Source organism: Canis lupus, chromosome 7 (assembly GCF_048164855.1).
Source record: "Canis lupus baileyi chromosome 7, mCanLup2.hap1, whole genome shotgun sequence".
NCBI lineage: Eukaryota > Metazoa > Chordata > Mammalia > Carnivora > Canidae > Canis > Canis lupus.
The window spans coordinates 20,764,923-20,837,011 of NC_132844.1; positions in this window are offsets into that span (position 1 = coordinate 20,764,923).

Sequence of the window (72,089 nt, forward strand, 5' to 3'; positions counted from 1 at the left end):
TATTGCCCTGGCTACAAACTCCTTTAAATATGAGTTTAAAAAATAGACACTATTAAAAGCTGAAAAATAAGTTGAGAAGATATATGCAATAAATAAAACAATAGCTAATATCCTCCAAATACTGACAATGTGCCTTAAAAATATAAATATAAAGTTCTAATAAACATATGACCAAAAAACATAAATTGTAATTTTCTAACAAAGGTCTATAAATATTCAGCATCTCCAAGAGCTACATACATACAAATTAAAACAGTGACAGGTTAGGGATGCCTGCATGGCTAAGTGGTTTAGCCCCTGCCTTCCACCCATGGTGTGATCCTGGAGCCCACGGATTGAGTTCCGTGTCGGGCTCCCTTCATGGAGCTTGCTTCTTCCTCTGCCTGTGTCTCTGCCTCTCTCTCTCTCTGTCTCTCATGAATAAATAAAAATAAAATTAAACAAACAAACAAACAAAAACAATGACAAATTAGCCACAATTTAAAAATTTTGAAAATATATATGATTTATAAAAGATAGTTTTTAAAATGTCATTGAAAAAATGTTCAAAATTCCACGTTAAATATAAGTTCAATACTAGTTGTTCTACAAAGTTCTTAAGCTGACTTTCAAATGTACATAAAAAAATAGTATAAATATGAAGGGAGCAAAAGAAGTCTAACTGACACTGGAACATACAATGTAGCCAGATTAGGTTTAAAAAAATAATAATACTATGATACCTATACTTGTCCTCTCTTCCACATTCAGGCTTCATGTGAAACTGTCTGATTGACAGAACCTAAATCACATCCTGAGATTTAGCTACAAGGGCATCCAGGAAATGTAGATTTTTAGTTTCCCAGCTTCTGCAGTGCAGGAAGCCATACAATAAGGAGGTTGGAACGGATATTGAGTTAGTCTATCTGTCATATCTGCTACAATGCAATAGGCAAGCATATTTTTAAGCTGAGGGAAGGGAAAAAAAAGTTTTAGAATAGAAATGCTTGCTGTTTCCTTAGCATTAAGACAGGCCTCGGCTCATTCAGAGCTTGAATCTCCTTTATAATCTCTTTTCAATTGGATGCCACACGTTTGTATTTGGCAACTTCTTCTTCCATGTTGTTCATATTTTTTAGCGAGGCAAAGTTTCAATCAGTTCCCCTTATGCTTCATTGAAATTTTAGACTGCTTCTTGATGTGTTCCTCATGGGAATCATAGTAATTGCACCACTGAAATGTTGTGATACTTATGTAGTAGAGGCAAAGCTATAAATGTACAGTGGAGAAAAGTCCTTGATGTATGGATCTGCTCAATTTCCCTACTTCTATGCCATGTGCTTGCCCCATCAAATTCCTGGGCTTGAATTTTTAAAGAATCAAGATAATGAGTGAGACAAGTGAAACTAAAAAGAAGCCCAAGGAAGCCAGGTTTACTGACATAGTGCAGAGTTTAGAGATGAGCTCAGGAGGCGAGAGGATATTTGGTAGGTTTTCGTGATGGGAGGGACAAAATAGGTAGAATTAGTGATCACAAATTGAGTCTTCTGTGTCCTCTGAGAGAAGAAAACAAAGATGGAAATTACTTTTATTATTCGTTCACACTCTGTGATTTTTTGAATTTATTAATTCCATAGTGAGGCTGGTCCAAAAAGGCTATGGGTTCATGTGTAAATTACATGTAAAATTTAAACAAATTGGCCCAGTCATAGAAGAAAAGATTTTTCATCAGGCCTGCATTTGGGGTTTTTCCACTCAATTCAACCAGATTCTGATAGAATATTAAAAAAGAATATTTTAAATTGAAAACTGTGAATTTATTAGAGATACAGATTAAATGCTGTCTTGTTATCGGTGGTAAAATAAAGCCCTCAGCACATTCAATCACCTGGAAGCCTTGTAAGTGTGCATGGAACGTGATATAGACTTGTAAGGACATTGACAGATGAATCTAGAGAGGAAGGTGTGGCCATGTTAGGAAGATTTCATTTCATTCAGAAAGCTCTGGGGTTTTAAGTAGGTCACTGGCAGGATTATATCTGCATTTCAAAAAATCACTGGCTATAGTGCATTCAATGGATTAGTAGAAGGGGGCAAGATCAGAAAAAGGGAAATCACTCCAAGAATCCAGAATCCAGAAGAGAAATGATGGTATGATGGTTTTATTTGGTTAGAGATAGTGAGGGTAAAGGCAAATGTGCAGAATCTCTTTTGAGGAAATAGTTTGTTTTCTAAGATTTGGTAATTGCTTAGGGGTAGAGAGTGAGGGAGAGGGTGGGGATGAGGATAACCTCTGTATTTCTGGGTCAGGCAACAGAGAAGACAGTAACTCAGTTTATTGAGATAAGTAACTATGAGAGGAAGCAATTTTGGGGGGTAGATTCTATATTCATCTAAGGGATATAGTGAGTTTGAGGTGCTTGTCCAATTGAATATTCAAGTCTACAATTGGGTTTTATACATGAGGATACCATTTTCTTTCAGTTATGATTCTACTGTTCTCCCCTCTGACTGCATCTAACTATATATATATTTTTCTAAATTTCCACCAGTTTCTGCTGCTAGCTGATGTCATGCCTGAATAATGAGACAGTTTTTTATTGGTCACCAAGTTGATCCTCAGTTAATTGTTCTCCAACAAAATTTCCATGAAATCTTATAAGGTTGTTTTCCTTTTCTAAGCAAAAATTTACTTGAAGAATAGTAGGTGAATTGCACATTGAGAATCACTTTTCTCTCCTTGTCCTATTCCTTTTCCTCTGACTCTTTTTTTTTTTTAAGATTTATTTATGATAGACCTAGAGAGAGAGAGGCAGAGACACAGACAGGAGGAGGGAGAAGCAGGCTCCATGCTGGGATCCTGACCTGGGACTCGATCCCGAGACTCCAGGATCGTGCCCTGGGCCAAAGGCAAGCACTAAACCACTGAGCCACCCAGGGATCCCCCTCCTCTGACTCTTGATGGTCCTCTGTGTTTTCATATCTGCTACCAAAAGCTGCTATACAAAAATCACCTTCTGAATCCTGATGGGATATTCCCATTAGAAAGGGAAGAACATTTCAGTGATCATGTATTGATGACCACAAAACATGGCTTTCCATTTTGCTTTGGGTTTTTATGTTCTTTTTGGGTTCTATATTCTTTTCTTGGAATAACTATTAAGAATTTTGAGGTCTACATGATCATGAAGTACAGAACTTTATGTGTGAATTGAGAATATGTTTTTTTTTTAAGATTTTATTTATTTATTCATGAGAGGCACAGAAGGAGAGAGAGGCAGAGACACAGGCAGAGGGAGAAGCAGGCTCCATGCAGGGAACCCGACATGGGACTTGATCCTGGGTCTCCAGGATCCTGCCCTGGGCCAAAGGCATGTGCTAAACCGTTAAGCCACTGGGGCTCCCCAAGAATATGGTTTTAACGAGAGTGTAATGCAGTATTGTAAACACACATAAACCTAACAAACCCTTTTTATAATGTAACAACTGAAACTTGAATTAAAGTAATAACCAAAAGTGTAAACAACTGCATAGAATTAATGAGACTATCTTGATGATCAACTTTCATATTAGCCATATTTTGCTTGAGAGTGAAGAAAACTGAGATTCTCAACAGGCCAACTTTATTTATTTACCTAAATGACTACTGATCCATAGCTATACACTATTTAGTTGACACTTCGAATATCTCAACAGTATAATTATTTCTTTGTTTAACAAATATTAATTAAGAAGACAGTGATCATGATGAATTCATCAGCCAACTACATGTTTCCTGCCATAATGTATTTTAATCCTCTCTTAAATCATCTTACTCGATACAAATTGTCTGTGTGATGGAGCTCAGTGTGATATAGATGATTAGTAATGTCATAGCTGCTCTCACTTTGTCTTTATTCCAGAATAGAAAATATATTTTACCATGCAAACACATAACTAAGAGCAAAGGGCTTTTCCTTAAGCTTAACTTTGGAGTTGATTTGGCCTATTACATGCCTTATTGCATTTCGTTCAGAATGTTGTATAACTCAGTTTGCTATTATTGCTTCTGTTCTGCTGAGAATATTCAGACAGTCTAATTTATCCTTTGGTGCCAGCGACAGCATGAATAATATGCTGTCTAGAATACAACAGGAAGGGAATCATCTTCATCACTTTCCTGGAATCTTTCCTTAAGCTGGATACATGTGTTTTTTTAGGCTGCCTCCGGAGCATACTATGCAGTGTTGTCCTCATGGACTAGCCTTAGTTAGAAGGAGGCTCTAGGTTCCCCTGATGGGCCACTGTCTTCCTGCTACTCCGCCTTCTCTCTCTCTCCTCTCTCTTCCCCTGCTGGGACTTGACATGCACCAGAGGCAAACTAAATAACAACAATGGTCAAAATTTGGTAGAAGAAACAAAATTATGTAAAATATAATAGTATAAATATAGAATGTAAGAACTGTGCTCTTCCTTATGGTCAACTTATTCTTTTCTACTTGTTTCTAGCTCATGAAGAAGAAGTGATATGATGGGAAGAGAGCTATTTTCTGCTTGCTCCTGCCCCCCCTCCACCCAACATTAGGAGCATAAAGCAATGCAAAGGTCGGAGATGGTATATAGCACTTTTGCTCTAGATTTAAAGGGGGAAGGTCTCCTTTTTGGTCTCTTTCTTCTTATATTGGAATGATAAGAACCAGAGGAGCAAGTAAGAAGAGATGGGATTCTTCCTTAGATCCCCTTTGACTCTGAGTCCTGGAAGAAGTGAAGAGGAGGAGCCTCACCACTCATGTGGTCTAGGTTACCAGGGCACCAAGACAGATCTAGCTGGTAAATCAGAGTGTTTACCAATCTTGGAACAATAGGAAAACAGAGACTGACATTTTTTTGTTATTGTATTCCTACTGCTAAGCATATAGAGAACATAAAGGATTTAGTAAATATTCATTTAATCAATCATATTATCTGTTTATGAGTTCATTGATTAAATGGTTAACTCATTGTCTGGTATATTCTGAATTTATACCATGGAACCCGGTTGGGAAGGAGGCTATTAAGTGAATGAATGTAAGTCATAGGAGGATTAGTATTTCCAGCTCCATCTGACACAACTAAAGCACCTGAATAAAAATGTTAAACTAGTCATAGATGATAGAATGATGTCTCTGGAACATGTTGATATTTCTCCAACCAAAGATGAACAGTTCTAATGATAAAATTATGTTTGCTTGCTCTGGTTGGTAATGATAAAAGCAGACCCTTCTTTGTAGAAATAAAGTTGGGCTGTGGCCTTTGGCCAAACCATCACATGTATGTAAACCAATAAGATTATCACCTCAATGGTGTGAAAAGGTTATTAGCAAATGTGGCTACCCCAAAATATTTTTCCTGACAATTCTCAGCACACCTGAAATTCTGCAACTGTAGATGTTTCACTTCAGGTAGTGAATGTTTTTGGCTTTCATCAAATGTCTTCTTTTATAATGCCCAGACTTCAAAATGTCATTGGACAAACCCTTATTTAGAGGATGGCTTCATGGGAGTGGTTGACACATGAGAACATATCTAATTCTTTGATACCATCTGTTTCCATTTGTGCAGTAGCTATAAGATGGCCGGTGAGGTACTGCCAATTCCATCCACGCTTTTAGGCAGGTTTTATGTTATGTTTAGAATAATTTTTTATTTTATTTTATTTTATTTTAATTTTTATTTATTTATGATAGTCACACAGAGAGAAAGAGAGAGGCAGAGACACAGGCAGAGGGAGAAGCAGGCTCCATGCACCGGGAGCCCGATGTGGGATTTGATCCTGGGTCTCCAGGATCGCGCCCTGGGCCAAAAGCAGGCGCTAAACCGCTGCGCCACCCAGGGATCCCAATTTTTTTTTTTTTTTTTTAATATTTAGAGTATTTCAGATAATTGTGGAAACCAATTCTTTTTTTAACCTTTATCTAATAGAACATGATTAAACTGAATGTTTAGAGAAAGAAGAATCCATTTGTGGTCATAACATTATAGAACTTAAGAAGCAGACACTGGGACATTGATTGGCTAAGTTGATTAAGTGTATGACTCTTGATTTTGGCTCAGGTTAAGATCTTGGGCTCATGATCTCAGGCTCATGAGATAAAGCTCTGTGTCAGACTCTGCACTCAATGGGAAGTCTGCTTGAGATTCTCTCTCCCTCTCACTCTCCCCGACTCCTGCATTCTCTCTCTCTCTCTTTCTCTCAAATAAATACATCTTTAAAAAAAGAAGAAGAAGTAGAAGTTAACATGAAGATTATCATGAATCACTGCTTCTTGGTCTTTTGATAAACTCAGGTATAATATCTAGTCTAGGTGCCTTATTTTACAAATGGGCAAAGTATATAGAGATTGAGTCACGGCTCTAAGTCTATATAGATAGACAAAGTGAACTTAGAGCAAAGCCAGATCAAGAGCTGACAGCTGTGGAAGCTTTATTCTGATTTTCCCAGTTGTAGTCTCCCTCCCACGATTATCCCTCATTAAAGATTGATAACTGTTGTATCCTAGGATAACCAATCTGTTCTTATTCTATCCACTGCTACTAGAGTTGTTTACATTAGTAAGAGGCCTCAGAGACAACCCTCTGCTACACCAGCTATTTTTCCTGGCTGCTTCCTTTTCTGTTTGGAGGCCAAAAATTACAAAAGAAAGAATGAAGCATGCAGCTTCGGGGTGCAAAGGCTTCTCAGTTAATCAGAACACAAGGATTTAATTCATGACACAATGGAGAGAGAATGAAAGGAGAAGTAGGAGACTTGGATTCTAGTACTGACTTGCTCACAACTATAATATGTACCCCATAACTTGAATCACATCATTTCAGTTACTTTTACCCAATTTGGAAGATGCAAACTTGGGCTAAGCAATTTTTAGTTTCTCTTTTAACTCTAAAACGTCTTAGCTCTTACTAAATGTGACCATTGGCACAGAGGCCAATATTGATGTTTTTGTCCTGCCCAATTCAATATAATAGTAACTAAATTTAGAGACAGGATGATGTTATCTGTCTGTCAGTATCCAAGTGTATTTTGTTCAATTGGAGTTAACTCAAAAAGAAAACATCATACGATGAATTGGAGAGTGTCTTTATTTCTCAATATCCTATATATTCCTGATCAAGTAATTCTCAACCTGTTCTCCAAAAGACCCTGAGTTCAGGAAATCTTGATTTTGTCCTGAGGAAAGGAAGGAAGCATTTGGAATATTGGTTTTAAAAGTAAAAACATAAAATTTGTCTCAAGTCTGTTTTATCCTTTAAAAATCATGTGACTGTTGCATTTGATTTCATAACATCTCTTTTTTAAAATGAAAAGTATTATTTTAAATAATTACCATGTAGTAAAATTCATGTTTCTGGAAATTGTACTGTATTTATCTTGTAGCAGTTAGCACCCACATTTACTTACACCTGGCTCATCACTGTACAATGAGGATGTTTGTACCTCATTGTGAGAAGGGTGATATGAATTCTTCTCCCTCTCCTCTGGAACTCTATTCTCTGCAGGTCAGGCAGAGAATGAACCATATAAAGTTCATTTTATTTATTTATTTTAGCCTAAATCCCTTGCCTAAACTAAAATTTATAACTGGATTTTGCATAAAGTGATTGCTTTCATAAAATGGCTGATTTTTTGAACAATTTAATTGTATTAAACATTAAATAATAAATAACAAGAATATGTTAGGATAGTTTTTAAAGTTTGACCCAGAAAGATGGTTGATAATGGCCTAAAAGAAAGGGCATATTAATATTAAAACAGCTGAGGTCACTAAATCCTTATAGAAAGATTTCTAGAATGCTCAGGAAGAGGATCACTGAACACATGGAGGAGGTATGTCACCCTCGGTTTCCTCACAATTCTGCTTGATGCCTGTCAAGGCCAAGAGCAAACCTTGCTTCTAGGTACTTTTGAAAACCAAACACATTACATACTTCATGCAGACGAGATGAATAGCTATTTTGAAAACCTCTTTAGATAATTCAAGCACTCTAGTGATGACCAAGGAACATTTAATATTTTACAGAGTGAGAAAAACATTGTTGTGGTTAAGAGCACAAGTTCTACAGTTCAACTGATTCACTTCAAATGCTGGTTCTGCCAATTATGGTTCTGTTACCTTTGGCAGTTTTCCTATTCTCTGGGGGCCTTAGTACCTCATTTTAAAATGAGGACAGTAAAGGTACCTCTCTCATACAGAGCTGCAGGCGAGATTACATGAGATGCTCCATAGAAAGCATTTAGAACCATTCCTGGCACATAGTCACTAAGCACTAACTATTATTATACATCTCCTAAAAGACCCAGAAATAGAATATAAAAAGACATGCCCATTTTTTGGAAAATTATTTCATGGTTTTCATAAAATTAATGTATGCATTATTATAATTTTCCATTTTACATTGGGGGTAAATATATTTGCTGTGAAAACAATCAGGTCATGATCTCAGGGTCCTGGAATTGAGCCCTAGTTCCCTGCTTAGCAGGGAGCCTGCTTCTCCCCCTCTCCCGCACCTGCTCATGCTCTATCTCCCTCACTTTCTCAAATAAAAAAATAAAATCTTTAAAAAAAAATGTTTAAAATTAAATGGTTGATGATGCAAATCTCATTGATGTATTCAGTACTTGAATTTCTGCTATGGAGACTGTAATGGATGCTATTAATTCTAATTCAAGACTTGCATTAATGTCTAATATCAATGCATCTAAGATCAATGCATCTTTGTCATAAAGCATCTTAGAAGAAAATATCAATAGCATTTCTCTCAAATTGGGTTCTTTTGTTTGCTTATTTGGTTTTTGATTTTTGGTGGTGTTTGTTTTTTGTTTTTCATTGGAGTTTTTTTAGTCCTCTTATCCTAGAGTCAAAATGTTTATCAAAACTGATTTTATTTTATTTTTTTGGAATTGACTTCAGTCTTCCCTTTCCTGTTAGGGAACCAAGTTAAGAGATTTATGATTTTTAGAGTTGAACATTTGTTTTAAAAATAGAAAAAGATGAAAATGTGTATGCTTTTTATATGATGGGGGTTCAGGCTCTACTCTTATCATCTTTCTGTATTTATCACTCATGAATTCAATCTGAAATAAATATACTGATTGCAGGAAATTGATTACAATTTGCCCAAGTTGATATGATTATTTTAATAATAGACTTATAGGCCTCATATGCTATTTTCCAAAGACTGAATCTTCTAAATCTTCAATTCCCTTCCTTTCTCTCTTTCTATACTGTATATGAATACACATATATTAAGTACTAGAACCGCATAAAAATTTGCAACTTTATTTTTATTTTTTCTTAATCATGCAAATAGTTTTCAAATTCCATTATATATTTTTTTCTTTGAAAATGGAATTCTTTGCATAAACAGCTAAAATTGATTAAAACCTTTAAATATAACTTTTATATTATTATATTTTAATTTTAGTGCCTTGTCAATAAGAATGCGATCCTAGTTTTTGTGTTAAGATTTATTCATTTGTTTTTAGAAAGAGAGCACATGTGCACCCACACATTTGGGAGTAGGGGGGACGGACAGAGGAAAAGGAGAGAGAATCTCAAGCAGATTTGCCCTGAGCACTGAGCCCAACTCAAGGCTCAGTCTCAGGACTCTGAGATCATAAACTGAGCTGAAACCAACAGTTGCTCAACTATCTGAGCCACTCAGGTGCCCCCTAGTTTTCTTTTTTAAACATAGCTAAATAAATAAATAAATAAACAAACAAACAAACATAGCTAAATAGTATACAATTTAAGAAATGGGAATTCTGTCTAATATTAGTGATTCTTGCTTCTTTCAATGGCATCATCTTTCTGCAAGACTCATGTTAACCTGACATAAATGTAAGCTTCCCCATGATTCTTGAATCCTGACCTGTATTTCATCTATACTGTTAAGTGTAGCATCTTTGAGAGTGATTGCTTGAACCTCTAGGAGTATTCATTTTCCTGATTACTTCCCTTGATTATATAGGTAGACCACAGATGTTTGAAGTTTGAATATACTTTATAGATATATTTAGACGTTTACTCTATTTTTGAAAATATGATTTTTAATCATTTAAAAACATAATGATAGCCTGTGTTTTATAATGTGTCTTTTTTTCTGAGGCACTTGCTTCATATTTCTTGACATCTGTGAAGTGGAAAGGAAGGGAATATACCATTAACTTTGTTTTTACCCCAAATTAATTGTGATTTGTCCAAGCTGACATGATCACAAGACTGATGTGCCTTGCATTTTTATTTTCGAAAGTTCACTTTTCTAAACAACTTTATGTGCCAGAACAAGTTGGTTGTCAAATGCTGTGCTGTTGAGATGCCCTAAATGTTAAGAGACTATCCTGATTTTCAAAGCATTTGATAGTGAATGGTAGTAAACCAATTGCCTTATCTAAGAAGTGGAGGATACAAGCAAATAATAGGAGCACTACTTTATTGATTTTTATTTGAACAAATTTAATGTCTTCAATGCATTCATTTATGAACAAGTGATATATTAATAATTTGCTTTAGCTTTGAGTTATTACTGAAAGTGAGTGGACAATTATTGGTATTTATTGAGACTCCATTATTTTCTAGAAAATAGCACTAGCTGATCACTAGCTGAAGTGTTTCCCTCATAAAGGCATGTAGAATTTGCCAGAATAATTTATAATAATCTAAGAATTCCAGTCCTTGTTTATAAGATGAAAATGCAATTATTATTCTGTTTGCATTGTATACAATTTTTAATTTAACATCCAGTGAACTGTTATAACCCCTCTCTCAAGTAGCTACCAAACACCAGTTTAAACATTTTTTTTTATTTTTATTTATTTATGATAGTCACAGAGAGAGAGAGAGAGAGAGAGAGAGAGAGAGAGAGAGAGAGACATAGGCAGAGGGAGAAGCAGGCTCCATGCACCGGGAGCCCGATGTGGGATTCGATCCTGGGTCTCCAGAATCGCGCCCTGGGCCAAAGGCAGGCGCCAAACCGCTGCGCCACCCAGGGATCCCGAAACACCAGTTTAGATAACAAGAACTAATTTCTAATTTGGTAATAGTAATAATGGCATTGAAGAAAGAGAGAAGTAGATTAATGATTAAGATGTTTCATTTGAATTATACATGATATGTGAAGCCATGATTAGACAAAAGATCTCAGATCAGTTACACATTTTATGTTTCCTTTTTCTATATGCCATTTCTTTTTATTTTCACTAAATATTTAGCTACAAATTAAACAAAGCCCAGTGAAAAGCACTGAAGTAATGCTACCATTTTATTCAAGATATGTGAAGTGCATATTTATATATTAGGTTGGCCTTATTTCTGGTGATTTGGTGAGAATTTTGCCTTAATTAAATGACATTACTCACCAAAAAGAAACTTGTAATGGCAAGAAGCATAGATAGTTTACATAGAGAAATAGGTAGATTTGAACTAATTTTAAAGATCTCTTGAAATAGAAATCAGAGAATAAACAGCAGTGTTTCAGAGCTAAGTGCATGTGGTGTCCTTGGAGAGATGTCAGAAAAACTTGCCTGAAAAGTAATATCTGACATTTACAAGTGTTGCTTTCATTACTACATTTAATAAAATATAACATAAATAGATACATTTAAAAGACAGTAGTAAATCCATATGCATAGTTAAGATTCATTTTCCTCTGCCCCCACAGCCCTCATAGAGTAGCTAGTGGGAGCTGGAGACAGCTATTTGTAGGAAGAGAAAGAAAATAAATTAAGAAATGAAAGGAAGGGAAGAAGAGAGGAAGCCAGGATGAAAGGAAGGTCAGAAAGAGGGAATATGCATACAGTCAACATGTTTCTTAAATATAAAGAGTATTCTAAAGAAAATAATCTTAGGCATATTGTTAGGAGGTTAAGTGCTATTTAATTTCATTAATCTATATTGCTTATGTATAAGCAAGGACCCTAGAAAGAGGCTAACTCTGTGGCTACTCATTTTTTTTTAAGATTCTATTTATTAATTCATGAAAGACACAGAGAGAGGCAGACACAGGCAGAGGGAGAAGCAGGCTCCATGCAGGGAACCTGACATGGGACTCGATCCAGGTCTCCAGGATCAGGCCCTGGGCTGAAGGTGGTGCTAAACAGCTGAGCCACCTGGGCTGCCCTGTGGCCACTCATTCTTATACACAGTTGACTCTTTGGTACATAGCCCATGTGGCCTTTTAGTTGCAGTACTGCTTAGATCTCTCATCGTGCCACATTTTGAATACTTGGGAATATCTTAAGACTTCAAAGGCATGTATTTCAGTTTCAACTAACACATACTTTAACAAATTGATGACCCGAGATATGATGCCAAACTTGAATGTCATTGCTCATCATTAAAATATTCCTCTTCAAAAATTCAGAAAGGAAAAACAATTTTCGATACATATTGGACAGAGATTATTCTAGTAGTTCGTATTATGCTTTTTCTGGGGTGGAATGCTTCTGGGATTGTGTGTGAATGTGTTTATCTAGCAACTGTCTTGTCTTTATTATATTTTTATAGTATAAGAATATAAGATTAGTTTTACATTTACATGAAAGAATTTATTTTTCTTTTTCATTGTTCTGCTTCTGGTGTGTGTATCCAGTGGTGGTTGTTATCATTTCCAAGTACTGAAACGGATATGCCTTGTGTCCTAGAATTTAACTCTCAGGTCTGAGACTAAATTACAAGACTTTAAAATTTATTCCAAGGAATTCTTACTCAGGAAGATAAGACTGTAAAGCAATATATAACTTTATTGTTTTTTTTTTTTCGTAACCTTAGAAAAAGTCATTTATCTAAACAATAAAGTACTCAACTAACCCCCATCTCAGGGCAATGGATCACTCAACTGGTGAAACCCATGTGCCCATCAAACAACTATCTATTTATTGATATTCACTCTGCTTCCCTCTGCCTTTCTGTCCTAAACTATTAAGAACTTTGCCAAATCCTCAATTTGATCCCACATTAAAACATTCACAATCATTGGCAAGGAGATCCTTAACCTTAAACATACCCACTTCAATTTCCCCTTCCAAAATACTGCTAAACCTCAGTCAGGATGGTGTTTTTCCTATTGCAGTAAGTAAAAAACTAGGCTTTACTTGATCAACAAAGTATCATTCTGGTGTTCTCTTTGGAGAGTGAACAGCAGACATTGTTTTTATTGTTTATATTTAAAAAGTATTAAAATCTTGTTTGAGTTCCCTGGGAGAACATGCTCAGAATCTAGCCTCCACCTGTGAACCAGCATCTAGTCTCACTCTATAGACTGTGTATTAATGTATTAATTACAAATATGTATTAATGTAAAATGTAACCATTATTCTGATACTGGGAAAAAAATGAAAAAAATGGCTAAAGAAAATATGAGATAGGTCTTTGGAATACTCTATTTAAAATTCTTCTAATTTGGCTATGAACATAATTGTTACCTATATTTTAAATGCCGATTTTGTTACTAAACTGAATTATCATATTCTTTTGCATTATATATTGAAGGACTGTTAAAAATTTTACTTTTAATTAAAATTTTTAAACTAAAAACATTTTACTTTTAATTAAAAGTTTTTAACTAATTTTTAATTGTTTCATGTAGTTGTATATAGACTTTTAATTATAAGACATTTATTTTCATTGAACCTCTTATTCTTAAACATTAGTTTAAAAGACATAATACTTCTTCTTAAACACATTGAAATGGCTTTTTAACCTTTGGGGCTCAAGAAAGGGGAAATGTTATTAAATGTTATAAAATATGAGGTGCAATTTAAGATCTTGGGACTTTTAGGAGACCTGAAGTTCAACAATATTTTTTCAAATAGCTATTTTACGGTATCTATAAAACCCACTATAATTGAACGTGGCTTTCAACGTGAACTGCTATGATTTTGTGAACTTTCCCTCAAACAAATAGTTTTGGTTTTGAGCTGATATTAAAGGAAAATGCCACCTTTGTAATTGCTTTTGCATTTCTAAAGAAGATAAGTAATAAATGCTTCTTTCCTAAATAAAAGAGAACTGGAGGCATGCTTACTTAAAAGTAATTAATCTGAACCTTAATGTTAATTTATTTGAAAAAAACATTATTTTTAATATAATCTTTTGAAGAGTGAGTTTTAAAATAAAATGCCATTATTAAGATCATATTTATGATGTCATAGGATAACTCTGTTTGATCCTTCAAAAATTTCCCCTTTCATAAAGCCCCACTTATTTACCAAAGAAGTTTGATTATACTCAAGGTTGCTGAACTATCCTCCAGTTCATGTATTAAAAATGTTGAAATCTTTTTTCCCCAAATTATGTTTCTAATAAATACAATCGTTACCCAAGTTCCTCATAAAACATGTGTATTAATATCTTAATAATTCTTTGTTTTGGAATTCAACACCTATCTAAAAAGTGGACATTTCTTCTCTTCTTACTCCAAAATAAAAAATATTCACCATAGTACTATGATTACCTACCAAATGATAATCACATCAATTATGGCTGGTATTTTATATATCTTGTAATGTTAACATTTTTCAAAAGAGTTTGTTTTTTTCTTAACAGGAACCCGAATGTGCACTGGTTTTAAGAAGTGTGCAGAAAAAATGAACACATTTTTTTGGTGTTTGTTTGTTTGTTTTTAATGTCACCGATTTGAACAAGAAGCAAAATGCAAAACCTGGGAAATCAATAACTGCTACAACTACCACCAAGGTGACAGGAAGGATTGAAACAGACCCTTGCTTTTGCCAGTAATAGGCATATTGTATGCCATTTTTCACACTAAGTTCAGAGGTATACATTTCTTTTAAATTGTCATATCAAATAAGTAAATTGAACATAAGAAATAATTTATATTATTCAAGCTAAAATTAGCAATGAAATAGCAATGTGATATTGCTTAGGATGGCAGGTAGCTAATGGAAAATATGGTAATGGATGTATCTTGACTGTCACTCCCAGTCTAAATTCAGTTTACTAAATAATCACAATAATAATTCCCTTTTGGTTTCTCACCACCAGCTTCTTCTTATTATGCTTTATTTTTGCATTGTTTCAAAATCATTGCTTCTATTTATAAAAATCTCAAATGTCATATTTACATGTGACCTAGAAGAAGGATCAGAATTCATCTCTTCAAAAGAAAGATAATTATCTATGCTATGTTTCCAACCTTTCTTGATGAGATGTTGGGTCTAACGATCACTTCTTTAGAGTGGGTATAAACAGGAGAAAGGCAAGGGAGGCAGAAAAAGGAGCTGCAGACAATGCCCAGTATTTCAAGGGAGGGGAAAGGGGCAAACCTTGCAAGAGCTTGTTCTGAATTAACAAAGTAAGATGTCCAAATGTTTAGGGTTCCCAATCTGCTTTTCTTACCAAAGAAAGTCTCATGTTAAGTCGTTTTTAATGACGTAAAAAAATTAATTAAAATATTGTTCTTTTTGTTGTGATCTATAATATGTGGGTAAATTTAAAACTCAGGGTGTTCATTTGCAGATATTAAGTAGTTTCATTTTCCAAGAGATAAAAGTAATGAGAAAAATGATATATATTTTGTTTTAAAAATAGAATACATCTGAACTATGATTAGAAATCAATTATTTGGAATCTAGTTTGGGGATAAAACTGTTTCTTTAAGAAATATATAATAATTTTCTGCCTAGCTGGTTAACATCAATCTCACCTATTGATCACTCTCTATTGTTTATTTTTTTTCCTCAAAGATACCATTATCTTCAGATATGTCCCAATTTTAGTGTCAGATAAATGGTTGGAACCTAAAGTTTTTGGGCACCTATGTATATGTCTGATGTTATTGAATCCTTTTCTTACTTATTTTTCACAACAACCATTCAGGGCAGATAGTATTAGCTCTGTGAAGTGGCCAAAGACACTGAAGTTCAGAGAATTCCAGTAAAACGTCTCTACAGACAGCTAACGCCTGTTGGAGACAGAATTTAAGTTTAGGTCTACTGAATTCTAATAACAACTCTCAATACAAGAATTTCTCCCAGAAATTTTACCAGGTAAATTACTGCTTACCTTTGCCTTCATCCTGTATTTATTGTTCATTATTTCTATAGCCAGTTTTAGAATCCTAGCATTTGTTTTCCAAGAGGATTCTTTACTTTGTAATGAATAATTGCTCGAAAAAAGATGACACTTTTATAGCTCATGACTCACTGATACACATATTTCCATTTAAATATAAATATTTTATTTATATTAAAATAAAGTTAATAAATTAATAAAAACAAATTATAAAATAATTTATATATTTATGTAATTTACATTTAAAATTTTATTCTGGTTGATATTTTTATTTGTAATTTCCATTTTTATATTTTTAGTTTATATTTTATCCATTTTTTAAGGCAACATAGACACATTAGTTATGTATGTGAACACTGATGAAATACTTATGTAACATTAATGTTCTTGGTGTCAGGGTTAAAAAGTAACCATTATTCTTGACCTCCCAAATCTTCCAGGTCCAAGAGAGGAGACAGACATAGAGACTATGGTGTCATGGATGCAGCCTACAACATATAACAGAAGTTCTAACCAAAGAATAAGCATTCATGGACTTCATCATTCAGGCCCCAGGGAGGATATATCAAGAATATACACAGGGCTGGAAAGAATAGGAACCCTCATCAGTTCAGTCAATTAAACCTATCAAGCTCTTTCTATATGCCAAACACATTTTGATGTTGGGAATAGAATAGTGCAATAGCTATTGGAAGATTTCAGAGCAGTGAAGTTTACCTATGGGTTTGCCTAGTCAGAACAATTAAAAAGTATAGGTATTTTCAAAAATAGATGGATATTCCTGGGGTACTGAGGGAATGCATGTGAAAAGCTAAAAAAAAGAGTCTAGAAAGTTTTGTATAGGTAGAACACCTTGTACTTGAGTACAGCTGTTTGTGGGCTTAACCCTAAAGGAAAGAAATGGGAAAATATTCAGACTTTAACAGATAATGTTTTGGTTCTATCTCTGATCATTTAGAAACAGCATCTCATTTTCAGAGCTTAGACAGAGGCCCCTGTAGAGTCAACTATGCAGGACATCTGGGCCTCTGGCATTTGTTCTGAACTGCTTGCTGCCTACCTACTAAACACATGTTTATATTTCTGTGGCCTGTTACCTGGCTTGGTGCTCTGAGTATTGAGAGTTGCTTCTGGTCTTCTGCAGTATTCAGTTCCCTTTTTCTGGCTTAGTGACATTGGCACTTTTGCTCATTTCCACACTCTATACTCCCCTATGTCCATTGTTTTTTGTGACCTGTGAAACCCTGACTGCCTGGGGGTGAGGTCTCATTAGCTATCTAGGAAAACCTGCTAGTCTTTTATCCAGAGTTCCTAATTCTCATGGTCCTTTGCCAATTATCAGAGCTGGGAAATGTCTGAAGTGGCATCCCCTTATACTAACCTAAGGAAGTGTTATTGAATAAGAACACAAAGCCAAAAATATTTACCTCCATTTGCAACTCAGCCAGGAGATAGAATTAGTGAATTTGCATTTGCTCATACCCTGGGAGAATATGGAACTTGAACCATTGTTGCTTTGACCTCTTTGGAGAGTCCAGGGAGATTCCAGACCAAAGTGGAAAGAGAAGGTGGTAGTTAATACTTTCCCTTGTCCAGGCTAGGCTCTTTTTAGGCCGAAGTAACAGAAAAGAGATTTTTGTAATGTGGCTCAGGTTCAGAAAAGGAGACTCCATTTAGATAATGCTCAAAGATAAGCTAGCAGGAAATTAAACCTGGCAATATGAGATGGCCATTCTTTTAGATTTTTCTTTTCATGCTTTTATATAATTTTGCCCAGGGCTGGACTACCTCTCGTAATGTTGCCTGTCTACTCCTCCGCCAGTAAGAGTATAGGTCAGAAGGGCTGTCATTGAAGAGGAGGGATGTAGGGGTGGGGCATGAGGAAGAAGTTTGGGAGAGTCTGTTTGTTAAAGAGTTGAAGCTGTGGATTTGTCAGAGGTGCATGTATAGGGTGCTGTCCTGATACTGACTTGGCCCTGAAATGAAACATGATTTTATATTCTTCATGGCTCTGTGTATATGTTTGTATACGTTCATGCATACACATATGAATGGGTATTAGGTACATTGGTGAAGAGAGAATCTTCTGATCTTCAATTACTGCAATGACTTCATGATTGGTATTAGAGTTACCCAATATCCCAGTTTTCCCAGGGTGGTCCTGGTTTTACATATTGTTCCAGTGAGTTTACTAGTATCCTGTGATACTCAGTGATACCACTGAAAAGTATCATGATTTCCTGATAAAGTAAAAGGTCACCTTAGTATTAAGGAATAAGTAGAAAGTTCCATGTGGAATCAATGACTGGCTGCCATTGAAGTCTGATTTTTCTTAATCTTCAATCACTCTCCTGTCTAGATAGATGGCACTGAATCAGTTCCTCAGGGTGACCCCTGCGTTCTGTTTATCAGGGAAATCTGAGGAGTTATCTCCCTCCTGCAAACAGCCAGTTTGCCTGGATATGGTATTTAGGTATGATATTCATCTCCGCTGCTCATGAAAACATGTCTGATAGTCATGGCAGGGACCACGTATTATTCGTCTTTGTGTTACCAGAGCTTAGTGCTAGATGCCAGGAAAGCATAAAAGCATATATGGGAAATGCCTTGATTTCCTTATGCCATTAGGAGACCAGTACTGTGGCCCCAGTGTCACAATGCACCATTGAACCTGTTACCTCATTCGGTAACTGCGATAGAATCACAAGCATCATAGGCATAATATTAGGAACAAGTGGACAGGAAAGTATGTGAGGGATAGGAATAGGGGACACTCTTATTCAACAAGTCAGTGAGGGGAAATGCTCATTCAAATCAGGGAGGAGAGTCTTCTGCCAAAGGAAGACTGCACCAGATGGAATTAACAGGAAAAAAGAAGAAAAAGAAGAAAGAAAGAAAGAAAGAAAGAAAGAAAGAAAGAAAGAAAGAAAGAAAAGAAATATGTTTTTTAAGACTATTACAATAGGAAGAAAGATTGAACTCAACTCTGCTGAAACAAAAGTTTGGAGGGCTTTTAAAAGCTGGAGTGAGCTGATGGAAAAGTACCTGGAGGATTTTAGGAGGGGAGCTTGGTCAAGGTGATTAGGCCATCTGTGTTTGCTAATTGGCTTCTTCCCTCCCACATTGACTGAGAGATAAGCACTCTCTTTCTCGATTATAACATTTCAAAGGGATGGCTCCCAGGTTCTTGAAAATAACATTCTAGGGTTTTATAACATTTACATCTCAAAGGGGAAGAAAAAGAATTTATAATTGAATAGTTTCTAAAGCAAATGCTTTAAGAAAGGGGAGGTTAGGGGCCTATAGTCAGGGAAGAAATCTGTTCAAAGTAGAATCAAACTGAAGGAAATGTTAAGGCCACCTTGGTCACTCCCTACTCTCTGAACAAATGCATTCCACTTTAAAGCTACAGAGCCAGAGGAGAGGAGTATCTGTGGATACCAAGGTTTGAGTTTCAGGTGAAGACAGAAGGGCTCATGAAACTGAAGGGGATCAGGAAATTCTGTTCCAAAGGTGCCACTTTTGCATGTGGAGTATTTTGAGCTAAAGGCAATAAAACCCAGCAAATGCAAGGAAAGCTTTTAACCTGTCCCTTAACTACCTAAAAGATATACCAGGAAGAGAGCTATTACCAGAGGTAAATTTTTATATCAGAAGACTTATCTGCATGGTGCAACAAACATTTGTCTCCCAAACATTTGCTCTTCACAACCTCCCCTTTGAAGCCCCAGACCCCCACCCCATTCTCCTCAGCTCAGGATGGTATATAAGCCCTAAACTTCCTTTGAGTCTCATGCCTTTGAGGGGCTCCTGTATATGCATAATTAAATGTTTTTCTCCTGTTACTCTTTTTCATATCAATTTAGTAATTAGGCCAGCCAAAGAACCTAGAAGGGAGGAAGGAAAAAAATCTCCACCCTTACAAAACTTTCTGGCATTGAGCAGTGCGGGGGGTGGGAAGAGAGAAGCTTCTCTGCTCTGGAGGGGATTTTGGCCTCATAGTCTGCATATTCTTTGAGGTACAAAGAAGTATCCTCATAGGTGATATGGAAAGGGGGAGAGAGCTAAAAAGGCCATAGGTAAGAGATTGGGCTATGTGGTTAGGAATGAATGGGGTCCAGCAAAGCTTGCCTTGGACAAAGAGAATTGTCAATTTGTAGTCAAGTGAGATCTCTCAGAAGAGACTGGCTCACCAGCCTTTCTTCTTTAGGACTGCCACAAAAAGTAAAAGTTTATTTTCCTTTTCTGGTACCAGTTGCATCTGTAGCACCTAGAAACTTGAGAGAAAAATGTTCTCTGGCCCCATCCTGAACCTGCTGAATGAGAAACTGTGAGGCTGAGGCCCAGCAAATCTGTTCTAACAGACCCTTCAAGTGATTCTGATGCACTCTCAAGTTTCAAAAATTACATATCTAGAAGACAAATATAATGATACAAGGCCCATTTTTACCCTTTGGTATATTTTGATAATTGATTATGGGGAAGAGTATAAGGAGAACTCATTTTAGGCCTGGCACAATTGTCGGATCTGATTATTATGTATAGAAGTTTCCAACCGAGCAGCCTTTGACAAAGGGATTGATAACAATTAACTCTAAGCACCAGTGATTAACCTTAAGTAGCCTAGGCTGCTCCCCCAGGAGCCACAATTTGCGCAGAGTAGAAGGAGAAGTTGTGGCTATTTAGCATGTAGATTGGTCCAAGCACAAACATTTTGCTATTTCTAAGATCCTATTTTATTTTCTGTCTTGTGTTACTTTTTCTTTTTTAATGTAAGTACAAAGTCCAGAGGCAGGTCACAGGAAAATCAACTATAATGAATCCCTACTATGAGTTTGGCACTTACATAACACACTTTATTAACAGAAAAGGTAATTGACTCTCAAAATGGTTCATAATGAGCCCCAGATAAACAAGCACAGACAAAAAAAAAAATGTCTAACTTCTAAGCTCATGCTAACAATTCAGGGAATGGAATAGGATTGAAACTCTCTCCCTCTCACAACAAAATAATAATTCCATGTGAGACCGAGGTGGGCTTTTAGTCAAGTCCCTGAACCTGCAGTATTTGTCAGCATCTTTTTTTCTGGCTTAAATAAAATTATAAAAATAAAATTATTATTTAACAATCATCGAGTGCTTCCTATGGGTCAGAATCGGTGCTAAATATTTGACACACATAAACTCTTAACAAATCTTTACAACATGTGTAGAAGATAAATTTTGACATTATTACTCTGGTAGCCTCAGATTTACTACTGAGGATACTGAAGCAATATGTGGTATGATGATTATCCACAGTCATCCAAAAAATTATGATGGGAACTGGGATGTAAATCTAGACATCCTGCTTCCTAAGTGCTCTTACTATTGGTGATACCTCTTCCTGAACTTTTTTTCCACACAACCTTACACGGCAGGGGTTTTCCTTAAGCAATAATGCCAAAGGCTCCCTGAAGGACTAATTCTTTAGGGTTTGTTTCTTCCTAAAGAATCCATGGGACACTTCCCCCCCCCGCCCCCCCGCCAAGCTTCTCTTCCTTTCCTTTCACAAGCTGCTTATGACCTTCAGATGTCAAAAAAAAAAAAAAAAAAGGTTCCTCTTGTCCCAACATCCTCTCTATAAGCTGAGTGTCACCATGCTGTGATGTACCTAACTGATCCCTCATAACTGCCTTTCTCTCCTTTCAAGATACACTCTTCTTTCCCTAGGAAGGGATCAATTGGTAGTCCTCAGGATTGAATGAGAACAATTTAGCGTAAGGACAGCCATCTGTTCCCAAACATCTGACTTTCCCCTTCAGGTCTTAATCCCTAGTGAGAAAAAGCCCATGAAGATTCTATCTGACCAAGTGTTCCAGGGAGAAGAGTCTTTGTCAGTAGCTTGCATTCTAGGGAGAAATCCGTAGATTTTCCCTTCTTATTTCTGGGAGACTTAATCTCACTTTTTCAGCAAGAATGTCCTTTTATCACAATTAGTTCAATTTTATACCCATAAATAAAACACTCTTGGGGAATTGGGGGAGAAGACAGGTGTACTTGACTGGGTTGATCAGACAATTTGGGATTGGGTAGTTCTGGGAGGTTTCAGGATTATGGGAATATTGGAATCCTGGCCATCAGATCAAACCTTCCCTGGATCCATGAAGTTGTGGGATAGGGAGGTAGGGAGAAAAGCACTCATAATCATAGAATTTAGTCATAGTATTTTCATGGAAAATGTCATTTTAATATTGATAGTAATAAAGAGTGCAGAATAGAAAATAAGGTACGATTATAAATTGTTGTGACTAGCTAAAAAAATCACTTACTATTACTTAGTTCTACAGTGTTTTAAATATGTATTCTATGTTTGCTCATAACCATCTCTTTTTACTTTATAATTAGGTACAAAAAGTATTTCTGTCACTTGAAATTCTGAGGACTATTTAGGAGTGCAGGATTTAATGCTGGTTGCATGAAGGTATTGTAACCTGAGGCAAATCAATAGCTGAGTATAATCATTTGGCATAGTGCTCAAATGTGTGTGTGTGTATATGCTTTTGATTTCAGGTTTAATATGTGTCAGTTTTAACCATATCTCTACATAAATAAAATATGTGGTACAGTGACATATAGAATCTTAGCTTCAAGTGTTGTCATATTGACATATTGAAATAGATATTATTAAAAATTAATTTATTTTAGATAAATTTTTAATTATGTCCACGAAGCCATACAGCCTTTAAGACCATAGGATGAAAGGATGCACAGAGATTCTTAAGAACTTAAGCAGATGATGAGAGCAAGTTATACAATAGCACAGGAAGTTTAGAATCATTAAAACTAATTTGGTCACTAAATAAAATTTCATATGTGAATTAAAATAATTTGAAGTTTGGGCATAGTAACCAAATTTGCTATTTTTATTTTTGATGTTATATTTAATTTTTTTGAAATTTGAAACATACTTCCAACGATTCAACAGATCAGATAATTGAGGTAGTTTGTGATTCTCGCCCACAGTAGCTGTGATCCCGAGATACAAGACTGAGTCCTATTGATAACTATCTCTTCCACAAACTCAGGACTTGAGAAACTAAGCCTTGAGGTTGCCTAGAGCTCTGTCAGGGTTCACACATGGATACTTTCTCAGCTAGTAAATTACTCTGTCATTGCCAGGTGTGAAGATTGCAAGACTTGTAGGATGTGTCCTTATCAAAGGTACCAAACGGAGTCTTTTCACATCTAAAAAGGTTTAGGATCAAGTCTGAAATCTCATTTCTGGGGATGTTTGTATATAACTGATTATACAATTGCATCTTTGTTCTGCTGTGGTTCCCACTGCTTGTAAAAGAATGGGGCCTTGGGGACACCCACTGTCACCTAAAAATTAATTCACATTAAATATAATTTTAAGGTATTGTTATGCACATGATAATAAACATAAGAACTTCTTACTCAATAATCCAACCACCAGTGATCAATCTATCTTCAAACAGATGGTGTCGTGACAAATTAGGCAAAATGTAGGAATCATGGCAAGATCCTGGGAAATGCAAACAGATGTTTACAATACAATGATTGTGATCACATTCCACTTATACATTCATAGGATGCTGGTACCTTCTGTTGCAAAGGGATATTTATTTTGTGAAGGGGGTTTTAATGTCTACATGAGTGTAATCAACGGTTCCCTCAATATTAGGAAAACTCACTTGTTGCCAATTTAAGCATCTCACCTACTATAAATATGTGTGTCTATAGGAGAGAGACGCAGCACATGGTTAGTGCTCTGCCCTGACCCATAGGTGCCATATATTTTGGGTTTTGGACTTTTTCAATTTACTTTCCTATTAGCTTATCAAAAGAGTAGTGATCATCATATATATTATTATATGCATACATGCATACATATATTTACATACATATACATGCATACATGTATCAATCGAACCCGAAGGAAACAAAAGTATTGCTACTCTAATGTTTGTCTTGTATATTAGTTTCCTGGGGCTACAATAACAAATAATCACAAACAGGGAGGCTTAAAACAACAGAAATGTCTTCTCTCACCATGCTGGAGGCCAGAAGTCTGAAGTCAAAGTGTCGGCAGAGTGCTCCGATGTGAATCACTAGGAGAGAATTTGTCCCTTGCCTTGCCAGCTTCTGGGGGCCACAGGCATTTCTTGGCTTGTGGTCACATCATCCACTCTCTGTCTCTGTGGTCACATTGCTTTTTCTTCTCTCTCTTCTCCTGTGTTTGTGTCTCAACACTCCCTCTTATGAGAAACGTGATTGCATTTATGGCCACCAGGATAATACAGGAGAAGCATCTCCTCATTTAATCTTCTCTTTTGTCATGTAAGGTAATATTTAGTTTTTTGTCATATAAGCTAATATTCACAGGTTCCAAGGATCAGGACATGGACACATCTTTTTGGGGGCTACCATTTGGCCCACAACATCGTGTTTCTTCAATTATCCTGAGGACACATGTTTTGTTAGGCTGAAAATTGCTGTCCTTATCACACTAACATTATTTCCAGATAGCCATTTTTTTACACCCCACACTTATTTTACATTTAGAGTGCTTATTAAACTTATACCATGGATTTAATTTTCATCTTTTTTTCTTTCTCCTCTGATTCTAGAAAAAAACATTTCTAAGTCTGAGTTGGTGAATGGGAACAATCAGCAAGGGAGAGGCACATGTGTTCTGACTGGCCAAGCAGGCCTGACCTTAAAGGGAATTAAGGCAGTGGCGAAGTCACATAAAAATAGAGTAGCTGGCAGTTCAAAATCAGAGTTTAAAAAAAGAGAGAGATTCAGATAAAAATACCCCAGAGAAAAGCACATTTAAACGTATAGGTTTATTCTAGAGAGTGAATGGCGCTGCACTACGTGAAATCGCTTGCCCAGATTACTTCCTTCGCAGCTTTGCACATGCTCGCATGGCAGCATTTGTGTCTCATACTGTGTTCCATTCCTCCTCGGTGTTTTCTGGGGTTGTGATATCAGTAATTGCTACTGCTTTCCCATTGCAAACTGGAGGAAGGACAGTTTCTTTCATTTATGATTATATATCAAAACGATGGTTGATATTTCAACTTGTCCAACTGGTGTATCTTTTCTTTGTAGCCATGATAACACAGTGAGACAGGAGCACATGGCGTGCTTTGAAGACCTCCTAAAGGCAATCAGACTTACAAAACGCTTTAGTCCGTATGTTGTGACCTGATATCAGGAGTGTAGAAGAGGAGGCCTCTGGAAAAGGACTATCAAAGGACCAAAACACAGAGTACAGTCATTGTGGCACATGAGCCAAAAGGAATTCTTCTAGAACACATTCTTGCACACACAACTATGAGGACATGCAAATTAAACAGAGCCAAATTCCATGTCTTGAAGCAATCTCTTGACTGTGCCTCTGTCCTTAGCACTGTTCCTGTTTATCTCATTTCACTTGCTGAGAAACCTCTGGAAGAAGTTGTTTACTAATGCTGATGACTCTTATCTAACTTCTATCTGTCTGGTACTCATCCCAAATTCCACTGAAGCTCTTTCATCAGTCATGCATATATTCATTCAACAACCATCATGTGCCAAACTCTATGCTAAGTGCTAGTACACAATGGTGAAAAAAGCAGACGATCTCTACACTAATGGACCTTACACCCTAGTGCAGCCATTCAAGTGTTTTGGTTTTAAATATTGAGGACCCCAAAGAGCCTTTGTTATGTGGATTATACTTACCAATATTTCCTCAATTAGAAGTTAAAATATGTATTTAAAAATATGATCATAAAAAATATAATTATGCATTGGATTAAGGTAGTGGTAGCAGAAATAGATTTTTAAAAAATTTTATTTAAGTTCTGTTAATTAATATCTAGTATATTATTAGTTTCAGAGGTAGAGTTTAGTGATTTGTCAGTTGCATATAACACCCAGTGCTCATCATATCAAGTGCCCTCCTTCATGCTCATCCTCCCATTAGCCCATTTCTCACCTCCTTCCCCTACAGCGACCCTCATTATTTTTCCTATAGTTAAGAGTTTATTATGGCTTGTCTCCCACTCTGATTTTGTCTTATTTTACTTTTCCTTCCCTTCCTCTAGGATTGTCTGTTTTGTTTTTTAAATTCCCTTCCTCTAAGATTGTCTGTTTGGTTTTTTAAATTCCAGAAATAGAAAGGTTTTAAAATATATGTTGAATGTGGAATCTCTACAAATGATGGATTGGGTATGTTGAGGTTGACCTTCAGATGACATTGATAACCAAATAATTAGGGGTGCTTTATAGTGAGATACAAATGAGGAGTACAGTCATACATTTGGGAAGAAATCAAGAATTTTATTTTGGATATGTTAAGTTTAAAATATATGTGAGACATTCATTGGAGATGTCAAGTAAGAAAGTCTGGAGCTGCAAAAAAGGATCCAGACTGGAGAAATTAAAATGTCCTGCCTAGAAAATTTGCAAAGCCAGAGGGAAGAATGGAGGTCCACATACAATGTGTGTGTATGTGTGTGTGTGTGTGTGTGTGTAAATCAAATGAAGATACTGTTAAATATAATATTATCCCCTACTACGTGACAAAGATACCTTCATAATGACAAAATATAAAAATATGTTAGGCCATAGTTTTTATTTCTATTATTTTTATTTTTTTTATTTTTTAAGGCCATAATTTTTAAATTAGTGGAATCTAGCAAAGATATGAAAAATAAATGACAGTTGGCAAAATATTCAAAATGAGTTTCATTATTATTGTACATATCTGGATAGTCCATTGAGCGCTCAACAACTTTTGAATTGACAATATAATGAAGATACATGGACTTAATAAATTAGTACATATTTATTCCTCTAAATTTATTTTTGGCAATAGCATTAATTATTGCAAGAAGACACTTAATATATTTGTGTTCTATTGTTAGTAATGTCAAATTATACTAGCTTTCTTATGGTATTTTTTTATTTTTCTTAAATTCAATCAGAAGAAACCTTAATCAGCTGATATTGTGGCAACTGGAATTCAGAAATGAATCAATTTTACATATCACATTAAAATTACTAAGACAAAAATATTACTATGAACAGACATTGTGGACACATATGGTTTCACCACTTAATAGAGTTCTAGTTACATATATTATTCCTTAATCTCTTTTTCTCAATGTTTTAATGCTTGAATATTATAGAGAAAACCAAAATTAGTGTTTATAGGGTTCAAATAATGGTTCACTGTGTTCCAATATCTCTTCAGTCAAAATTATACCATATCAGTAATGGATAGAAAATAGTTCTTTAGAAATTAGTTCTGGACTAACTTATTTATGAATCTTTTTCTTTATAGTCATGCAAATACATTTTTTTATTCTAATTTCCATAAGTATTTTTTGGAATGCCATTTTTGTTGTGTATTTCTCATGTTCTTTTTTGATTTAGAGAAAAAAAATTATTTTTTACTATTTTAAAAGTAAAATAATACTCTCACCTGTCTTCTCTTATAAATCTTTTTCAACATTATGAATAGTAAGCAATAGATCATACCCCAAACTATGGCTTGTTAACATAAATTGAAAATTATGTTTTGAAAATTAATTTTATTTCTATTCAAAGATCCTGATTGGCTCTCCATAGGAAGATCTTCTATTTAGTTTCCTAGTCCTTGTCATAGCTTGTATATATTACATATAACAGCTTTGGTAGCATTTGGTCAACCAATTGATTAACCAAGAGTGATTATCAGGTTAAATTTACTATGTGTTTTAGCAAAATTCTCCATCCTTTCACAGATTCTGAAAATTTTTGTAAGGTATATTTCTTTTTTTTTTTTTTTTTGGTGCAATTGAGACCACATGAGACATAAAGAATCCTTAAGATTTTTCTTACCAAAAATACAGGTTCTTACCATTTTTTTAAACCAACAGTGTTAGTACGATTATCAAAGGCTTTTCTTTCACAATATTTAAATTATATAAAGCTGATCTTTAAATTCACTTTGACTCTATTAAATATTTAATAAATATAACAATTTGTCACTCCTATCATTCAATGGTAATATAGTTGCCAACTCATTTTATCCTCAATACTTCTATGTTTGAAATTCTCCAGTGATTTTTCCATTGCCTAATGGCTAATGCCGGGAAATTCTCTTTGCTTCCACAAGGTCTTTTATGATTTCATTTTGTCCTGTTTCCCAGTCTATGTGTCATTGATATTGTCAGATCACTGGGCTAGGTGACCACAGTGGTTCTTTCTATTGCTGAAATGATATAATTTCATCTCTCTGGAATAAAATTGAAGGTAAGGATTGATGGAGAAATGGTCATGGAAATTTTATCTAACTTAACATGACTTCAATCTTACTGTATGGGAAAAGTTTTATCTTAGGTTCTAAGGAGCTTACACTAAAATGTTGAGCTGTTATCTCTATCCTCTGAGGAATGCTGGGAACCTAGAGTGTTATCAGAAAGCTGTGAATGATCATGACTTCAAAAAAAAAAAAAAAAGATAGCTTTGTGTTAATCCCTGGTATACTCATAATTGGTTATTTTGGGACTATTTTGTAAAATAGGAATATTTCCAGATGTCATCATAGAATATGAACAGTTATGTCAGACTAAACCACATTCTGTTTTTCTATTTATTAAAATTATTTGCCTGATAGAGATGCCTAATGTTTTTAAAATAATCACATAGACCTTCATTTTATTTTAACCTGGTTAAGGTGATATTACTACTTAATAAAAAGATGGAGTTAAAATCTGTTTAGACTCCTGGCTCAGTAATCTTTCCTTAACCTCATGTTTATCATTGCTCTTGGATACTGTGGTGGTTTTAACATATGTCTATAACCACTTTGAAACTCCTGCCATCAAAAATGAAAAATAGAAAATGTACTCCAGGAACTGAATGACCCAGCTGAAAAGATTTCCAGGTAGACTGCTTAAGGTGCTATTGAGCTTCTTCTAGTTCATCCATAGTACAATGTAAGGGGAGAGAGAAAAAAATAAGAAGGAAAACCAAAAAAAGAAAGAAAAGAAAGAAAGAAAGAAAAGAAAGAAAAGAGAAAGAAAGAAAGAAAGAAAAGAAAGAAAAGAGAAAGAAAGAAAGAAAGAAAGAAAAAAGAAAGAAAGAAAGAAAGAAAGAAAGAAAGAAAGAAAGAAAGAAAGAAAGAAAGAAAGAAAGAAAAGAGAGAAATAAGAGAATAGTTAAATATAAAGGGGCCTGGCCTTGCTGGGTTCAAAATAAAATGGTTTCTTATATCCAGACCCTCCAGATTGCAAAAGATGCTATAATTAAATAACAGCTCCCAGGCAAAGATCAAATCTAGGGCACTCACAGAGAAACATGGTCTAAAGATAAAACCAAGGATGTAACTGTTAATCCCTTTGTTAAGACCTCAGAAAGATTTAAGGGGGTGCTGTATAGACCCTTTCAAAGGGACCAAAGGCCCTCTAAGAATCTTGAGAGAACTGTCTCCGCAGCAGTGTTCCAGGGAACCTAAAGTAGAGCAGAAATCATCTTAAAGAAATTTGTTGAAGGGGTGGGTAGCTTTCTTCTAAAGATTTTTTTTTTTTTTTAATTGTATCAGCTTGAACTAAAAGAGGCAGAGACATTACAATGTGAAGAGTCCTTTGGGTTCTGGAACTATTATGGACAGTAAGAAGGCTAAGGAAAGTAATCAGCTACGAACACCAGCCATGTCTCAAGTAAAAAGAAGGATGACTCAGAGGGTGGAGTTAAGAGCCCCAAGGGCAGCACTACAATCTTTTGAGAACTGTTTCCAGAAATTGGGACTAGTGACATGTGCCTAACTAGAATTTGACAGAAGTCTCAGGTCACCATAACCTGACAAAGGCAATGAAATCCTAGACTTCAGCTCTGAGACCAGTGCTGTAGAGCCTTTTAGGAGGACTTACCAAAGGATGAGGTATTTTTAATGTTGAAGAAAATGCAAGTAATTTGTGGTACACAGAAGAACTGCTGTGGTTTTAAAGCATGTCTACACTCCTCCTATTAAAAAAAAAAAAAATTGAGACTGTTTCCTCTTCTACTAGAACAGGGGAACTGGTCATAGGCACTTTGTTTTGATGAACTGAATAAGGTACCTTTGGCAGTGCATGACTATAAGGCTAGGTTAGAAAAGGCACCACGGTTCCAAATAAGCTATTTTGGGATTCTCCTCTTTGAAATCAACCTTTGAGTCATGTATCATGAGATAGGTGAGACTATCTCAAGAGGCCACATTTAGGCATTCTAGCCAACAGCCCCTGCCAATCTTCTAGTCAGCAGCCAGACTCAATCCCCAGATTTGTGAGAAAATAGGCCTTCGTTGGATTCCAGTCTTCCAGCTGTTTCAGCTGACAGTCAAAGTAACAGAGGCAGTGAGACTTGTTCAAATTACAGATTCAAGAGCAGATTACATGCATGTCTCTCTCAATCTAAATTTTAGGATGTTTGTAACATGGCATCAGATAATTAGAATAGATATGAGAAGTTAAGTTCTTAGCAAATAGTAGAGAAGTTATGATAGAGTTCATACAAAAAAAACCCACAAGCACATTAGGTATAATTCTATATTGTAATTTTATTCATATTTTTGTTGTCTCTCCAAAGTTTAGATCCTTAAGGGCAAAGCACAGGTCTAATTTGCCACTGATCCTCTACATACAACAGTTCTTGGAACACTGCAGCTACTAGGTCAAAAAAGTCTTTGCTCTTAGGAGTGAGCTACACTTTAGTGAGAGAAAGAAACATGAACAAATAAATGAACAGGGAGGGAGGGAAGGAGGAAGGAGGGGAGGAAATGAGGGAGGGAGAGAAGATAATTTCACCTAGTGATAAGTAGCTATGAAGACAATTACAAAAGTTAGCTTGATAAAGAGTGGCTGGTTGTAGTAAAAGCACTCGTTCTTTGGATGGTTTTCACTCAACCTCAAGTTAAAAAAAAATGTATAATGAAGACCAAAAATTACAGATGCAATAGCAGACATTATTCAGCTTAATATCCAGTGAGTTCCTCATCTCCAGAGGACGGAAATGGCACTTCTCTGGTCTCAGCAAATGCCTCCTCTACCTGTGGCCAGTTTGAACACAGTGCCATGTGGATTAATCTGAGCTCTGGCTGCACTGACCATTACTTCACAGACCCTCTGCAGCTCACAGGACACAAAGGAAATCACCAGAACTAGAGGGATCATTTAGAACCTGGAACAGAGAAGGCATAGCCTGGACTAGGCTTTTGGAGGTAGGGAGCCAGCCCATTAGGCACTGGGTATCTGCATCTGCTTTTCTAGAACTTTAAGCACACAGCAGCCTTTACTGATCTCGTGGCCACAGTGCACAGGTAACAAAAGTGGAAGTCACAGTCAGCAGGGGTAGCACCCTGAAAGCAACCTGTCTTCTGCAGGTCATGCAGAAACGAGTTTTAGTGTAATACATTAGCCAACAGAGTAATGTGACTGTTCATGAATAGTTAATTCAGTCATAGAATTTGTTAGTAGACTACATGTCCAAAAAAGGTGGGGGAGGGGGGGTGTCAATAACCCTACTCTATTGCTTACCTGACCATTTTGAGAGAGATTTATTAAACTGTAAGAGCTCCAGTCTAAAAAAAAATACGTGGATACATTGCTGAGAAGTATGGAAGTATGATTCAAAATCCTGTCTTATTAGGAATAGTCAATGTCTTGCCTGGAGAAGGGGATTTGGTAGGAAGTTTGAAGGATACAATGTGCCTCAAAATATGTTAAACATAGTTATGAGCTACAGCAGGGGTCAGCAAACTATAGCCCTTGGGCCAAAATTGACCTGCCATCTGTTTGTGTAAACAAAGTTTTATTGGAACAAAGCCACATTCATTCATGTATTGTCTATGGCTGCTTTCTCCCTACAACATCAGAGTTGAGTAGTTGTGACAGGGACCATATGGCCTGCGAGGCCTAAAATTTCGACTGTCTGACCCCTTAAAGAAAAAATAATTGCATCTGTGAACTAGAGTGATATAAGCATACAATTCGAACCAATGGATGAAAGTCAGGAGTGAAAGTTAGGAGTGAAATTTTTGCTAAATAAAGCAAGCTCTCTGCTAATTGGGACTATCCTAATATGGGTTGAGCTGCTGCATATAAAAGGGGGTTATACACCACAAAATATACTGAAGACCCAGCTAGATGGTATGTAGAGTATACATATGCTGATAGGTTTTATCACCTTTAAATTATTTTCTACCTCCTTCTGTAGTCAGTTACTTACCAGATCTTTTAATGTTTTTTGTTTGTTTGTTCTCTGTGTGTGTCTGCATCTTATTTTAACCCCAAAGGTCTTGCTAATCCATATGCGTCTTTCTGTTTCCACATTTGCTGTTATTGACCAGATTCACCTCACCCAACAACTTATGTCCCAATTAGTGTCTTTGCCTCTGGCCTCTCTCTTTTAAGTTTTTCCTATCAATTCTGTTTGGGATAAATATTGTCATGTAGTACTTCACTTTTGAAACCTCTCTACTTAAAAATTATCAGTGTTCTGCCCATTGCCTATTATGGTAATATTCAAATCTCTCAGACTGCTCTTCAAGTTTTTTCACCCTTTGGCCCTTACCACATTTCTGAATTTTATCGTCTATACTCTCCTTCATAGATACCGATAACAAAAGAAAGGGAGGAGGATTACTCATCCCCTAATATTTTTAATTTTTTAAAAAATTTATTTATGAGAGTCACAGAGAGAGAGAGAGAGAGAGAGGCAGAGACATAGGCAGAGGGAGAAGCAGGCTCCATGCACGGGGAGCCCGATGTGGGATTCGATCCCGGGTCTCCAGGATCGCGCCCTGGGCCAAAGGCAGGCGCCAAACCGCTGCGCCACCTAGGGATCCCCATCCCCTAATATTTGTACATATTTTTGTCCACCTCAGATGGAATTCCTTAGTTCTATATTTAAGGGAATTTCTTGGCCCTATAGGTGGAATGAAGTTCTTGATTCAGTACATGCAATGGAGGTTCTTGGTCCTGTGCTGCGTCATGCTCCATGTGTCTGGCCTGCCACCCTATCATAGAAGTTATGTAACTAAATGTTTGTAGATGACAGAGTGCCTTCCAAAAAAGAAAGCACCAAATTCAAAACATTTTTTTTTTTTTTGCAGGATCCTGTCCTTTCTGACCTCTATAGAAAACATTATTAGATAAGGAAATTAAGAATTAGGATATTATTTTCCCAGCTGTAACATTCATTAGATGTTTGACTGTGGGCAATTAGTTTAGCCTCTTCATGCCTATGTTTTCCCATTTGTAAAACAGAAATAATAATATGTAGCTTATAGGAATAATGCGAAGCACAATTAATGTTTGTAAAGTGCTTTTTAACAACTTCAATGTCATAGAAATGTAAAATAGTCTTAATTAAAAATTTAAAAATATGTATGCATAATGATTCACTTAATAAACACAGAAAGAACGATTTATATGAATTTACATGTATGAATCCGGTTTGCAATATTAACAATTTGTTTTAACTTGGAAATAGACTTTGCTCATTTTTGACATTTTGCATTTGCATTTTGATATCTCCTCCTAACAGTGACTGCTTATATGATTCATGTGGGTCAGTGGTTTTCAACCCTGGCTGCTGCGCATGAGTGTGTGCTTTGGAAATACACTGATGGTGAGTTGTAGAAAACACTGATGGCCAGACTTCACCAAATTAAATAAATCCTCTGGAGATAGGGAGCCCAGGCAGGAGGCTTTTTAAAAAACTTCTCAGGTTATTCTAATATGTAGTCAGGACTAATGTCTGTCTCAATGTGTATGTACATTATCATAAGATCTGCTTGATGAAAAATATTCATCTATAATGTATTTAAATATATTTTGATTGACATTTTGAACTGCATGATGAGTTTGTACTAAAAGATTTCAAAATTCCCTTTTGGCCACAATGTTCAATGAATCTACGATGCCCTTTTTGAATTTGTCAGATGGAATAGCAAAGAACCGTGTTAGTAATTCTCAACTATCACTAATTGAAGGAACGGGAGTGTTTACTCTTGCCTTCACATACTTATATTTGTTCACTTGTACACAGATACATGTCAAAGCAGAATTTGTATATAAAAGCATTTGTCATAAGGCATACAATTCAACACAATTATATTGGCTTTCCATGAGAAATATCATTTTATGTTACTATTTCTATTTTCTGAATGCAAGTTGTTTATCAATTGACATGAAGTTAATTGTTACATCTTTATTCTCTGCTATTAATATAAGATGAGGGAAGCATTTGATTTTAAAAGAAGGCCTTTAAATATAATTAGGCATGTGAAATTTATTACAAATAATTATATTTATGTATGAGAAGTCTATTTATTATATAATATTTAAGTCTGATATTTCATTTTCAAGTGGATTTTTGAACGTTGGTTTTAGGCTTTCTGTTTACCTAAACATGAGATAGAGAGATGTAGGTATAGGGCTGTGTGTGTGTGTGTGTGTGTGTGCGTGTGTGTCTAAATAAAATAGATCTTTGAAAGTCTGTGACTTTGTCCAATTAAGGAATTTTGAGAATTATTTTCACAGTTCTTTGATGCAAAAAGAGGTCAGGAATCTAACTAGAATATGGCCATGTTTAAATTGGCCACTAGCCTCTCAAATTACATTCCAGAGTGGATAGAAATGTGAATTCTGATGATGAAAATGAAGCTCTTGTCCATCCCAGGGTAAGTACATTCATTTTGAGAGTTTCAGTTAAAAAATATATAATATACTGCCCTTTTGCTCCTAAAGCAGGAAAACTTACCTTTCTCCTTTTGATGGCACAAGATTATCTCTTTTCTTTAGTGTTTTTAATACATGATTTAAAAATTCAAAATGTGTAGCCAGTATACAGTATTTTAACAAAATACTTTCTGAATGATCACAGATCATGCTCACTGTTCCTAATTATTCACCATGACATTTAGAACCAATCCACTTGCCTTGATAGGGATAGCATATATTGTGATGCTCAGATTTGCTAGAGACTACATTTTTCTCCCTTTGTTACATTCTGTTAACAACCTGTCCAGTACAGCATAATTTTTGCTTTGATACCAATTAAGCAAATTGCAATACAGCTATAATCCAATTGCTGATGAATGATGTGAAACCATAGTTTATCATAATACAGTGATATAAAACACAACAAAAAAGGACAAATGGGCTGCAACGGTACAGATAATATTTGCTGAACTATTTACATGATTAATGTTCTTATAATGTTTGCATTCTTATTGTCCTACATCATCTGTACGTTTTCAGCTTTTTTTACCCTGAATAAAACAACTTTGATGTTGTACAATGAAAAGGAGAACATCTCAAAGAAAAATTATGCTAGAACAATAAAACAGTATTCTAGTATCGCCTGTATCACGAAGAGATCACTCCTAAAATAATTTAATTCTAGCTTAATTTAGATTCAAAGACACTATTTAAGATAGAGGAATTTTCTTTCTTTGGAATAGCAGAGACTGACTTCATATTTTCTCTCACAAGATAACTGGACTTACTTCAAATTCACCTACAATACTTTGTTTTCATCCAAAGCCAATAAAACAGTCCATTAAGTATTAAAATACTGCATCCTAATGAACAGGTAATTATGCCTGCTTAACAGTGTTTTACTATTAAAAGTCAAAAGGAATATTTTGAAACAATGGGAGATGGAGTTTGATTCATAAAGCCATGGTTGTGAGCTGACTTTTTGTTACTTCTTTACTCCTGATCAGCCTGAAACAGAAAGCTGTCAACCGCATGTTCTGTCCCTACGCTACTCAGGGTGTATTGTGATTTAGCATTCTTGGAATGTTATCTTAAGATACAGATTTTCTCTGTTATGGTTACTTACGTATAATTTACTATCTGGAATTAAGAATGGGTGAAAAAAAAATGGGTGAAAGTTTTAAGACTTCTTAATACTCCTGTTCCGGGCTATTGAATTTACCTCTTTTTTATTGTATTTCTTATAATATGGTTCAATCCCTCTATCACACTGCACGTAGTTCTTGAATTACATGTTGTGCAAAACCATACATGTTTACGAATGTCATAACATTTTGTATAACTGAATTGATGATATATTTAGGCACTAGGCAGGTATTATTTTTTTTAATTGATCTCAAATATAACAAATGTCATCAATATTTGCTAGTGTCTGAGAGCTTTCAATCCCATTCTGTGCTTTGAAACACTCCAAAATATTCCTGGACTTTTCAGCATCTTTTCCTCGTCTTTTTCTTTCTTGTGATTCTACTGATTTTTGATAGTCTTAGAACAAGAAGTTTATTTAGTATGAGAACGTAAATCCCTTTCCAAACGCCACGCTGAAAGAAGACAAGATTTGCTCCCTGGAAAGTAAGCGTTACCCACTTCAAGCCAAAGAAATGACAGTTATGGAAAAGACAGGCTGGAAATGATATGGATTTGGCTATATTTCATCCCCAGAAATGCAATACTTCATAAATATGGAGAACTGAGAATGTCGACAAACCCCTCCGTGTTAAAGGATGCTACAGAGCTTTGGCCTGCTGAGAGACAATAGCAGTGAGAACAATCTGGTGTTGAGCAACCAGAATGGAGTGGTTCTTTATGAGCAAAGGCATTGACCATTCAAAAAGGCAGAGATGCAAATTGTGCCAGGGGTCTATAGAGAGTAGCTGTAGCTCTAAAGCCAAGGATAATATTTCCCTGAATGCTACATGGGAGAGACCATCGGTCAGTTCTCTTAAGCCTCAAGCATACTTATGATCAATCCCCTTAAAAAGGGAATTGTTAAGTGTTAGTTTGGGGACCTAGGCTAGCAGTACAGTTTTTGCATGTTTGAAATGTGACATTGGCAGATTAGAATTAGCACTCAGGCATGCTTTGCTCAGTAATATTTTTTGAAATGCATATCAAGGGGCACCTGAGTGGCCCAGTCTGCTAAGCACCAGCTCAGGTCATGATCCCAAGGTTTTGGGATCGAGCCCCATGTCAGGCTCCCTACTCAGCGAGGAGTCTGTTTCTTCCTCTCCCTCTGCCCTCTCCCTCTCTCACATGCTCTCATATAAATAAATACAATCTTAAAAATAAAATAAAATGCATGTCAATCATTCAATGCTATAAACACAAGAGGATTTCTGTGTACTGTGATTTGTTTTGACCTAGAATAGACAGGATCATCCTTTAGCAGTAACTCAAGAAGTATTTTTTGAAAACAGACTATATGCATGCTGAGCAATTAAATAATTCTTACATTTGGGATATGAACATTGAGTGGCCTAAGTTTTAGATATTATTCTATTACTTTTTCCAAATCTATTTCAAATCTAGCTTTTCTGTTCAGGTTGCTGGTTCCTAAACTATGTAGGAGAGAGATAAAATAGATGGCTTCGAAGGAGAGTTTTCAAGCAAAAATTTTGGAGTTCTGTTCCTTTTAGAACTATTCACTGTATAATCATGCCCTTATTTATATTGTATGTAATTTTGGATTTTTTACATGTCAAGTTTGCTTGAATATATAAAATCTCCCTTTTAAAGGATTGATTGTAGCAATATTTGGTGAGACTGTGGGCAGTAGCACATAAATATTTGGTGTGCATTTGGAGAGACATTAGATACTTATATATATGTCAGTCTATAACTATATCCTCAATAGGAGATGAAATTGCAGCTTGTCAGACTTCCAAGGTCAGGTATTGAAAACATAATAGGAAGAATTCTAAGCAGGCAGTCTTATCCGAAATGGACTTGTCCACAATATCTCCAAGAAAAAAGTAAAAAAGAAAACATTTTGGAAGGGTAATATTTAATTATAATGCTAAGAATGTACATAATTAAAATACACAGCATTTTAGGTTTCATATAATAGATAACAAATACACTGAGATGTATAGAGCTAGGACAAACTGTAGTGATAAATTAACAGAGGGGGAAAATATATAAGAAAGTTATTTAGGAAACATAGTAATGGTTCACAAGCACACGGAGTAAGCACTTATTCAGTTTGGTTAGGACTTTCTCAAATTGGACATGAATTTGAGGATTTTCTAAGTATATTATATATTTAACATTTCTATATTTAGTAAATGCTAATTGAAATGAATTAATACAATTAAAATTGGCTGCATTAGATATTATAAATACTTTATGAACCTCTCTACCCCAGCATCTCTATCTAGAAATGATGAAGTTCCAGAAGGGATAACTAAAGGAAATGCTAGCAGATCATAGACAACCTTAATTTAATGGGGCGAAGAGCAGAGGCAAGAGTGTAACATTCATTCATCCAGTAAATAGTGAACACTGTGTATATGTTGGCACTTTTCTAAGCCTGGAAGTTGAGGGGCATACAAGATAGTTCCTGCTATTGCAGAACTTACAACACAGTGAAAGAAGGGAAGCAGGTGATGAGCAAAAACCAAGAAGGAGAAGGTATACTTACTGATGAGTATGATGCAGAGAAATATAATTGAGTCATGTGCTGGATTGAAAAAAAAGAGGGTTCCTTAAAATAAAGGGGTCTGGGAGGTTCTTTACTAGAAAGTGAATCTTAAGCTGAAATCTGATGAGAGAAGCTGAAGGGAAAACGTTTATTCAGGGGATGCAAAAATCAGGATGAAGACAGAAAAGACCCAGAGTAGAAACGAGCTTTTTTATATTCCTGAAACAGAAGAAAGGCCAGCTGTGGCTGGAGCTTGAGAGACAAGGGAAGGGGGGTTGTGAAATGAAAAGAAGAATATGGGCACACATTATGTGGGGATCAAAAGACTGGTAAAGAAATCAGATTTTATTCTATTACCATTAATGACCTGGAAGTGGTTTAAGGCAGGGGGAGTGAGAAGATCCAGGTAAGGGAAGATAACTGGCTCTATGCATGGGTTGGGGGATGGTGTTAGGTGGGGGTCACTTTAGGTACAGAGTGGGAGAAAGGAGACCAGTTGGGAGATGATGGTGATTTATATACACAGATTGTCTAGAGGAAAGGAAGAGAAGTGTGGGACTTGGGAGATGGTCTGGAGCAGATGAATACCAGGCTTGGCCATCCTAGTGGACTGGATGGCTGCAATGAGGCTAAGAGGAATTGAAGAAAGCTAAGTTCCACCTTGAACAATACAGTTTTCTATATTTTCCACAATGTGCCTGCTGTAGGTCATAATTTTGCTAACTTCATCTACTTGCTTACTCTCTTTTTTTTTCTCTGCTCAACCCCTTTATGTTTCTACTGACATTTCAGCTGATGGCCGTACGCTGTGTCAAAAGGCTCTCCATTATGTTCCTACCTAGTTCTGCATAGGAATGAGCACATTTATTCTCTTCAAGGAAGCCCGCTGTTTTAAAGGGAAAGCTCTGATTTGCTGATTGAGTTAAGCAGGAGGGCCATGATCCCTAGAAATCAGCATTCTAAACTATGTATCCTGAATTTCTCCCTTTCAGTCATCTCTAGGGGAAGTAAAAGGAAAAACTCAAACTTGAAATAAAGAGAAGAGCGGGAAAGGTCATTCAATTTTGCTCCCTATGGTGGTTAACAAAATATACTAGACACATAATGGGAAACGAATGAAAATGTAAATGCTGTATGTATTTTATGAAGCATACTATATAATGAATTGATCATTTCTATTAAGCTATAGAATTGGGGAGGGAAATAAAGAGCAGCCATGTGCAATATCCCTCAGGTGTAAAGAATGAATTTATGGGCAAGATTGTGGAATAATATGCAGTGCTTCCCACAAATAGATAGAGGAAACATTATTTTTCAAACATTGACGCTAATGGGGTAATTTTCATGATTCCTGCTCATGGCTAGAGCATTGAATACGTAGAACAAGAGCTGTTCTTCTACCACATATGATTCCAGCCATTTTGTTTAAGGAGGCACTTCGTCTCCAGACAGCACACACAGTAACTAGCTCATTGAAGAGTGTCTTTGAATATTAGAAGTGACTCAAGGAGTTTAATTAGTGGCACTTATTTGTATGAAAAAGAGTCGTGATAATTATTCCACATAAAGTATTTATATGCTTAATCATTTAGAAGAGACTAGATAGCAAAGAAATGAAGCTAAAGTGACAGAGGATGACTGAGGTGCTATTTTAATAGAAGTCAGTGTGGCAGTTTCTACTTTTCTCAAAGACTTGCACAGGCAACCTTTAGAAAGATTTTAAAGAATGGGCAAAACATGAGGCATTTGTACTTTTATGAAAATGGTTCAGTGTTAGGATGATAATTTAGATGTTGCCAGTCCTCTTTTACTTCGATTTTATTTAACAAGGGCCATCGTTTTGCCTGTGTTGTTTCCTACAGCTTTGTCATATTATGCTATAGTTTCCCACTATAATGTAGAATAAAACATACTATTTCATTTTTGCTCCTAATCCCTAAAGGATAGGATAGTGCTTTAGATGATGTACCTATTCACGAGCCTTACCCTGAAAGAAATCTGTGCAGTGGTGCAGTCCTTCTAAAAGTCTCTTTTAAGCCAGAGGTTAATCATACCTTTTCAACGTTCTGTTGTGCTTATGCTTTTTATTCTCTTATCAAATCTGGACAACATTCTCCCTCGGTGATGTCTTTATTGAAATCATAGTTTAAATTAAAAACCTGAAATTTTTCTTCCTGAATCATATGAGAAGCAAATTTTCATAGTACCAGAGGAATTTCATCATGGCTATAGGTTTCAATATTGTGAATTTCTATAATACATAATTTTTTATCTGTTATATTCATCGTATACTGCAGAGTGAAAAGTCATGTTCAGTATTGCAGTATTGATAAAGCTGTCTCATTTACTAATCAATAATGTTTTGGGATTATGGGGTTTGTTTTGGTTTGGTTTTATGTATGTATGTATTTCTTTGTAGTGATTTCATGAGTATATAGGCATATTGAAACTTTTTGAGTTGTACACTTTAAATATATACAGTTGACTGTCAATTATACCTTAATATGGTTGTTTAAAATAATTCTGTATATAAAGGATAAAAAGTCATAATGATGGGAAGATTTATTGAGCATTTAACATGTACCTGATATTATGTAGGAGTTCCACAAATATTGCCCCTTTTGATTCCCACCCTCACCCTTTAAATTTAGAACTATTATCATTCCCATTTTTGTAGATGAGAAAACTGAGTTTTAAAGAACTGAAATTAACTGTCCAAAGTCACACAGCTAGAAAATGGCTAATAGTGGGAGTTAACAAATGACAGCCTACGACCACATTCAGCATGTTATATACAACAGACTGTATTTATTATTTGTGAACACTATGATGATTCCAAGAATCTATTAATTGAATGGTGTACTGCCTGATTAAAACATTTTTTAAAACCCACTATCATTGTACATATAATTTTGAAAGGTTTCTCCGAACACTTTAAAATCTTATTAAAAGAAGTAGTAACCTTTTGGAATTGAGGACATAGAGTAACTTAAATCTGTTACCACTTTTATTCATAAATGCCACTACATGAGAATAAAGATCAAGGAAAAAAGAAGATTTTATCTAATTATAGTTACTTACTTATGCCAATATCAGAATCTTTAAAATGCTATAGTTAGCATCCTATAATGAGATTGAGAAACATACTACCTTAAATGCTTTTTCAGAACTCCAGACAATCTGGTTTTAGTAAAGAAATGCTTCCTGCTGTTTGGGAAAGTAGGGGGGCAATGGTGGGCATGGTCCCTAACAAGAGCCTGATGAGAACTCACTGTAGAGGGGCTCTAGAGCTCTTCCTTGGACTGATTGTGTTAATGATCACTGCCATTTTTTTTCTTTTTTCTTTTTTTTTTTTTTTGATCACTGCCATTTTTTAAGCATTAACTTTGTGCCAAGTATTCTGTGATGCCTCTGACATCAACCAAGCTCTGTCATCTTTCACAAGGACTCTTACGATAGACTCTTGACTGGCCCTCCTCTTTCTAAACCCACTTTCTCATAGCCTACTCTCATTGCAGCCACAAATATAATCTTTTTAAAGACAAAAATTAGATCCTATTACTTCTGAACCTTCAGTAGGTTTGCAAAGCCGTGAAAATAAGTTTAACTTTTTTTTTACAATGAGCTGCAAGGTGTCTTTCTCTGACCTCAGTCTGTGTCACTCTTCCCTTACTTGACTGCTTTCTGGTATTTTGATGCCACTCTGTCAGGTTCTTTGCTCACATTCTCTCTGACTGTAAATTGGCCATCTCCTCATTCTGCATGCATCAATTCGTATGTTACATCCAAAAGTACAGCAGACCCAGTCCTTCTCTCTGTGAACGCAATGATTTTGTTAGTCTTGGTCATTACTGGATCTTTCCTACCTGAGGATGACTTACTAGTTAGAAGCACCTAGTGATTTACACAGAGGGAAGACTGTAGAGCTCGCACTGAGTTAATACTCCAACAGAGTTACAGATTTGCAAGCCATGTGACTTTGGGAAGATCACTAGCCTATTCCTCAGCCTCCTCACCTGTGAAATTGAGCTGGTAATAATAATTTTTATCTCATAGGATTGCTGTAAGAACTAAGTGACATAATTCACATAAAATGTTTAGAACAGTACTTTCCATGCACTAGGTAGTCATTTATGTTGGCTATATTTATTTGTTGAACAAATATTCTCTAATCCAGTAATTCTGAGACTAATGCCCAGTAGTGCCTAATAGCATCAACATCACCTGAGAGAGTCCTTTTTTAAAAAATAGATTTTATTTATTTATTGGAGAGAGAAAGCATGAGCTGAGCTGGTGTGGGGGATGGAGGAAAGGGGGTGGATAGGGAGAAGGAGAAACAGACTCTTCACTGAGCAGGGAGCCCCACTTGGGGCTCAATCCCAGGACTCTGGGATCATGTTCTGAGCCGAAAGCAGAGGCTTAACTGACTAAGCCACTGAGGCACCCCTGAGAGATGAAAATTCTGTTCTTCTGACATTGAATTGGAAACTCTGGGGTTTAGGGACAGTGTGCTATAGTTTAACAAGCTCTGCAGGTGATTCTGATACCTGCTAAAGTTTGATCTCCTCCATATATGTCTCAAGAGACTGCTGAGAGAAGTAAATAGATAAATCTATAAAAGACTCTAAACATACCTGATACATGGTAAATTTGCAATAACATATAGAGTTTTCTTGTAATATGGTAGATGCCCCCCGCCCCCAATCTAGGGAATCTACAGTTCAGGGACAAGGATTTTGTCCATATTTTTAATTGCTAAATCCTCAGTTTCTGAAAGATTGTCTACCACATGGTAAGCAAGTGACTGATTAAATGATAAGAGAACACCAATGAGGTAATGCAATGCCAAAGGCCAGGACATAACAAAACTTATTTCCTTGTGTGTCTTAGCAATATTATTTTGATTTTTTTAATTCATATCTAGGGAACAGTTGGGTAAATTTGCATAAGATCCCTTGCAATCTCTTGGGAAGGAATAAACTCCAATTCTTGTCTGCAGGATTTAGAGTAAGGAATACTGGTCCAGGACTATTAAGGTTGCCCAAGGAAAGACCAAATGGCAGGAAGAGATATCTGAAATCTAAGGAACTTTAGTCTACTGACTGTTTCTTTTATGTCATGTCATGATTTGTGGTAGGTGTTGAAAGCCTTCCCAGTTACACTTATTCCTGTTCATTGTTTGAGCTCAGAAAATAGTGACTTTATTAATTGGAAAAGCTACACCTGCAGAATCCAAGACCCAGGCCCCCGGAAATCCAGGGCATTACAGGATAGAAGGATCCTCAGTAGGTAACTGGGAGGCTTAGAGATGTTATATGAGTGTGTCTAGAGACTCATAAATTCTATCAGAACCCACAACTCAAAAACTCAAGTTTTTCACATTCAAAAGCCCAGGATATTACTAAAGAACTCATTGTGATAGGACGCAAGATGATTCCAGATGTAGTGTATGGAGTTCTTGCTTATACTTTTCAAATTTTGTATTTAAAAGTTCTATGGGGGAAAAATGAAAAGGTCTATGGATAAAGAACTTAAAACTTTCATTGCAGGGTGAGAGCAGTCTGCGCAGTCAGGTGCCTGAGAGCCACACAGGCTACACCAGAAGGTATACTGCAGGTCCTGATGAAACGTGCCCACTATGCATAGAGAACCACCTGCCCTCTGCCAATCTGGATATCTGTTTTGTTTTGTTTCTTCCTTAGGTTTAGATGGCTCGTTCACTCAGCTTATCCTTTCCTTGAATAAATGTTATGAATATGGTCCAATCAGGGTAAAGGCCCCATTTTGGCATTCTCACCGGCATCAAGCTCAACATACTGACAATAGAAATTTAACAATGCAGAACTGCTGTTTTAGTTACCTAGTAGTAAGCAGTTTCTTCGTTTGAAATATCCCATTATGCAATGTGTATTAGTGACTGCAGTTGAAAGTCTCAGCACAGCCTTCCAGAGATTATTCAGGAACCAGATTTAATGACCTTCAGCAATAAGCCTACCCCGAAAGATGAGAAATAGTGGCAGATGGAGTTCGGGTATTTGGGGGCAGGTAGGGCAGTGAGTGTCTAGTTAGATTGGAGGTTATGAGAGTATAAATAGTTTCAACCTGAATGCTTTTAATGATTCCAACCTATACCCTTTTCCTGAGCTGAGAAGTACAAAGTTCCACATTGACTGGTCTAAGGAACAGCAGCCTGGCATCACCTGGGAACCTGTTACAAATGCCGAATCTCAGACCCTACTCTGGACCTACTGAATCAGAATATTCAGTTTAACAAGATCCCTAGGTGGTTACATACACGTGAGAATTTGAGAGGCTCTGTTCTAGGGGAGCACCTCTCATTCTTACTGCACATGAGAATCACCTGGGGAGCTCTTCAAATTCCTATGCCCAGGCCCACTCTAGCCTGATTAAATTAAAATCTCCAGATGGAGTCCAGGCATCTTTTGTTTCTTAAGGCATGCCAGATGATTTCAAGATGTGGCCAAGGTTGAGATAGATTTTTTTCTGCATTATAAATAATTTCTCCAGTTTTTTATTATTTATATGAACTATTGGGATTTACCTGACTTGTTCATCTATGACAAGAGAAACACCATTATTTTAGGTCCCTGTTTATAGAAAATGAAGTATATAAGATGTACTTAAATGGATATAATAATATAATATATACATGTATAAATATATATCATTTTTCAGTGAATGTGATGCATAAATGTTCCCAAGAACTATATTCTTATATGTTGGTTGTAAAGAAATACATTGAACCGCTAAAATTTGGTCATCGCTATTTCTCAACTAGTATCCCTAAGTTCTTTCCACCTGGACTCAGCAGTTTGGGTATTTTCTCAATCTCTCTCCATACTGAATAGCTACAAAATGGACTTTCTGTTTAGGGCCGTTGTGTTTTGTTGTGTGTTGGTTTGTTATGATTTCAAATCCATTGATTATGACTTAAGTGAAGTTGTTTTGATCTACTTGTTTACGGCTTAAGTGAAGCTGTTTGGATCTAAGGGTGAATTTGGAGGCAGGAGTCAGGATGAGAACAGCAGAATTGTGCTACCCTGCGCTTATCTATAAGCCATTACTGTGACGTAATGGCTATTTTATCTACAAATACCAAGAATCAGTGAGGTCCTACTGAAAGTGTTTGATGTGGGCAAGGCTATTCTTTATTGATCTAAGTAACTCTGAAGATCTTCAGGCACTTGCTCCAGCTCTGGCTAGGCTACCTCAGGTTGGTGGGGGTGTGGAACTGCCTAGAAGTCCCAGGAGGAGAGATATCTGTTGCTACCTTGGTAAGGCTACTGCTCATGGGCAAGCAGTGCAAGCTACGTAATGGTCCCCAGAGAATAGCTTCAGAGCAGCCTGCCTCGCCTGCCAGTTCCAGCACCGTACCTCACTAGCTATGTGCCCCAGCAGTGGGGGACCTGAGCCAGAATCTGATACCCAGATTTTAGTTGGAAGCACTAACTCTAAGAGGAACCAACTTGTAAAAAGGTACACCTCAACTAAGTGTAACTTTACCTCTTTATTTCCTCCTCTCCCTTTTGCTTGGAAAAATAGTGTAATTAATCTCTCATTGCTTTGGAGTATGTTATTTCTCTATTGGCTTATTAAGAGGTATGATCCTATATGCTGTTGGCTTGTCAAATATTACTATTATACATCAGGATTCCTGCAGTGAACCTGTGTTAAATAAATTCCTGGGGCAAAGACGGATCTCAGCCTCTGAGCATAATTTGCCCCAAACAAAACAGTTCATTGGAGCGATGTAGCTTAGTTGCTAAAATGTCAGATGGGTTGCTTTTAAAACTCTCCCCTGCAGGTTTACCTTTCCTTCTACCCAGCAATTGCATTAGTAGGTTTTAAAAGGTAGCTGGTCCTCTCAAGATGCTGGCTTCTTTTAAAATTCTTTTAATCAAGATCTGCCTCTAATGCTCTTCATTTACTTTCCTAAGTGAAAGTGTAACATGAAAGCCAATTCCAAGCTGCTGGGGGCAAAAATAACTGTTCCAGGGCCTGGACCTAAACAGAGATCCTGTGCCTCCTCTTTGAAGTGTGGCCACCTGTGAGCTCCTATTGATCTTGGGCAGCCAAGCTTCAAAGGGAGAAGGTTGCACTTCTCCCCCACCTGGCCACTGCATGTTATAACACTTTTGAGTCAGCAGGGGCTACTTTCAAGTTAAAATTTGGATTAAAAAGCTAAATTGTGAATGGTGAATGGCTCATAAGGTAGCTTTTAAAGAATAAATGTGATTTGAGATCTGCTCAGCAGTATCTTCTCCACCTCCTTTCTTTGCCCTCTTGTCACCCTCTGTATTTCAAAGGTCAGACTTCTTTCAAATTAGTTTCTAAATCAGAATTTAATGAAGTCACTAACATGAAGGTGAATAGTTGATATATCTAGAGCAATCAGGAAACTGAAAAGCCAAAATAGCTTCCCACCTACATCTATTGACCTTGTGATGAAAAAGAAAAGTTGGTGGAGAAACTAAACTTTTTTTTTTTTCTTTCTTTTTTCCTTAAGGCTGGCTGCAAGAAGGATGGTGACTTATTTATAGATTTAAATCTCAAAAGTTGCATTTTGAGATTCTACATATTTACTAAAGTATATGTATTCAGACTATTTCTCATGGTGTGTTATAATCCTAAAGGATTCTCAACTCCTTATGGGGCCTTTTTAGTACGTGAGAGAGTCAAAGGAGAGGAAAGAAAGCTTAATAAGAAAAGATTGTAATATTAAGGTTTAGTAGTTGAAAATACTTTGCTTTGTATTCTTTGAGATTAGTGTGTAGTTAAGAATAAAAGACTACTATCTTACATCTGTAATGATAGCATTTTCCTTTAAATTGGACTATTATGTTAAACATATTTTTAAATATGGTATCCACTAAGAAAATACCAACCTTTTAAGTTTTCATTTCCATTTTAATCCTTGGAAAACAACTGTCCTCATGTGATGATGACTTGAAAGGATTTTTTTCCTGGATGAATGGCTTAGCCACAGAGGTTGTGTGTTTAGGGTAACACCAAAGTTCCCCCACTTGAAAGAGTTCAAATCCGCTTTGGGTAAAACCAAAATGACCCTGGAGACTTGGCCTGAATCTCTTGCTGGAAGCATCTCAAAACTATGCTGAAACCATAATCTGGTTCCAGGATTAATTATCATTTCTCCCACTTCTCCTTTAGAAAACTGGACAATATCACACCAAATGGTTTGTGTTCCATAATACCGCACCTGCCATTCAGGGTTGGGAAGATTATAGTCCTAGATGAAAATGTGGGAGAGAAATGGAAAAGTTAGACAAGGGAAATGTGTGTGTATATATATGCGTGTAATATATGTGTGTAAATATATATATATATATATATATATATATATATATATATATATATTTACTCCCGAGGTGGCCACATCAGAGCATTAGATGACAAGGCTACCAGAAGCTGTAGTGTCTATTAGGCAATTTGTGCAATTTGCAATTACTTGTATCTTTACCCACCTATAGATATAAATTTTCAAAGCATTCTTAAATTTTGCACGTTTATTAACACAAAATGTTAATAAGAGTCTGCACTTTTAGAAGAAGAATAACTGTCAATTTTATGCTGTGGAAGTAACATTTCATTTTTGCCAACACTAGCAACTATGAAACAAAGCCCTCACTTTTTTTTTTTTTTAACATTTTAGAGCTATATGGCAATCACAGGGTTTTGCTTAGTCTCTGATAATAGAAATAATGTCAGCTCTGCATTTGATATGCACAAGTAGCATTTCCACGAAAGTTTCGCGCTGCTACTGCAGCTAGACTTGTCCCTGACTTTGTACGAGAAGGTAAATGACCTCCTGTGTCTTTTTCTGATTAAAGATCCTGGCAGGATCGAAACATAAGAATGCCAACCGTCCGTCAGTCAGTATCCCTTTAATCTGCAAGACTCTATTTATTGGCTTTTATTTATTTGAAGCACCATCTCAGGACAAGAGTTGAAGTTGAGAAATATGCTGCTTTCTGAAACATAAAAATAATTTCTTTCTTCTGAATCACTTTGGATGCTCTTTTCCCCCATTGATTAAGATTTGGGGTATTTTTTGTGAGGTAAAACTATCTTAATTATCAGGTATCTTATTGATTGAGAAATGAACCATAGATTTATTGAAATATAGGTGGTTAGTGAATTTTTATGCTGATTTTATTTTCAGAAATATTTTATTTCAAATTTTCAAAGTATCTATATTAAATAAAAAGCCTCTTTCAGAAAAAAAATTAAGAAAAACTTTTGATAAAGGTGATAGAATTGTCTCACTAACTATACCTTATACTAAAAACTATAAAACAATGCTTAAAAAGTATTTAAGTTGCAAATGATGGTTGCTACTAAAATCTTTGGCAAATATGAAAAATTAAGAGGCCCCAAGAGAAAGGACTGAAAATTTTAGTTGAAGATGAACATACATCACCTCCCACGTGTCTTCATTTTATTTATACCGCAATTCTCATTAGAGATTTTTGAAAACCATGAAACCTATGTAGTAGAAAATTATCTTAAGTATTGATTTAATTAAAAATTTATGAGCACTAAAGCATAGAGAAATGATAATTACAGAATAATTTGGTTATTTTAGTGATTCACATAGGAAAACTAATCTTTTTTCTTTACAGTCACAAGCAGAATAATATTTCTTTATATTCTTGGGAAATGATTATAACACACAAAACATTTATTCAAAATTAGAAATTATTTTCTGTCTCTCAGTAATGGTAGCTTATCATATATAGCTAAAGGGCTGTGACTTAGTTTAAATATGAAGTAGTCATTTACGAAAAACATTATGGCTCCAAAAATAGGTAAAGCTTTATGTTGCTGTAACATGGGCTTTGAACATCTTTCACCTGACTTGCAGAAAAATAAGGTATTTAATCTCACCATATACTATTGTCATTTATTGTAGGAATTACATTGTATTTTTAATGCTTAATTTTTTTTAATCTTTTTTTTAATACTTAGGAGATAGGAGAAGAGTAAAAAATTAACATTTCTTTTTTTTTTTTTTAACATTTCTTTTGCTTACTTGTCATACTAGGAGTTGTGTTGGACAAATGACAAAAGGCATTATTTGCCTTTTTTCCCCATTCTACCTCCAAACATGATCTAAGGAGAAAAATGACTCTATAAATAGAGTCCAAGAATTCTTTGAAGGTAAGAGGGACAGACAGAAAATCTATTCCAGATAGGAAGCACACATCATTCTTGTTGGGATCAGAATGAACTGAAATAATAATTAGAAATACTTTGCAATAATATGCTCACTGGTACAAAATTTCCATTTAAGTTGCATATCAGTATTGTAACCACTTAACATAGATGCCATGTCTCTTGTTCAAGATTCTGATCACTAGCCTGGCTTTTGATTATGTTGAGTGAGTTATCAAAGTTTGGAATCTGCATTGTGTTGGATGGCCAGGGTAGACCAGGATGGTTACCTGGTTTAAATGTGGAGCTCAGTGCACACGTGATTTATGGGGCTTTTGCAATAATTCTCAGGTTGGACAATGCTGATTGTCTAGCTTGTTACATAAAATCAATACACATTTCACTCACTTTTATTACGCATATAATTTTAATTTAGTCTCAACAATTGGAATACTTTTCACTTATACTTTCCAACAAAAAGTGGAAAATATGTATAATGGATCTCCATATCTTTAAATCTTCTTTTAAATTTCTGCAGTTTGATCAACTTATTTAATAGGCCAAATTGGAAGTAAGTGGGATGAGGGTTTTAACGTAGTATATTTAAAAGGAGAAAAAATGAGTGGGAAATATCAGGGAGGGAGACAGAACATGAGAGACTCCTAACTCTGGGAAACGAACAAGGGGTGGTGGAAGGGGAGGTGGGCGGGGGGTGGGGGTGACTGGGTGATAGGCACTGAGGGGGGCACTTGATAGGATGAGCATGGGGTGTTATTCTATATGTTGGCAAACTGAACACCAATATAAAATAAATTTTTAAAAAAATATTAAAACTACTGTGTAGGGTCTTTACAATCAAAACTGTCTTATTCCTGATAGATTTAAAATAATAAATAAAAATCTCTTATTACAATAAGACACTATCTCTTAGTAAAAGATTCAGCACAAGAAGGGCATCAATACCATCAAAGCTAATCTATAGTTTAAATGAAAAATTTTGAACTTAATACATTGATTTTTTACATTTGTCTGTATGACTAAATGTGTATTTCAGAATATTTCAAACACTAATAGTAAGAGAGGACTTCCATTGTATTATCAGTGCATCTCAAGTATTTATCTTTAAAACTATAATGCTAACACCAGAGTGTAAAGAAAGAAATAGGGAATGAGATATAAATCAAAGGAGGATTTGCAGGCAGGCAAGTACCTTCACATATATAAAGCACAAATAATTCAAAAGCATTTTGAATGAATAGTTTAACTCCATAAACAGGAAAAACAATAATCTAGTATCTATTGTAGATGTGTAATGTGAAAATAAATGTAATCGAATAATCAAAAAAATAAAAGGATCTTGACCTCCTTTTATGTATGTATTCATCCTTCTTAGCTCTAAATATGATTGATGCTTTCTTTGAAATATGAAATTAAAACTATGATGAAAAAGAATATGACCTTTGCCATTTTTCAGTTCATGTTTCTTGATTTCCATTAAAACAACAAATATATATTGAACACCGATTACCTGGCCAAAGTACTAGGTACTAGAAATGCAGCTCTTAATAAGACAAACCTGGTACAGACAAGGTTTTATTGGAGCAAATAGCAAGCATATTAACCTGGTTATGGTTATGAGTTATGAGGAGGTCCTCTCGGAAAAAAATGAGATTTAAAACTGAGATTTGAAACATTAACAACCCTCAACCATGAAAAATTGAGAAAGACAATGGGACTTGTTTGAGTGGAAACCAAAGGAGGACATGAGCAAAGTGAGTCTTGAGTGAGCACCTGGTAGGGCCTGTGTTGTGTGATCAAGCACATGGGCCCAGGGTGTTGTGCTGCTGGCCCCTTAGCATGGGGTCAGGAATGTCATACGTGTTCAAGAAAAGAATTAGAAGAAAAATGGGTGACTATGGGTTAGAGGCAAGGAAACAAGTCCTTCATTACAAAAATAATAATACTAAATGAGCTCTATAGGGCAGTGACATGGACTAAAACAGCAGGCACTGAGGCATGGACTAAAACAGCAGGCACTATAGGGCAGTGACACAGACTAAAACAGCAGGCCTGGATGGAAAAGGATCACTGAAGGAATCAGAGCAACTGACAGATGAACAATTTTTATTATTATTTTATTATTTTATTTATTATTTTATTTATTTTTTACTGATTCAGCTGCATGTATTTTGCTCCTTTTGCTCCCCTGACACTATAACCTCATCCTTTTCTACTATGGTCACCCAACCAAGGTTTGTCATGTCATACAGTTCATCATCCAAAGGCTTATGCTGTTCTCACTAACAGGCAAATGTGCAATACATCCCATCATGATAACATGCCGGAATGTCAGTGCACGTAAGGTTTATGTTTTCCAGCTTTGGTCTTTATATGCAGAATAGGAATTATTGTTAGTGGTGATCGTTTCCCACAGTGATCTCAAAGCTTAAAAAAAATGGAAATTGAAGATGCAAGGATTTGTAAAGCTACCTTAGACACTTACTGGAGAAATGATAAGGCTCCTGACCATCAGCAGCCTTTGTGTGCCTGCCTTTTTTACAACTGTACATAAGCCAAGAGAGGTGGCATGAGCTTAGCAGAAGAGCATGTTCAACAACAGAGAATCAACAAAGGGGCTCCACTTGTGGGTGTGTTTATTTGAGATTGTTTCATAATGCTGTGGCCTCAGAGGTCCTTTTCTTATCAAATTCTCTCTCCTCTTCATCCGTTTCAGGGTCCATGCACTTTGTCATCCACATCATCATCCATTACCCATTTTTCTGCCAGGCCGGGAAAACACTGAAGGATGAAAACACTTTCGACTGACATTGAGAGAGCTAATAACACACTGAGCAAGCAGTTGTTCAGGGACTTTATTTCTTCCTGGTGTGTAAGTGACTGTTGCCACGCTGTTCAGTAGATTGATGGGAAGATGAAGGGACAGAGTAGCCCACGTTCCACCAATCTATTTCAAAGGTGACAAGACCTTCACGACCCTTGAAAGAACATTTCTATTTCTTCCCTCTTTCTGTTTTTCTATTAGGCTGTTTGAATATTAGTGAAGAGAAATGATGAAAACCTCAAGTGGGATACAGAGGAAACAATCTTAAAACTATCACTTTAGTTTAGTGTAGAGAGCCTGAAATATTCAGCTTTTGGTAGGTCAGAAATCCAGGGTGATGTTTCTATGAAGCATAGCCAGGTGGAGAAGATTTGGCCTCATTGAACAAGAATGGATAATAGTCATTTCTGTTTTCAGGGGAACAATGGTAGGGCAGCACATGGAATCAAATGTGTTCAAATTCACCAACATTCTCTGTCTTATTTACTCGATATTGACTAATGTGAAAGAACGTCTTAGAAGGAGCAACACAATACTTGAGTTTATGTCACATTTGTCATGAAATATTTTTTGAAAATTGTAATTTTAGGATGGACTGTGTTGGCCCCTGCAGCTGTGAAGTTCTCAGATATTTGATGCTTGGCTTGTAATTCTTAGAAGAGAGTTTCAGTTGAAAAAGAGAAGTGGGACAGCCCCAGTGGCGCAGCAGTTTAGCACTACCTGCAGCCAGGGGTGTGATCCTGGAGACCTGGGATCGAGTCCCACATCAGGCTCCTTGCATGGAGCCTGCTTCTCCCTCTGCCTGTGTCTCTGCCTCTCTCTCTCTCTCTCTCTCTCTGTGTATCTCTATGAATAAATAAATAAAACCTTAAAAAAAGAAAAAGAGAAGTGGAGCTGGCTAAGAAAGTTATGGTAGATTTTACTCTACTCTTCAATTTATAATCATATTAAAACAATTCCTTCTAAAAGAGTCAGAGCAAAGTGACTGCTGAATATTTCTTTCAGTTCAATAATAGAATCTCTCCAGGAAACAACAAAGAAGACAAATCAATACACCAAAACGGGGCAAATAATTTTCCCTTGAATAGCAGGCAAGACACAAAATGTCTGAATTCTGACAGACTCTCAAGTTATTAAAGAGATTTTGTGTCAAATGGTTTATATTGTATATCATTTGGATAGCACTACAAAAATTCAAAGGTGTAGTCAGTAAAGGAATATCAAATGTAATACAATCCAACTTTCAACCTCCTGCTTCTGATATTAATATTAACCCAGCCTTTCTGAGAGTACATTGTTTGCTTTTGTAAGATAGATAAAGGGAAGACAAATATTGGAGTAAACTTTAGCTATACAAATAAATCTTTTAATGTTCTAATAACACTGATGAAAAAGCTATTTTCTAAAATTATTTTTATGGAATCGACTGATCTTCAGTACGCTTTTTACAACTTCCCTGCCAAAAAAGAGAATACGACAATAAAACATCTTGACTTTAAATTATTAAGCCAAAGTCCTTGAAAAGGTAAGTTAAAGCATTTAAAGACATCTACTACAATTCTGGAAAATATCAAATATGGTTTGGAAACTGTTGATAAGGAACTCAGTAATTCATTTGATTCCAATCTTTTAATCATTTATCTTTTAAGAAGTCTAAAAACAGGATTCAGTGCAAATATTGACAAGCCCTTTCCCTGTTGTGGTCTGAGGAGCACATGCTGAAGTTGGATAGAAAGGAACCAGGAGAGGGACACCTGGGTGGCTCAGTTGGTTAAGTGTCTCAGAGTCCTGGGATCAAGCTCCACATTAGGCTCCCTGCTCAGTGAGGGGTCTGCTTCTCCCTCTCCGCCTAACCCTCCCTGCTTGTTCTCTCTCTCTCTCCCTCTCTCTCTCAAATAAATAAAATCTGAAGAAAAGAGAAGAAAAAGAAAAGAAAAGAAAAGGAAAAGAAAAGAAAAGAAAAGAAAAGAAAAGAAAAGAAAAGAAAAGAAAAGAAAAGAAAAGAACTGGAAGAAAGTGGACTTGGGCATCTGCTATAAATAACTACACTTGGCTTTTAACTTGCCTCCATTTTTGTTTTACTGATATATAATTGCAGGCTGTTTCTATTTTTTTCATAGTAAAAACAACCAAACAGATGATACATTAGTATCTTAAAGATTACTTTTTTTTGTCTAATATCATTAACTGGAACACCATTATAGGTTATATATTCAGGCACTACATGACGTCCTCTTTCTCTGTCTCCTTCTCTCTCTGTCTCTCGGTCTCTCTGTCTCTCTCTCTTGGAGGGGGTGTTTGTTTTAGTCCTTTTTTCTGTCTCCCTTCTTCTTTCTTCCTTCAATTCCACTTCCTCCTCTTTCTTCTAGCTGTTTCTCCCCCTTGCTGTATTCACATTACTCAGGACTCAGGTATAGAGATCAGAATGCAAGTAGAGTGATGATGCTTACTTAGTGCTTTTCTGATTCTGAAGTTCTGGTTTAATCTGAATTCATGCAAATTGTAAGAATGAGTTTCTTCATTAGGTTCATATAAATCACATAAAATGAGTTATTTAATGTTCTCCAATAGTAGGAAGAAAGATTATTTCCCCCGTCTTTCTTTTCATGTAAGTATTCTTTTCCCAAAGATTAGCTTTATAATATCAAGTGCATTTCTTTGTTTTTCTTGTACTATTTTAATACTGCCTCTCTTACCTCCAAAACTTAAAACTGAGCTATCTCTACTGTTTCAGAATTTGTTTTACTTCCTTTATATCATTCAACATTATAGAATCATCTTCAATATTTATTTTCAAAAGACAGGAGCAATTCAGAGTAATAAATCTAATCCTGCCAAAATCTACTTTAGCTGCAAAGCCAAAACGTATTCTTGCTCCATGTATCTCTGGTTCTCACTCCACTGTGCTGATCTGATCGAGTGTTCATTTTCTTCCATCATTCGTGTCTCTGTATCATTTTATATTTGTACTTGCAGTTATTGCATTATATTATTCTTATATTTCCTCGTCCTCTTCCTTTCCTTTTGAATATCTGATGTAGATAATATGTACTGTTTATCCATCTCTGGAGAATTTTAGTTACAAAAGTGGCTTCAAGTTTCTTATCAAAAACAATATAAAAATAATGTACTTGCATGTTGTATTTGTGTGCATGTGTTTCAGTGTACTGCCAAATAATCCTAACAAAAAGAGTATAGTCAAATAGCTCTCTGGTTGCAAAAAATTAACTGGATAAACCAATTTATTTCTGAAATTCTCTTCTTTAACTTGGGAGGCAAGTCTTCTTGGGCCTCTTTTATTTCTGTACTTTTTGGTAGCAGGGGCATTGATTTCCCTTTGTTCTAGATTAGCTTTTAAAGGATATTTTTACACAGAATAGGCTTGGATGGTGCAGTTAATTTCTGAAGCAAGTAACAGTTTTGTTTACAGTCCTGAAAGACTGAGATGGTTGACCCCCTCTGGAGGAAAGGGCAGGCATGCTCACTGTGCACTATAAAATATTCCTTTGCTATAATACAAGTCAGAGACCATATGGCCCAATTTATGTCCCCTTATAAAAATTGGGGCTCAGGAAAATGGTACAAACACTGATGCTTAGGACTGCCATTGCAATAAACCAACTATTATCTTTGGCCCCGGAGTAATGTGTCATCTGCCAGCAGCCAAGAAGTTTGGCAAGCTAAGTCTGACCTTTAAGAGTTTTGTTGAGGAGTTTTGATAACATAGGTGATATGCTTACAGAAACTTGGCTTTCTGGAGGAGGAATGATGACAATCTTGTGGGCTAATTAACAGGATTTGAGTAAAATCCACGGGAATCAGTAGTGATGTGTTGACAAAGTAAATATGGTCAATAAATGGTCCCATACTTCATTGCTTGTTGATGAGAAGGAATTAGGGGATGGTTGCAGGATGAGTACTAGTAAATGGGCTCAAATACAGATGCCAAAGCACTGCCTGGCTGTTGCTAACTGTCTCCTAGCCTGGAGGTGGGAGAGGGTTTCCTTACCAAACTGGTAGTCAGCCTCAGATCTACCCAATTATAACAACTGGTACTAAGAGTTACTTGAGGGTAAAGGGAGAACAGATGTTTCTGACCCCCTTAAGAACTCAGTCACAGAAATGTACACCATGCAGGTGAAACAAGGGATATTGATGACCTCTGTTGCAGAAACTCAGAAAATCATTGGAATCTTAGCTGGTTTGCTTGGGGGTTAAGGGGGGTAGGCACATAAGATTTGTTGAGAAGAATGGTAATAACTGAGCCATCTTACAGCCCAGCACATCCTCATCCTGCAGTCTATCATGCCAACCTTAAATTTATCTATCTATCTATCTATCTATCTATCATCTATCTATCTATCTATCTATCTATCTATCTATATATCATCTATCTATTTATTTTTTGCTGTGGGTACTGGTTGCTGTAAGGGAGTTTTGGCATTGTCAGGGAGAATTCATGAGAGAATTAAACTCCCACAGGAAATCATAGATGAAGCACTGGCTAGTTTTTGGGCTCTTACTGCCTGGATTAGGTTTATAAGGCTTTTGAAGGTGACCAGAAAATAAGATACTGACCCAAAGAAGTATAGACTAACTACCTCAATCAGCCTTGCAACCATAGAAAATGTCATACGGTAGAGATAGCCCAAATTTAAGGCTAGTGGCTAAGAGCGACAAAGATAGAATGTTAAAATGGAGCAAGAAAAGCAAAAGAAATCACGTGACTGTTGCAACGCTAGACTTCCTTGGTGTAAAAGAACTTTTATATGAAGGGGAAGATAACAAAAGTCACTCTTCCTACTGAGTGAAAAAAAAGAGATATTACTCTTGTAATGACAGCAGATGCCATGGATTAAGATGGACTCCTGAAAAAAGGTTGCCACTATGCAAGTCAAGCCTGAATCAGTCAAACAATTCTCCTGGGCCAGGGCAGAAAGCAATGTGACTGCTGAGATAAGAATCCCAAAATTGATGGTGTCAGCAATAATGACCTTGCTACCCTATATAAGGATTTGGATGAGCTGAAAACAGAAGTTGGTTTGGTTGTCATAAGTCACTGCCATGCTGCTGGCAACCAGAAGTAAATACAAAGCCTTCTTTATTGGCTCAGAGTGGCTCTCTCCCTTGGTCCATCTTTACTCTCCGACCTTGATCTTACCTTCTTCAATGATAAGGATAATTAGGCACAGGGACCAGGTCTCCCTGTTCAGGAGGATGACTAAAATCTTTATGCACCAGTCCAAGAATGCTGACGAACTTCAGCAGGACAGAGGCTCAAACTTTAATGGTTCTTTGGACAGAACTTGTCCAATGCACCATACTACATGTTGCAGGTGGAGAAAGGTGGTACCTGAATTCATCTGATGCGGGGAACAAGGTTCATAATGGGGAGGAAAGGGAAGCCAATATGATCTTGTGGGAAGGACTCTACTGGTTTTGCTACTTCTACATCTGAATGAATAGTAGAAATTGGTATGTTATATTCTTTTTTTTTTTAATTTTTTATTGGTGTTCAATTTACTAACATACAGAATAACCCCCAGTGCTCATCACCCATTCACTCCCACCCCCCGCCCTCCTCCCCTTCTACCACCCCTAGTTCGTTTCCCAGAGTTAGCAGTCTTTACGTTCTGTCTCCCTTTCTGATATTCCCACACATTTCTTCCCCCTTCCCTTATATTCCCTTTCACTATTATTTATATTCCCCAAATGAATGAGAACATATAATGTTTGTCCTTCTCCGACTGACTTACTTCACTCAGCATAATACCCTCCAGTTCCATCCACGTTGAAGCAAATGGTGGGTATTTGTCATTTCTAATAGCTGAGTAATATTCCATTGTATACATAAACCACATCTTCTTTATCCATTCATCTTTCGTTGGACACCGAGGCTCCTTTCACAGTTTGGCTATCGTGGCCATTGCTGCTATAAACATCGGGGTGCAGGTGTCCCGGCGTTTCATTGCATTTGTATCTTTGGGGTAAATCCCCAATAGTGCAATTGCTGGGTCGTAGGGCAGGTCTATTTTTAACTCTTTGAGGAACCTCCACACAGTTTTCCAGAGTGGCTGAACCAGTTCACATTCCCACCAACAGTGTAAGAGGGTTCCCTTTTCTCCGCATCCCCTCCAACATTTGTTGTTTCCTGCCTTGTTAATTTGTCCCATTCTCACCGGTGTGAGGTGGTATCTCATTGTGGTTTTGATTTGTATTTCCCTGATGGCAAGTGATGCAGAGCATTTTCTCATGTGCATGTTGGCCATGTCTATGTCTTCCTCTGTGAGATTTCTCTTCATGTCTTTTGCCCATTTCATGATTGGATTGTTTGTTTCTTTGGTGTTGAGTTTAATAAGTTCTTTATAGATCTTGGAAACTAGCCCTTTATCTGATATGTCATTTGCAAATATCTTCTCCCATTCTGTAGGTTGTCTTTGAGTTTTGTTGACTGTATCCTTTGCTGTGCAAAAGCTTCTTATCTTGATGAAGTCCCAATAGTTCATTTTTGCTTTTGTTTCTTTTGCCTTCGTGGATGTATCTTGCAAGAAGTTACTGTGGCCGAGTTCAAAAAGGGTGTTGCCTGTGTTCTTCTCTAGGATTTTGATGGAATCTTGTCTCACATTTAGATCTTTCATCCATTTTGAGTTTATCTTTGTGTATGGTGCAAGAGAGTGGTCTAGTTTCATTCTTCTGCATGTGGATGTCCAATTTTCCCAGCACCATTTATTGAAGAGACTGTCTTTCTTCCAATGGATAGTCTTTCCTCCTTTATCGAATATTAGTTGACCATAAAGTTCAGGGTCCACTTCTGGGTTCTCTATTCTGTTCCACTGATCTATGTGTCTGTTTTTGTGCCAGTACCACACTGTCTTGATGACCACAGCTTTGTAGTACAACCTGAAATCTGGCATTGTGATGCCCCCAGATATGGTTTTCTTTTTTAAAATTCCCCTGGCTATTCGGGGTCTTTTCTGATTCCACACAAATCTTAAAATAATTTGTTCTAACTCTCTGAAGAAAGTCCATGGTATTTTGATAGGGATTGCATTAAACGTGTATATTGCCCTGGGTAACATTGACATTTTCACAATATTAATTCTGCCAATCCATGAGCATGGAATATTTTTCCATCTCTTTGTGTCTTCCTCAATTGCTTTCAGAAGTGTTCTATAGTTTTGAGGGTATAGATCCTTTACATCTTTGGTTAGGTTTATTCCTAGGTATCTTATGCTTTTGGGTGCAATTGTAAATGGGATTGACTCCTTAATTTCTCTTTCTTCAGTCTCATTGTTAGTGTACAGAAATGCCACTGACTTCTGGGCATTGATTTTGTATCCTGCCACACTACCGAATTGCTGTATGAGTTCTAGCAATCTTGGGGTGGAGACTTTTGGGTTTTCTATGTAGAGTATCATGTCATCGGCGAAGAGGGAGAGTTTGACTTCTTCTTTGCCAATTTGAATGCCTTTAATGTCTTTTTGTTGTCTGATTGCTGAGGCTAGGACTTCCAGTACTATGTTGAACAGCAGTGGTGAGAGTGGACATCCCTGTCTTGTTCCTGATTTTAGGGGAAAGGCTCCCAGTGCTTCCCCATTGAGAATGATATTTGCTGTGGGCTTTTCATAGATGGCTTTTAAGATGTTCCCTCTATCCCTACACTCTGAAGAGTTTTGATCAGGAATGGATGCTGTATTTTGTCAAATGCTTTCTCTGCATCTAATGAGAGGATCATATGGTTCTTGGTTTTTCTCTTGCTGATATGATGAATCACATTGATTGTTTTACGGGTGTTGAACCAGCCGTAAAACCAGCCTTGTGTCCCAGGGATAAATCCTACTTGGTCATGGTGAATAATTTTCTTAATGTACTGTTGGATCCTATTGGCCAGTATCTTGTTGAGAATTTTTGCATCCATGTTCATCAGGGATATTGGTCTGTAATTCTCCTTTTTGGTGGGGTCTTTGTCTGGTTTTGGAATTAAGGTGACGCTGGCCTCATAGAACGAATTTGGAAGTACTCCATCTCTTTCTATCTTTCCAAACAGCTTTAGGAGAATAGGTATGGTTTCTTCTTTAAACGTTTGATAAAATTCCCCTGGGAAGCCATCTGGCCCTGGACTCTTGTGTCTTGGGAGGTTTTTGATGACTGCTTCAATTTCCTCCCTGGTTATTGGCCTGTTAAGGTTTTCTATTTCTTCCTGTTCCAGTTTTGGTAGTTTGTGGCTTTCCAGGAATGTGTCCATTTCTTCTAGATTGCCTAATTTATTGGCGTATAGCTGTTCATAATATGTTTTTAAAATCGTTTGTATTTCCTTGGTGTTGGTAGTGATCTCTCCTTTCTCATTCATGATTTTATTAATTTGAGTCCTCTCTCTCTTCTTTTTAATAAGGCTGGCTAATGGTTTATCTATCTTATTAATTCTTTCAAAGAACCAACTCCTGGTTTTGTTGATCTGTTCCACAGTTCTTCTGGTCTCGATTTCGTTGAGTTCTGCTCGAATCTTTATTAACTCTCTTCTTCTCTTGGGTGTAGGATCTATTTGCTGTTTTTTCTCTAGCTCCTTTATGTGTAAGGTTAGCTTCTGTATTTGAGTTCTTTCCAGTTTTTGAATGGATGCTTGTATTGTGATGTATTTCCCCCTCAGGACTGCTTTTGCTGTATCCCAAAGATTTTGAACGGTTGTATCTTCATTCTCATTAGTTTCCATGAATCTTTTTAATTCTTCCTTAATTTCCTGGTTGACCCTTTTATCTTTTAGCAGGATGGTCCTTAACCTCCACGTGTTTGAGGTCCTTCCAAACTTCTTGTTATGATTTAGTTCTAATTTCAAGGCATTATGGTCTGAGAATATGCAGGGGACAATCCCAATCTTTTGGTATCGGTTCAGACCCGATTTGTGACCCAATATGTGGTCTATTCTGGAGAAAGTTCCATGTGCGCTTGAGAAGAATGTGTGTTCAGTTGAGTTTGGATGTAAAGTTCTGTAGATATCTGTGAAATCCATCTGGTCCAGTGTATCATTTAAAGCTCTCGTTTCTTTGGAGATGTTGTGCTTAGAAGACCTATCGAGTATAGAAAGAGCTAGATTGAAGTCACCAAGTATAAGTGTATTATTATCTAAGTATTTCTTCACTTTGGTTAATAATTGATTGATATATTTGGCAGCTCCCACATTCGGGGCATATATATTGAGGATTGTTAAGTCCTCTTGTTGAATAGATCCTTTAAGTATGATATAGTGTCCCTCTTCATCTCTCACTACAGTCTTTGGGGTAAATTTTAGTTTATCTGATATAAGGATGGCTACCCCTGCTTTCTTTTGAGGACCATTCGAATGGTAAATGGTTCTCCAACCTTTTATTTTCAGGCTGTAGGTGTCCTTCTGTCTAAAATGAGTCTCTTGTAGACAGCAAATAGATGGGTCCTGCTTTTTTATCCAGTCTGAAACCCTGCGCCTTTTGATGGGGTCATTAAGCCCGTTCACATTCAGTTACTATTGAGAGATATGAGTTTAGTGTCATCATGGTATCTATTCAGTCCTTGTTTTTGTGGACTGTTCCACTGAACTTCTTCTTAAAGGGGAATTTTAAGAGTCCCCCTTAAAATTTCTTGCAGAGCTGGTTTGGAGGTCACATATTCTTTTAGTTGCTGCCTGTCTTGGAAGCTCTTTATCTCTCCTTCCATTTTGAATGAGAGCCTTGCTGGATAAAGTATTCTTGGTTGCATGTTCTTCTCATTTAGGACCCTGAATATATCCTGCCAGCCCTTTCTGGCCTGCCAGGTCTCTGTGGAGAGGTCTGCTGTTACCCTAATACTCCTCCCCATAAAAGTCAGAGATTTCTTGTCTCTTGCTGCTTTAAGGATCTTCTCCTTATCTTTGGAATTTGCAAGCTTCACTATTAAATGTCGAGGTGTTGAACGGTTTTTATTGATTTTAGGGGGGGATCTCTCTATTTCCTGGATCTGAATGCCTGTTTCCCTTCCCAGATTAGGAAAGTTTTCAGCTAGAATTTGTTCAAATACATATTCTGGCCCTCTGTCCCTTTCGGCGCCCTCGGGAACCCCAATTAAACGTAGGTTTTTCTTCCTCAGGCTGTCGTTTATTTCCCTTAATCTATCTTCATGGTCTTTTAATTGTTTGTATCTTTTTTCCTCAGTTTCTCTCTTTGCTATCAACTTGTCTTCTATGTCACTCACTCGTTCTTCCACCTCGTTAACCCTCGTCGTTAGGACTTCTAGTTTGGATTGCATCTCATTCAATTGATTTTTAATTTCTACCCGATTAGCTATAAATTCTGCAGTCATGAAGTCTCTTGAGTCCTTTATGCTTTTTTCTAGAGCCACCAGTAGCTGTATAATAGTGCTTCTGAATTGGCTTCCTGACATTGAATTGTAATCCAGATTTTGTAACTCTGTGGGAGAGAGGACTGTTTCTGATTCTTTCTTTTGAGGTGAGGTTTTCCTTCTAGTCATTTTGCTCAGTGCAGAGTGGCCAAAAGCAAGTTGTATTGGGAAAAGGAGAAAAAGAGAGGAGAGAAAGAAGGAAAGAAAAGAGAAAGAGAAAAAAAAGGAAGAAAAAAAACGAAAAAGAAAAAAAGGGAAGAAGAAGAGAAAGAAAAAGAAAGGAGAAAAAAAAGGGGGGTGGGGGAAGGAAACAAATCAAAAAGCAAAACAAAACAAAACAGAACAAAAAAAAAAAAAAAAAAAAAAACACGGGGGAGTATCTTCTGATTCTGTGTACTTTAAGTCTCTTGGCTTCCCCTGGAAGTTGTCAGTCCGTCTAGCTGGTCTTCTGGGGGAGGGGCCTGCTGTGCTGATTTTCAGGTGTTAGCAGTTGGGGGAGCTGCTGTGCCCCTGCCTGGTGCAGGGCTCAGTGGGGGTTGTTTACCCCGTGAGGCCGCAGGAGGAACAGCCCCAGTGGCGGGGCAGCTCTGGAAACCTGGATTCAGCCCCCCCAGGAACTCCCGAGCTCTCCGTCTGCAGGGCCTGGAGGCTCCGGGGCGGGGCCGCTGATCTGCTCAGCTGGGGCAGGAGCGTCCTCTGTCCTGGGCCCTCCCGGCCTCTGCCTGTCCCGGGGGGAGACGAGATCCTGGAATGTGTCCCGGCGCCCTGTGCTCCCGGGCCTGCGCTGGTGGATTCGTGCTCCCGGGCCGCACAACCCCCTCCGCGGAGCCGCCCCCGAGCCCCCCCGAGCTGCTCCTGGAACAGCGCAGCCCCCTCCGCACGGAGCCTCTTCCTCTGCCCGAGCCCCTCCGAGCTGCTCCGGGTCCCGCCGTGCGCGCTGCAGCCCTTAGGGAGCTCGGCGCACTCTCCCGGGGCGCAGGTGTCTGTTAGTGTCCCCGGGAGCCCGAGGGCATCCCCGCCCTCCTGGGTCCTGCTCCACCTCCCCGCGAGCCCCTTTCCCCCGGGAAGGTCGGTGCAGCTCCTGCTCCTCCGGGACGGGGCTCTCCTGTCCTGGGGACACTCGCCCCGGCCTCAGCCTGGCTCCTCGCGGGGCCCCTCCCCCTTGGAGGCCTTTTGTTTCTTTATTTCTTTTTCCCCGTCTTCCTACCTTGATAGAAGCGCGAACTCTTCTCACTGTAGCATTCCAGGTGTTCTCTCTTTAATTCTCAGGCCGAATTCATAGATTTTCAGGATGATTGAAAGGTTTTCTAGGTAATTTGGTGGAGACAGGTGATTTGGAGACCCTACTCTTCCGCCATTCTTGCCCCTCCTCCCGGTATGTTATATTCTTATACTTCTCTGTCCCATAAATTCTGGAATTCTCATGACTGAGAAGAGTGACATAAATGTTTTGCTTTGAGGGTCACAGAGTGTTCTCAAATGTATGTGTACACACACACACACACACACACACACACACACACACACACACCATAGAATTCTCTCCTTCCTGGCCTGAAATAGATGAAATATTGTCATCATATACCTTTACCTTCAATTATGGACACTGAAATTCCTCACTTAAAATTCGCATTTATTATTTGGATTAAAAAGTCTGATTTATAGACAAGAAATGTAATAAGACATTCTCAAAAATCTAGATTTTACTGTCCCGCTGAAACTATATTTTTAATCATGGCAGTAACATGGTGAGAGAAAAGAAGGATGTGAGGCACCTTTAAAAAAAGTAGAATCCTAGAATATTTAGGCCTCCTGTGGGAGAATTAGGTCTCTCTTTGGCTGTTGGCATAAAGGAAGAGGTTGCTGAAGCAAAGATTAGGGACTGCTCAAGACAAAATAGTAGTACTTATTTCAAAGTTTTACCATATCCAACTCTTAGAATAAAAGTAAGAAAACATCTGCTGCTCCAGTTTTGAATGTTCTATGTCTAAAACTTTCACAGTTGGTGGTGCCAAGATGTGCATGAGAGGCTACAGGCTCCAAGCATGAAGACAAGGGTTAGTCCCTACAGATGCCTTACAAAAACATGTGAGCTGGGGTCTCTCTTCCCCAGTAAAATCTAGGTAAAATTGCCTTGAACAATTCTTCAACCCCAATTCTATGGCTTGTGCAAATACTACAACCTCATCAAGATTCTAGATTTCTGCTGATTCTAATATCCATATAATTTGAGAATGTGCTTGGTGGACACATATTATAATGTGTCTGTATGGTTCCTCTTTACTCCTGCCTTCATTTCCTACACCGGTATTCCATCTGTACCATACCCCAAATTAATGAAGACATGCTATCTTCCTTAAATGTTCCACAAGAAATTAGTTATACCAAATATTTCATATAATTTTTATGTTCTTGAACTTAATGGAATATTTGGAGTCAGGAGATGACATGTGAATCTCCCAATGTTTCCCTGGCAATATAATCTCTTCTCCTCTTTCTGCTCTTCATCCCATTTCTTTGAGTAGCCTCCTGGAGAAACTTCTTTTCCTATTATGGACAGGTGTTCTTCTCTCTCCTATTCCTACTTCCCAAACTGCATACTCAAAAAGTGAAAACTCAGTAGGTGGTAGGAAAATTGTTATTTTTCTTTTCATTTTAACTTCTCAGAGATTATATTATATTACTTAATTTGGACTGTTTAAATATTCATAGATTCACATAGAGATCTTTTTTGTTTAAAAAATGTATTCTAATATATTGAACTGTCTTTTAGCTCATTTTGTAGAAGCATTGATATATATTCTCACTGACTCTGGAAGGTGTCTTTTAAAAGTTTGGAAGGGTCACAAAGTATCGAAAAATACTTTAAGACAAATAATTTTGTATACTTTTATAGAGATTACTATGACCCATAATTTTAAGAGTTTAATGAGTTTGGAAATTTAGAATGTTTAACTATTGCTATGATATTTTAAATATCAGCAAATGTTTTTTTAAGTAATTAATCATATTTTTTTCCTTTTCCTGTGGCTACTCTTAAAATATTACCAGGAAAACATCACTAATAAGAAAAAAAATTTAATATCAATAGGAAAAAGAAAATAATAATTTGGGGAGTATGTCAAACTCATTCTTAAGCATAATACTTGCTGGAAAGCCAAACTGAGAGAACTAGAGTTTTTTGAAATTGAGATATTATGATATTCAGTTTGAACAACTTTTGTTCCAATTGGGCCATTACCCTCTCCTCCTCCCCTCCCCCCCTTTTCCTTCTCTCTAATTATTTACCCCTCAAGAAGAGTTTATGTAAGATAGAAAATACTAGACCTTACTGGTGGACACATATTGCATTGCAGCTGTCTTTGAAGAAAATTACTGATTCAATCTCATGGACTACATTAACATTTCCTTTCAGTCACTTTTGTTGCATTATATTTTTATATTTCTCTAAACTTTTATATTTATAGGCATAGCATTTTTAATAAGACATTATTCCTTTAACGTCTGTAGAAATTGTAGCTATGCTCCCTCTTTTGCTACTGATTTTGCTTACTCTTGCATTCTTTTTCTAACTTAGTTTCTTGAGGGATAGACAATATTTCCTTGACAATTTCCAAGAATAAAATCTGTGCCTATTGATCCTTTCTATAGTGTTTGTTGTTCTTTGATTTTATTACCTTCTGCTCTTCATACAACTTTTCTTCATTCTACAGCTGACCCTTGAATAACATGGTGGTTAGAGATGCCAATGTCCTGAGCATTCGAAAATTCCTGTATAACTTTTGACTCCTCAAAAAGTTAACCACTAATAGTCTGCTGTTGACCGAAGCCTTGTGGGTAACACAAACATGTTTTGTTGTTCCATGTCTTCTATACTATATTCTTACAATAAAATAAGCTAGAAAAAATATTATTAAGAAAATCATAGGGAATAAGAAATACATTTCCAGTTCTCTTTTGTATTTATTAAAAAAAAATAAGTGGACCTGGATAATCTGAACTCATGTTGTTTAATGGTCAGCTGTAGTTTCTTGGCTTTCTTTATTGTTATTATTCTAACTTGTTGAGATGGATCCTTAATTCATTAACTTCTGGCTTCTTCTTTTCTAATATATGTATTTAAGATTTAAATTTTCCCCATAAATGTAATTGTAGCTGAATTCACAAATATGAGATAACAGTGTATTCTAATGTTCTTTTTAAACTTTTGTTTCATGGATAATTTTTAAATTAAAATTAAAATTTCCAATCACAGGGAAATGTTTTAGTTATTTGATTATTTCTTGCTTAATTGTTTTATGAGAGAACATCTTAATATGATTTTAATCCTTTTGTAACTTTTTAAAATTTATTTTTTGGTCCAGTATATCAATTTTTGTTAATAGTTTATGTGTGCTAGAAAAGAAGTTGTATTTTCATGTGTGTATGCATGTGTGCATGCTTTGTTTGTTCATATTTTCTATAAATTCACTGACCCTTTTTTTAAGTTTTATTTTAACTCCAGTACAGTAAAAATACAGGGTTATATTAGTTTCAGTTGTACACTCCAATACTTCACACAACACCCAGTGCTCATCACAAGTGCACTCCTTATCCCCATCACCTATTTCACCCATTCTCCCACCTCCTACTCATTCTCTCTTTTTTCTTTGCTTTTTTATTTCTTAAGTTCCACATATGAGTGAAATAACATGATATTTGTCTTTCTCTGATTTATTTCACTTGGCATTTTACTCTCTAGCAAATGGCAAAATTTCATTTCTTTTTATGACTGAATAATATCCCATTATATATATACATACACACATATATATGTATATATACACACACACAAACACACACACCATATCTTCATCCATTTATCTATTTATTGACCATTATCTATCTATTTATCTACTAACAGACAATAAGCTACTTTCATATCTTGGCTATTATAATAATACTTCAATAAACATGTATGTGTCCCTTTGAATTAGTGTTTTTGTATACTTTGGATAAATACCAAATAGCGTGATTGCTGGATTATAAGGAAGTTCACTAACCTTTTTGTCTGATTTTTCTGTCAATTATTAAGAAGTATGTTAAAATCACTCATGCAGATTATGGTCTATTTCTCTTTGAAAATTTGTATATTCTTCCTTTATGAATTTTAAGACTATGTTTTTTGAAGCATACAAATCCAAACCTGGTACACTATTTTCATAAATTAAAAATTTTATATTATTACAAAATACTCTTCTTTCAAAATTTTTGTCTATCAACTGACTTTTGATTAATATTTAAATGGTACATCAATATCTACCATTTTTGCACTTGAGAATTCAATATCAATCTAATTTTCACTGCCATTTTTTCCTATTTTAAGATTTTTAAAGTCTGTCCTTTATATTCTGTGGTTTTATTAACCTATGTCAAAGTTTGCATTTATTTTTATTTAATTTGCTTGGAATATTTTTAATTTGTCCGTTGAATATTCTCAACTATTTTCCCCTTAAATACTTTTCTGCCTCTTCTTTTCTTCTTTCTATGGAATTCAAAATAAGTATATTTTAGACTTTTTTTACTCTTTCATCTATACCTCTTGAATTCATTCTTGTGTTTTTCACTTTGCATCTTCCTATGTGCTACTTTCAGAATTGTTTTGGCTCAACTTCAATTTTACTATTTTTCTCTTCTTTTATGACTAATCTGCTGCCATACTCATGCATTTAGCTTTAAATTTCAGTTATATTTTTTACCTCTAAGCTCTAACTTTTTTCAATAATGTATGTATTTTGTAAAATATTTTTTATTACATATTATCACCAAGTTTGTTCCCTTTTTCTTAAAAATAAATCTGTTTCTCTATTTTTTTTGTAAAGATTTTATTTATTTATTCATGAGAGACAGAGAGGCAGAGACAAAGGCAGAGGGAGAAGCAGGCTTAATGCAGGGAGCCTGATGCAGGACTTGATCCCGGGTCTCCAGGATCAGGCCCCTGGGTTGAAGGTGGTGGTAAACCACTGAGCCAGCGGGGCTGCCCTGTTTCTCTATTTTTAAAAAAGATTTTGTAGCTGATAAGTTACCTAAAGTCTTTTACTTTTTTCTGTTTTCTGTTGTTTCTGCTAGATTTAATATATGTTCCCTTATTGTCTTATATACTTTATTATTTTTCCATTTGAGTTTATTATTATAAACATTTTCTTGTGACCATTCTCAGGGGGCTAACTAGAGATGCCATCCTCTAGAGCAAAGTGCATTAATTTCTTTCCAGTGTCCGTTGGCACTAACATCCCAGGAACACATTAAACTAAATTCATGTCTTGAGATTATTTTGGGCCAATCCTGGTGAGACACGTTGAGCTGTATACACTGTTGAGGGTTACATGTATTTATAGGCACTCAAGGGATGGATTTCTTCCCTATTCCCTTGCAGAAAGATAGAAAGTTTACTTTAGGTTAGTCTTCCTATGACAATGTAGCCTTTAGTGTTACCAACTAATGTGCTAAGCTCTCTAATCAACTTCTTCACCTTGAGTGACTCTAGGCTTTATGGAGTCTTTCCAAGCCACATTCAGGTTCAATGACAGAAAATGCCTTATGGTAGAGTGGGTTAGAGTCTTCATTCTTTCTCTTGTTTTTATGTTCTTTTGGATTGTTACTTAAGAATTCTTTAATGTTTATTTATATTTGTGCTGCCTTTATGAAGATTATTCTTTTGTTTTATCCGTTACTTTTGGTTGGTTTCTATAGGAGGGTGGGAAAAAACAAATTTAAAAACAACAACAACAACAACAAACCTACCTTTACTGGAAACTGGCAATCCTTTTACTATTGATTCCTAATTATATTGAATAATTGTTGGAGAACATTATCTATAAAGTCAAATATTTAAAATTTATCAAGGCTGGGATCCCTGGGTGGCGCAGTGGTTTAGCGCCTGCCTTTGGCCCAGGGCGCGATCCTGGAGACCCGGGATCGAATCCCACGTCAGGCTCCCGGTGCATGGAGCCTGCTTCTCCCTCTGCCTGTGTCTCTGCCTCTCTCTCTCTCTCTCTGTGTGACTATCATAAATAAATAAAAATTAAAAAAAAAAATTTATCAAGGCTTTATGTATGATCTAGTACATGGTTTTTGTGGGGTTTTTTTTGCTATTATTTAACTTGTTTATCACAGTGAAACATGCTCTTTATTTAATTTAAGTACATTATCTCCCTTATATGATAACCTTTTGTATATTAAAATGATGAGAAAATATTCCAGTATTGTCTGGCTTTTGCTAAAATAATTAATAAAGAAAATATTCCATTAAAGAACTTAGCAAAACATTTTCAACCATGGGTTTTTAGATGAAGCCAACATACAAATAAACATTGCTGTTTACAAATTCTTGCTTCAATGAATAGATTAGATTACACCATTACTGTATTAATCAAAAAGTATTTCTTTAATGCCCAGTGGTGTTTGGCACTTTATTAGATAATGAACGTGAGATCAAAGAAGTATTTGACATGGTTCTGCTCTTCTAGAAATATACAATTGGCTAAAAATGTTATATTATTTCTAAAAATTAAAATATTGCTGAGAATATAATACCTAATAATGCATAGCAATTTCCAGGATGACTGCTACAAAGCTATAAGAGCTGTAGGAATTCAATTAATGCTGGATAATTTAAGCAAATAATTGTGGATTAAGTGTATGAAGAATTAAAAAAAATGAATGGACTTTGGACTACAGCCGGCAGAAGAGAGAGCAGTCAGAGAAGGGAGATCAGGAGTAATTTACCTCACCTTCCTCTTAAAAATAACTTAATTGAGTATTTATGCATGTCTACTGAAAATGTCTACTGAAAATCCCTTGGCTTATCTGTTATTAGAATGATCAAAAAATGAATGGATTGGTGAAAATGTTTTGTTTTTATATAAAATACAATATGCAAAATATTTATTTAATAGTTTTTTATCTCTTTATCAGTTACTGATAATTAATAACATTAACATTTGTTTTAACCAGATGAATAATATTAAGCATGGAGCCCCCTGTCAATCGTCTTTATCTCTTAAAAATTGTAAACGGCTTTTATTTTTTAGTTTTCACTTCTTATTCTAAGTATATTTTGTTTAAAATAGCCTTTCAAGAAGTAAATAGAAAAAAATAGAAATGCAGCTTATGGAGGGCAAAAATGCACCCTATTGTTAATGAAAATGTCTAAGGACTATTCATAGTACCTAAAGCCTTTATTGTCTGCCACACTTCATGTATCTTGCAGTGCTAACATGTGCCTGGATAAAAATACTACAAGATGACTACAGAAAATAAAGAAGGGTATTTTTTTCACACATTCAAGGGGGGAGAAGGAGAGATCCTAATTCTAACCTGCAGTATTTTCTTGCTATGTTGACAGTCAGGCTGATTGAAGGTGACTGATTTCCAACATCCTTGAAAGTAACTATTTTTTACTGTAACAGTTGAGAATGCTCCTGTATTGTTGGAGTATTTATGGGGTAAAAACTCCCCAAAATAGAAAAGCTTGAGAACTAAAAGAGAGGTGGTGTAATTCTTCCTTTACATTTTGTTTATTAGAATTAGAATAATAGTGTCTTTTATTAATTGGGAGTAAGTTTCTTTTTATTTATTCTTTTTAGTGTTTTATTTATTTATTCATGAGAGACACACAGAGAGAGGCAGAGACATAGGCAGAGGGAAGTAGGTTCCATGCAGAGAGCCTGATGGGGGACTTAATGTGGGACCCTGGGATCACCTTGAGCCAAAGGCAGACACTCAACCCCTGAGCCACCCAGGCGTCGCTCTTTTTTCTTTTCTTCTTCTTCTTCTTCTTCTTCTTCTTCTTCTTCTTCTTCTTCTTCTTCTTCTTCTTCTTCTTCTTCTTCTTCTTTTTTTTTTTAAATAAACCTTATTATTTAGGGCAGTTCAGATTTGAAGAAAAATTGGGAAAATAGTACAGAAAATTCCCATATACCCTACATCCAGTTTCACCGATTGTTAACATCTTACATTAGCTTGATAAATCTACACCCAATGAACCCAAACTGACCTGTTGTTAACTAAAGCCTGTATTTAGTCAGAGTCTCTTAGTTTTTATCTAAGGTCCTTTGTCTGTTGCAGGGTACTCTCCAGGATACCACAGTACGTTTAGTTGTCGTGTCTCTTTAGACCCCTTTTGACTGTGACAGTTCCTTGGAATTTCTTGTTTTTACGACCTTGGCAGTTTTGTGGAATTCATTTTATAG